Raw genomic sequence first — 72,089 nt, 5'->3', positions numbered from 1 at the left:
CTCATCTTTAATTTCTTCTCTGATTCACTGTTCGTTTAATAGCATATTGTTCAGCCTCCAAGAGTTTCTGTATTTCCTGGGGCAATTTGAATTGCTGATTTCCAGTTTCATTCTGTGGTGGTCTGAGAGGGTACATGGTATGATTCCTATCTTTTTGAAGTTATTTAGGTTTGCTTTGTGTCCTATCATGTGGTTGATCCTGGAGAAGATGCAATGCCCTGCTGAAAAAAATGTATAATCTGTGGCCTTAGGATAAAAAATTCTATAAATATCTATCAAGTCCAGTTGTTCTGTTGTTTTTTTTTAATTATTTATTATTTAACTTCATTAATTACATTGTATTATGTGACACAGTTACATAGATACTTGGTTCTCCCACCCCTCCCCAAACCCTCCCACCATGGTGGATTCCTCCACCTTCTTGCATAACCACAGCTCAAGTTCAGTTGAGATTCCCCCATTGCAAGCGTATACCAAACATAGAGTCCAGCATCTTATTGTCCAGTCAAGTTCAACGGCTTCTCAGTTGTTCTATTGTTTGTATGAGCTCTGATGTTTCTTTGTTGAGTTTTTGTTTTGTTGATCTGTCTATTGTTGTTAGTGGGGTGTTAAGGTCATCCACTATTATTGTGTGCATATCTATGTCTCCCCTTAAGTCCATGAGTAATTGCTTCACGTAGCTAGGTGCGTTTGAATTTGGTGCATATATGTTCACAATGGTAATTACTTCCTGATGGATCAGTCCCTTCACCAATATATAATGTCCTTCCCTGTCCTTTTTGATGTGTGTCAGATTGAAGTCCACATCATCTGAAATTAAGACAGCTACCCCAGCCTTTTTTTCTCGTCCATTGGCATGAAATATCTGTTTCCAACCTTTTACTTTCAGTTTCTTAGAATCTCTTCTGGTTAGATGTGTCTCTTGTAGGCAACAGATAGTTGGGTGCTGTTTGATAATCCATTCTGTTAATCTGTGCCTTTTGATTGGTGAGTTCAGGGCATTTGTGTTAAGACTTTAAATTGAGAGGTTGTGATTTTGCCCTGCCATACTTGTTTTTGTGGGTATTGATATCTGTGTAATTGCCCTTCCTTGCGTGGACTTTAGTGGGGAGACCTTCCTGCTTTCCATCTTTGCTTGTGATTCACCTCCTTTTTTTCTGGATTTAGTGTATTTCTAAGGAGATTTTGTAGACCTGGTTTTGTGCTGGCATATTCTTCTAATTTCTCTTTGCTATGAAAGTGTCTGATTTCGTTCTCAAATACGAATGAGATCTTTGCTGGGTACAATATTCCTGGCTGACAGTTGTTCTGATTCAGGATTTGGAAGATCTTTGTCCATTCTCTTCTTGCTTGTAAGGTCTCTTTAGAGAAGTCAGCAGTGATTCTGATTGGTTTTCCCTGGTATGTGATCTTTTCTCTGCATTGTAATTGTCTCAGGATTCTTTCTTTGTCTTCGTTGGAGTGGAACTTGAGCACCATATGTCTGGGTGAAGATCGCTTTGGGTCATATCTGCTGGGAGTCCACTGATCGTCCTGGATTTGGGCTGGGTTCCAAGTGTTTTGGAAGTTTTCCTGTATAATTTCATCGAGCACCATTTGCATTCCTGACTCTCTTTCCGCTCCTTCAGGAAGGCAAATAATCCTAATATTCGATTTTCTGAGGTTGTCTTTCATTTCTTGTATGGTCTTGTTGGCTTTGTTCAGACTTGTCTCCAGCTGTTTAATGAGCTGGGTATGTTCGTTTTGTGTGTCTTCCATTTCAGAGATCCTCTCTTCTGCTGTATTTGTTCTGTTGGTTAGGCTCTCAATTTTGTGCTCTAAGTCAAGGATTTTACTTTTCATTTGTTGTATTTCTGCGACTATGTGGTTCTTGAATTCCTTGAAGTCCTCCCAATTCTTCTCATTGTCTCTGACAGATTTTAACATTATTTTTTTGAATTCCTTGTCTGGTAGATCTTCCAAGTCTTCATCTCGCATCTCCAAAATAGACATTGGCTTTTGATCCTTTATTGGTGGGGTGTTGGCTCTCTCATCTGGATCATTACCTTTTCTGGTATTTCTTCCCATTATGTTAGTGTTTCTTTTTTGAGAGACCTAGGCACCAGTGTGCTGAGGGGTCTCCAAGCACTATCCCGTAGAGATCGGAGTCTGCAGGTGTGGAGTAGCAGGGTGTGCGAATTTTCAAGGCACTTTTGGTGCGTCTCCAGAACACTGGACCTCAGGGCGCCACTTCCAGGGCCCAGGATATTCAAAGCGCACTCTCAGCTCGTCCGCTACAGGTATGAAACCACAGGGCGTGGGGGAGTGAAGGCACTCTCTGTGCGCGCACCCTGTGCGTGGGATCACATGGTTCAGAGGATTCTAGGTGCTTTCTCAGTGTGTCCCCAGTGCCAGGGACTGCAGGGCGTGGAGGTTCCAGGTGCTCTCTGGGAACGCCTCCTGCACGCGGGTCCGCAGTGCCCTCCTTGTGCGTCTCCCAAGCATGGGACTATAGGGTGTGGGGTGTTCCAGGTGCTCTCTGGAAGCACCTCCTGCGCAGGCCCGCCCACCCCAGTGCTTGCAGGGGACCTCCCCAGCGCTAGCACGGGACCACCCAGCCCAGAGGCGTGCTCGGTTTCCTGTGGGACAGCACCGCCCAGCTGAGTGCCAGACCTCAGAGGCACGGGGGAGTATTCAGTGTGCCTTTTGCCTTTCTTCTCAGCGCACAGGACCGCTGTGCGTCACCTCCCAGACACAGTTTTGGCAGTTTCAAGGCACTCGCCCTGTGTCCCCAGACGCTGGAATCTCAGGGGGGGAGGGGTGGGGAGATGAGCACCAAGGGTGTTCAGACTCTGTGCATGCCCCTGGGGGGCCAACTCCCGGAGCCTCCGACCCACCACTGTCCCCACCCAACTCACTCAAACCTCAGGTTCTTGCAGTCTGCCTCTTCCTCTGGTGGGGACCCTCGCCGTGGGTGCGTCTCCTGGCGACTGCATCCGGTGCAGGTCCTGGCGGGTCCCAATGGGACCTGGAGACTGCGGCGGGTGCAGGTCCTGGCGGAACTTGGCGACTAGGGTGGGTGGGTGCCAGTGGGTCCTGATGACTGCGGGTCCTGATGACTGCAGCGGGTGCAGGTCCTGGCGGGTTCTGGTGACTAGGGTGGGAAGGTGCCAGCAGGTCCTGATGACTATGGGTCCTGATGACTGTGGGTCCTGACGGCCACAGCGTCTGCGGGTCCTGAGGAATGCGGCTCGACTGCGGCTCTCAGCGGCTGCACTCAAAGGTGACTCAGCAGGTCAGGAGCGGAAAGCCGTCTTCCCTGCCCTTTGTTTTGTTTTGTTTTGTTTTTCCCTGGTTGCTCTTCCGAGTTGTGTGGATTTTTTTGGCTCCACACTGTCCAGGGAACTTCATGTTCTTCTCCCTGTAGCTCTATGCTGCTCCACTTACACTTTTGTCGCATTCTAGCCCTCTCTGTCTGTGAGCTCCCTCACAGCCTTCCTCCTATGTCGGCCATCTTGCGAGTCTCCCCACCTGCTTCTCTCTTATGAGCCCACATACCAGACGCCACCCAGCTAGTCAGAGGAATGCCAAGTCGTGTATTACCCTAACTGCCCCACCACACATGCAAAAATACATGATTGCCTTTCCACAGCCCATCGGGCAGCTGCTCTACTTGCTAAGGAAACCCAGGGCCTGCCCCTCAGGGTGCTCTGTGAGGAATGGGGATGGTGGAAAGGTTTCCGAGGACCTCATCTACGAAAATTCAATGCAAGCCAGCTGGTGTGTAACTCCACGACCCAGAGGGCCCGTGGGCATGCAGATGTGGGACTCCAGCTGCCAGAGGGCCTGAGGGCACACTGGCATGGGCCTCCAGCTCCAAGGGTTCTTGCAATGCCCTGATGTGGTACCTTGCTGGTGAAGGCACCTTGCCACTTCCCAGCACAGAGGCCCGGGCTGATGCAAGGCCACAAGCGTCCTCCACCACCCAGACCTTGGTATGCGGGCTGTTTGGCCTTAGACCCCGATCTTCCAAGACACGTGTCCAGGAATACTGTCCAGAGACCCCCACCTGACACTAGGATGGCTGGGGCTGGGCCCTCTAGTGCTCAATTGCCTGATCACACCTGGGATAGAAAGAGCAGCCTTGCGTGCCCTCTCGTGGCCAACAGGAGTCACAGCAGGATGCTCCTCCAGGCTCTCCTGCCCAGACAAGCAAAACAAACATGGCTTGAGAGAGGAACTTTCCATACTGCCTGTGGATCCCCTGAAGTGTGACTCCACCTCTCAGAGGGCTTTTGGGTGCCTCCTTTGGGACTCAAACTCCCAAAGGTTCTGTGGGTACTCTCACATGGGACTCCATCTTCCAGAATTCCTTGCTGGTAAAGGCACATGCCCCTTCCTATTTATGAGGGTCTGCCTGGGGCAAGGTCTCACCAGTCTTTCTCCCCATTTCAGGCATTGGTAGGTAGGTGTTCAGCCTTGGACCCCTGTTCCTCTGACAACACTTGTCCAGGAACACTGTCCAGTACCCCTGCCTGAACCTAGGACAACTTAGGCTCCTCTGTCTGGTGCTCAAAAGGTCTGAGCCCACCAGGGGTAGAAAGGACTGCTTTGCACACCTTCTTGTGGCCAGCAGGACTCACTTCAGGGAGCTCTTCCAGGCTTTCCTTCCAAATTAAGGGAAACACACCAGCCCAGAGAGCCATTCCTTCTCAAGCACACTCTTTTTTGAGGTTGCACAATAGTCCCAGGACGGAAGCCCTACGCACTCCCTCAGTGTGGTTCTGCATTGGCAGACAAACGCAGTCTAGAGCCTCACCACAGCACACAGCACAGTCACTCCCAGGAGGCGAGCAGCTTTCTGTATTTTCCCTCATGCCTGCTTGCCTACCTCTCTCTCATTTTCTTTGACCTTATTGATTTGAAGCACAGAGGAACAGAGAGAGAGAGACAGCAATCTTTCTTGCATCTGCTGGCTCACTTCCCCAAGGACCACCACCAGAGCCAGATGTCGCTGGGAAAGGAGTCTTTGTGATTCCCTGCCTGAAGATGGCATGGGAGGCTGTTGCTATCCTGCAGTGATGGATTGGTGCACGGAGTCAATAATATTGCTATCCCTAACCCTATACATCTCAGTTTTATACAACTATTGCCTAAAATATTTTATATTCAATAAAATGCTTTGTAAAATATATTTTTCCAAATATATTTGTTAAAAAAATTTTAAAATATTTTAAACATTTTTTAAAATCCATTTTACATTATATTTTTAAAAAATATTTTGTGAAAATGTTTTATATTTCTTAACATATTTGATCAAACTAAGAAGCTTCTGTACAGCAAGGGAAACAATCAACAAAGTAAAAAAGCAACCCACAGAATGGGAGAAGATCTTTGCACACTACATAGGTGATAGGGGGCTAATCTCCAGAATATACAAAGATCTCCAGAACAACCAAAACAAACAAACTGCTGAAGAAATGGGCACGGGAAATGGGCAGACATTTCACAAAAGAACAATCCCAAATGGCAAATAAACATATGAAAAAATGCTCAAGTTCCTTGGCAATAAGGGAAATCCAAATGAAGACAACAATGATGTAGCACCTGACGCCAGTAAGAGTGGCCCACATGAAAAAAAAGCACCAACAACACTTGTTAGTGAGGTCGCGGGGGAAAGGGAACTCTACTCCACTGCTGGTGGGACTGCAGATTGGTACAACCTCTATGGAAATCAGTATGGAGAATATTCAAAGAGCTCAAAAGCAACATACCATATGATCCAGCAATAGCACTCCTAGGAATATATCCAAAAGACCTACTGCATGAGAAACCAACATGCACCCCTATGTTCATAGCCACACAACCAGTAATTGCAAAAACACGGAAGCAACCAAAATGCTCATCAGCCGAAGATTGGATAAGAAAGCTATGGTTCATCTACTCCATGGAATACTACTCAGCTATTAAAAAAAACGAAATGCAGTTTTTTGTGGCCAAATGTGCCCAACTGGAATCCATTATGCTAAGAGAAATGAGCCAATCCCAAAAGGTTAGATACCACGTTTGGCTTAATTTGAGATGAAATGATGTCAAACTGGAAAAGAGTACCTGTATATTGTAATATTATTGCGATCTCGAACAGCCTGTATCTAATGTAATAAGATCATGTGATAAATCTATAAATTACAATTTATAATTGTTGATAATCTATAATCAACAATTAATGAGACAGACTGCTTATGATCTACATCAAAGAACTGTAAAACTTAAAATATTCTGAATACCCTATGTTATGCCATAATGGGGAGGGAGTGCAGAGAAATCTTTCATCTCCCTAAAAGGTGTGAGGAAAACGTGAAATATAACCTACCAGGATCATATCTGGTAACTTATAGACAACACACTCGAGTTGGCATTAGACAATAGTAATGCTACAAAGGCATAAGGGGAGAATCAAGAGTGATCCTGACAGCCTCTTGACAGGAGGTCGTGCACATGGAGCGGGAGGGGATCCCAGAGTGGAGCAGGTGGACAGGAGCAGGCTCATATCCCAACCCTGAAGACTCCCAGATCCTCTCCTTGGACTATCAATATGAGCAACAAGGACTACATCCCAACTGCCAAGAACACCAGGGGGAATAGGAGTGCCTTCGGAGGCCGAGAACTCTGAGGTCACCTCCCCCCCCCCAGTCTGGAGCTTCCACAGGGGATGGAAGACGTCCAAACTCTGCCGTGCAGGAACCAACGTCATTGGAACAACATCCAGGAGCCCTGAGTGGTCTGCAAAATCAGAAGCACAATAAACTTCCTTCGGGACTAGGGAGGGTACTTTCTCTGGTCCTTGACTGGTTCCTGTTCTGGGTCCCCATCCTCTCTCACAATGACCATCAGGATTGCTCCAGAAACCCCTCAAAACAAACAAACAAACAAGCAATAAAACCTAGAATAGATAGACAGACAACAAGGAAAGCTTAGAATCAGACAGGAAACGGTCAGCGTGGGTTCACTCATACCTCACTATATGGGACACAAAGCTTACTTACTCCTCACTGGGGTACTGAGGATTTCTCTGCACACCCCTCCTAAAAATGTTCTGCACCTCAACTGTTGACACATGTCTTGTTAGAGTTATAAGCCAGGTCAGACCACCCAAAAAACAACCAGGTTCAGCAAAATCATGCTTTAACACTATAAACAGCTAAGTACTAAAATAAAAATAGACACGAGGCTGCTGAATAGTAATCTATTGCCATTTTAAGGTGTATAGAACCGGTAGTATATAAACCAAAATTGAAATGTCTATGAAGAAGTCACAGGATGTGGTTAAGAACCAGCATTTTCTTTTTAATATATTGATTAATCAATACCATGTCAATTAATACCACAACATTGTAAATTGTTGCTGATGTTATGTTGGGGCTTTTAATTGATCGGGATGATACTCTGCCAGCTCTACCTTCAGACCAGAGATGGTTTCTCTAAGAAACCATTGAACTTACCAGGAGAAAAAGATGCTGGACTTTATGCTTGGAAAATCCTTCCAATGAAAGAATCTCAACTGAATTTGAACTGTGGTAATGCAACAAGGTGGAGGAATCCACCATGGGGGAAAGTTTTGGGGAGGGGTGCGGGAATCCCAGTGCCTGTAACACTGTGTCACATAATGCAATGTAATTAATAAAATAAAGGAAATTTTAAATTTTTTAAAATATTTTTTAAAATTTTTTAAAAATCCATTTTACCTTATATTTTATAAAAATATTTTGAAAAAATGTTTTGTATTTCTTAACATATTTTTAAAATGTATTTTTTAAATATATTTTTGAAAACATTTTTATAATATTTCTAAAATAAAATAATAAATTATTTTGTAATGTATTTTATAGATATATAAAATATTTTATATTCCATAACATGTTTTAAATATTTTAAAAATATATTTTAAGATATTTTTAAATGCATGGAAATATTAATTTTATAAAATATTTTGTTTAAAAATTCTATGAAAATCTTTTTTATTAAACAGTTTATGAGGTTTTTTCTTTTTATTTAATTATTCTCAGTATTTTTCCAGTTGCAAAACAACTGAAATGCATTTCGTGTTTTTTTATTTAAAGTTTTTATTATTTTGTTTAAATATTTTATTCTATATTTCTTGCAATGGTGGATATACAAAGAGGAGGAGAGACAGAGAGGGAGATCTTCCATCTGATGATTCACTCCCCAAACACCTCCAATGGCTGGAGCTGCACCTATCCATAGCCAGAAGCCAGGAGCTTCTTCCAGGTCTCCCAGACTGGTGCAGGGTCCCAATGCTTTGGGCCATCCTCAACTGCTTTACCAGGCTACAAGGAGAGAGCTGGGTCAGAAGTGAAGCAGCTGGGACATAAACCAGTACCCATATGCGATGCGAACTTTGCAAGTATATGATTAGCTTATTATCCCACAGTGCAGCCCCTATGACAGGCTAATTTTTACATTGATTTGTCATGGCACACATTACGCTGATCTATACATTCAAGTGACCATTGGCAGAAGAAAAGGTTCCCCACCCCTGGCCCTAAGGACACCTCTGGGGGCCAGATGCTTTGTCTCTGCAAGGCCCTTCAAAGCTGACCTTTGCAGCTGGTTTTTTTTTTTCTTGGAGCGGTGGATATACAGATAGGATAGGAGGAGAAAAAGACATGAAGATCTTCCATCCAATGATTTGCTCCACAAGGGGCCACAATGACTGGAGCTGTGCCAATCAGAAGCCAGTAGCCTGGAGCTTTTATGCAGGTGCGGATTCCCAAGGCTTTGGGCCACAAGTAGGGAGCTGGATGGGAACTGGAACCAACACAGGACTCTGAGTCCCAGACCTAACCCAAACCCTAACTCTGAACCTGAATCAGACCTGTACCTGACCATGAACCTGAGTTTGACCCTGACCGTGAACTTGACCCTGAGCTTGATCATGACTCTGAGCTTGATGAAAACACAGTCTCTAACCCTAAACCTAACACTAAACCTAATCCTAACCGTAACCAAACCCCTAAGCTAACTATCACTGTAACACCTAAGTAAAAACCTGTTTCAACCTACCCTTAACCAAACCCTGATTACCCCTAAAGACTACCCCTCACTCCAATCCTAACACTAACCCCACTCTAGACCTAACCCTAACCTTAGTCTAATCCTAACTCTAACCCTCACCTCACCCATTGCCCTGTCTGACCCTAACTATGACCCTGACCGTAAACTTGAACTTGACCCTGACTTCAACCCTAACCCTAACCACTATACAGACCTTCCTGAACTTGACCCCAACCTAACTCTGACCCTAACTCTAAGCCAAACCCTAACACTGAAGTCCAACTCTATACTTAATACTAACCTTGCCCTAATCTGACCTTAACCCTGATGCTGATCCTAGCCTTGAACTTCAACCTAAACCTTACCACATCCCTAAACCTAACCGTGAACTTGACCCTGACCCTAACCATAATATTTAACTTCATCTTACATTACCCTAACCTGACCCTAAATATAACCTTGAACTTGACCCTAACGCTAACCTTGAACCTGACCCTGACTCTGACCCTAACTCTATCACTAAAACTAACCCTAACCACTAAGCTCTATCCAAGAAGTAACACTAATCTTAACCCAACCCTAATTTACCCGTAACCTTTGCCATGCTCCAAAGTCCACCAATCCTAATCCTAAACCTAACCCTAACCCTAGCCAGCTTCATGGCTCAGTGCTTTTGGCCATCGTGTGTTGCACCAGCATCCTCTGAGAGCACTGGTTTTAGTTCTGGGTGCTCCAGTTCCCACCCACCTCTCTGGATGCAGCTAGGAAAGCAGCAGAGAATGATCCAAGTGCCAGGGTGTCTGCCTTTCAAATAAGTGGATATTTAAGAAAAGCTTAGGAGCTTAGAGGGCAATGTGACTGGTACTAGGTATCCAGCGCATGCTGGGTAGCACCTGGCAGGACTGGATGTGGCTGGTCTGGACTGTCAGGCCAAGAGAACACTTCAGGAGGACTCCCCCTGGTGACTAGAGGGTTTTTGTTTTGGTTTGGTTTTTCTTTTTTCTTTCTTTTTCTTTCTTTTTTTCTTTTCTTTTTTTTTTTTTTTGTTTTTTTTTTTTTGTTTGTTTGTTTTTTTTGTTCTTGAGGCAAAATTCACACAATGTCAAGTAAATTTCCTTAACTCAGTGACATGTTAGTACATGCACAATATTGTGCAGCCATGTGTTTAATTTCTGCCAGGATAAATTTAACAGACAACAAGAAAATGCTTAACAGATAAATGATTTTATTAATCTACACTGCAGCCATCATTCACACTTTCAGGCTGATGCACTTTGTCTAAGAAAACATAGCCTTATATACACAGGAAGAACCCCAGTATCATAAAAACATAAATTAATCCTTATCTTATGTGTAGCTAGCCATTCTTAGAATAGTGAGAAAACATTAACACAGAGTCTTGATATATTTGATTCATTACTTGAAATGAAAACAAGAAAAAAGATAGTATTGAGATTAGGAACGCTCTCTTCTGTTACTTTTTATCAGAAGGAGGTGCAAAGCAGACATAGCACTGGGGAATTCGGTCTGCTGCTGAGTGTTTCAAGGTTAGAAACAAGCCCAGGTGTTCCTGACTTACATATAGCTCTCTTGTCCACCAATGCACTCAGGTCCTTCAAGCTCCAAAACATTTTCATTACCCAAGTGGAGACCTTCACCTATTAAGCAGTCACCTTTCATTTTCCCCTCTCTGACTGGTTGTCTTGGGTTTCTGGGTCTCTAGTGTAAGTGGAGGCACACAATGGGTGACTCAGCAGTCCAGCTTCTCTCCTGTGGCATGGCATTTTCCAGATTTCAGAGCCCTGCACAGAGTGGCAGCGCTTTAGTTCTGCCTTTTCTATTGTTTAGATTTTTTCCCCTCAAATGGCAGCATGACCACTCACCTGTCTGTGGAGAGGCATTTATGTTTTTTTGTTATTGTGAGCAGCAATGATGTGAACATTTTTAAAAGGACTTATTTATTTTTATTGGAAAGGCGGAAATATGGAGAGGAGAGGCAGGTCATCCATCCCTTGGTTCAATCCCCAAACGGCCACAATCTCCAGAGCTGAACATATCTGAAGCCAAGAGCCAGGAACTTCCTCCAGGTCTCCCACATAGGTACAGGGTTTCAAAGCCAGCCTTGCGTCATCCTCTACTGTTTTGGTGGGACAGTGGGGTTGGGAGCAAAGTTGACGTGAAGCCAGATACTGACCCAGCTGGTGTCACCTGTACCCCGTACTGATCCAGGGGTGGGCACTGCATCCTATACTGCAGTTATGTTTTCCAAAGAACTATTGATGCTGAGCATCTTTTCGCTTGCTGCTTGTTTTTTTTTTTTTTTTTTTTTTAAAGATTTATTTACTTTTATTGGAAGATCAGATTTACAGAGAGAAGGATCTTCCATCTGCTGGTTCACTCCCCAAGTGGCCACAATGGCTGGAGCTGAGTTGATCCGAAGTATGATCAACTCAGATCAGAATGAATCAGAGTGTTCACTGCTGAGGGCTTACATGAGAATGCTAGCAGAAATCAAGAGTACACAAACTTCTTTCTGCAGAATAATTAAGGCATTGATTATATGCTATATGGTTATATTCTGCAGAAAAATCTGCATCTCTTGCACTTCATGCTTAGAATGTTTGTGCTTGATAGTACCTGACTCTAAATATTAACTAGTAGAAGTGGCCATGGCTGTGAAAGATGAGAAACATGCCAATGGGCTTAACATTAAACATTTGACTTTTCTGTTCAATAAATGCTGTTGGGACGACTGGTTAATAGCCTGCAGAAACAAAAAAAAAACCCACATCTTTAACCATACACTAAGATCAAATCTAAATGGATAAAATATCTAAACCTACATCCAGAAACCTTCAAACATTTGGAAGAAAATGTTGAAAATACTCTGCAAGATCTAGGGGTAGGTCCCGACTTCCTAAAAAGGACACCAAAAGCAATAGCAATCAAGACCAGAATAAACAATTGGGACCTCATCAAGCTAAGAAGCTTCTATGCAGCAAAGGAAACAATCAACAAAGTAAAAAAGCAACCCACAGAATGAGATCTTTGCGCACTACATAGGTGATAGGGGGCTAATCTCCAGAATATACAAAGAACTACAAAACAACCAAAATGCAAAAACAAACTGCTCAAGAAATGGGCACGGGAAATGGGCAGACATTTCACAAAAGAACAATCCCAAATGGCAAATAAACATATGAAAAAATGCTCAAGTTCCTTGGCAATAAGGGAAATCCAAATGAAGACAACAATGATGTAGCACCTGACGCCAGTAAGAGTGGCCCACATGAAAAAAAAGCACCAACAACACTTGTTAGTGAGGTCGCGGGGGAAAGGGAACCCTACTCCACTGCTGGTGGGACTGCAGATTGATACAGCCTCTATGGAAATCAGTATGGAGAACACTCAAACAACTCAAAATTAGCATACCATATGATCCAGCAATAGCACTCCTAGGAATATATCCAAAAGACCTACTGCATGAGAAACCAACATGCACCCCTATGTTCATAGCCACACAATCAGTAATTGCAAAAACATGGAAGCAACCAAAATGCTCATCAGCCGAAGATTGGATAAGAAAGCTATGGTTCATCTACTCCATGGAATACTACTCAGCTATTAAAAAAAACGAAATGCAGTTTTTTGTGGCCAAATGTGCCCAACTGGAATCCATTATGCTAAGAGAAATGAGCCAATCCCAAAAGGTTAGATACCACGTTTGCCTTAATTTAATGATATGATGTTATGTAAAATATGTTATTTTATGTACGTTATATTGTTCTATGTTGTGTAAAAACTAAAATTGAAATGTCAATGAGGTGACCACAGAACGTGGTTAAAAAATCACATCTGTTTTTAACATATTGGTTATTCAGTACTATATCAATTAATTCCACAACGAAGTTAATTGTTGCTGATGGTATGTTGGGGCTTTTAATTGATCGGGATGATACTATGCTGGTTCTGCCCTCAGACCAGACAGGGTCTCCCTAAGAAACCGAGGAACTTGACTGGACTATAAGATGCTGGACTCTATGTTTAGTATATGCTTGCAAAGAGGGAATCTCAACTGAGCTTGAGCTGTGGTTATGCAACAGGTGGAGTAATCCACCATGGGGAGAGGATGTGGGGAGGGGTGGGAAGAATCCCAGTACCTATGAAACTGTGTCACATAATACAATGTAATTAATGAATTTAAAAAAAAAACCACTTGACTTTCCTCAACAGCAGTCATGGTGACACTATTTTTAAAAAAATGATTTGTTTTACTAGAAAGGCATAGTTGTAATGAGGAGAGACACACAGGCAAACAGCTCTTCCACCCACAGGTTTACATCCCAAATGGCTTCAACAGCAGTAGCTGAGCTGATGTGAAGGCAGAAGCCAGGAACAAAATCAGAAGTGAAATAGCTAGGAAGTGCATCAGTGGTGCATACCTGACATACCAGTGCTCCAGAGAGAAGCTCACCAGTACTACAGTACTGGTCCTGGTGATCATTCTTACAGTTGGGAAACTTCAAGCATGGGTGCTATCTAGTGGAGTGAATCATCTAGTGGAAAGATACTTGGTGCATAAAATCAGTATGAATGTGAGCAGTAGTTGTGGCAGCTAATACTCCAGTGCCCATTAGGATATCCCAAAAGTCTGATGCCAGGCAATTCTTGTGTTTCTGGGATATATATCTTAGAGTATATAGAGATGCAATGGCCAAAGTCACTCTGACTGGGTTGCAGTTCCCACTGGTGTACATGAATGCTCAGTGTGTAGTGGCCGAAGTTTGGCTGGGCTATAACATACATTGGTTCATGTACAAGATGCGGCTGGAGAAAGAATTGACCCAGAAATTGCAACTATGTGTGTGTGGAAAGGCCTATTGTGAGTGACAGACTGAGCCAGAGCCTGTATTGGCAACCACAAGCAACAGTCAGGTCAAGGATCATTTCAAATGAGATCTTAATTGGGGATACTCCCAAATGAACGGCTGAACCCAGAACTCCAACCATGGGGAGAATTGCAGGATTGGTGAAATGACCAGAAAGTCATGTGCCAGAACTGGGCCTCCTCGGTGGCTAAGACAAAGCAGTGGATGGCATGACCAGATATGAAAATTCACAGGGGCATGCAGAAGGCATCTGGTACCATACAGAGGAAGGAGAGTAAGACGAATTTGTCAACTACCAACTAGCCAAGTGATGACAGCAGGTATCTGAGTGAATGGAGACTCTAAGGTGGACTGTGTTAGCAAATAGACCTTGGAAGGATTTTCTCATCCTTGGATTGGTGAGATTAAGAGCATTTCAGCACTATCAAAACCACTCAAGTGGAACCCTTGGAGCAGGCCCCACATCAGCAAGTCTGGGATGAAATTAGGTGGCCATTTCCCACTCCTAGGTACTGAGGTGCTTGAAAGGTTGAGTGTGGCTTCTTCCCTAATTTCCCCTCTTTCCTCAGATACAGCAGGAATAAAAGAAAATTTGGAATCAATGGTCATTCCCACCTGATCAAGTATGTAAGTAGTATCAAAATCTAAAAGAAAAAAATCCTGCTTGACAACAGTGCAAATGATAAAGATGCTATTTCAAACAAGCATTGTACACAATAGTTTTTAAAATTCAAGTGTGAAAGCAGAACTCATTTTCATTTTTCCACTCACAATAAAGGCAGATGAAGTACAGATTGCATCTCAAATATTTTAGAAACACATAGCCTGATTCTGAAATACAATGACACTCCTCGTTTATTATTTAACAATTTTTGAGACTTTAAAGTTTTTTTAACACATCGCATAACACATCGCATGGCACTTTTACATTGTTTCCATCTGTAAACTTATTAATGCTATTTCATTCACTTTGTAAACTCTGATAGACAGTGATACCAAACTTACATTAGCTAATTTTTCTGTTTACATACTTTTGTGTTTCTGAGCTCCACAATCTGCAAAAGATTTTCAACCTGTCAATCCTGTCCGTGTCTTAAAATTGATGATGAAATAAGATTCCAAAATCAAAATTCCTTAATGACAATCCTCTATCCAGTCCCACCTTCCTATTGACATATCAACTCCATGTTCTTTACAAGTTAATTGCTTTGTTTTTGCCTGAGTGTTAATTTTTTCTATTAAGCAAAAATAATACAAATTCGGGCCCGGCGTGGTAGCCTCATGGCTAAAGTCTTCACCTTGCAAGTGCCAGGATCCCACATGGGTGCCAGTTCTAATTACAGCACTCCGGTTTCCATCCAGCTCCCTGCTTGCTACCTGGGAATCAATCAAGGATGACCCAAATCCTTGTGACCCTGTACCCACATGGAAGACCCAGAAGAGGCTCTGGGCTCGTGACTTCTCACTGGATCAGCTCTGGCCATTGTGGCCACTTGGGGAATGAATCATCAGACAGAGGATCTTCGCTTTGTCTCTCCTCTTCTCTGTATATCTCACTTTGCAATAAAAATAAAATAAATCTTTAAAACAAAGAAATAATACAATCCCATGTCATAAGAATTAAATTCATGAATTTATGCAGCATTCTTTCTATAGAACCACGCTTTTATCAGAGTAAAAAAAAAAGATTGATTAGTCAATGCAGTCATACGTTTGTTTCTGTGAATGCACTGATTACTGAGTGGTAATTCTTGTCAAAAGTTTTTGTTTTCTATTGCACTGAAAATGTGTCTTTTTTTAATGATTTTATTGTTATTGGAAAGCCGAATATACAGAGAGGAGAAGAGACAGAGAGGAAGATCTTCCATCCGATGTTTCACTCCCCAACTGAGCCGCAACGGGCCGGTATGCGCCGATCCAAAACCGGGACCAGGAAACCTCTTCCAGGACTCCCTCGTGGGTGCAGTGTCCCAAAGCTTTGGGCCGTCCTCGACTGCTTTCCCAGGCCACGAGCAGGGAGCTGGATGGGAAGTGGAGCTGCAGGGATTAGAACCGGCGCCCATATGGGATCCCGGGGCTTTCAAGGCGAGGACTTTAGCCACTAGGCCACGCCGCCGGGCCCTGAAAATGTGTCTTTTATGCATGAAGTTTTCAACCCTCATTCAGGCATTAACTCTGTGAAAATGCTTTTCCATACTCATTATTCAATATGCTAAAAAAGTTTCTCCCTTGTGTTAATTCTTTTAGATGATTAGCTGTGACTTCTGGAAAAATGCTATTTTGGGGCACAGTGGAGTAGTCTAGTGGCTGAAGTCCTCACCTTGCGTGTATTAGGATCCCATATGAGCACGGATTTGTATCACGACTACTCTACTTTCCTTCCAGCTCGCTGCTTGTGGCGTAGCAGAGGACTTAAGGGGAGTCCAGGCCCTTCAGCCCCTGCACTAATGTGGAAGGCCCGGAGGAAGCTTCTGGCTCTAGGCTTTTGATTGACTCAGCTCAAGCCAATGTAGCCAATTGGGGAGTGAACCAATGAGTGGAAGATATTTCTTTGTCTCTCATTCTCTCTAAATTTGACTTTTCAACAACAAAAAAAAATCTTTTAAAAAAGAGCTTTTCCACGTGCTTTATATTCATAAGATTTTTCTCCTGTATGAAATCTCTAATGAGATCTGACTGCTTGCAAATATATTCATAAAATTTCCCATTGTGGATTCTCTGGTGTCTAATGAGAGGTGACTTCTGCTAAACAGCTTTTTCATACTCATATGTATGAGGTTTCTCCCTTTTGTGAATTTTCTGATGTCTAATGAGAGTTGGCTGCTGGGTAAAGGTTTTTCCACACTCATTACATTCATAAGGTTTTTCCCCTGTGTGGGTTCTCTGATGTATGATTAGGTTTGAATTCCGACAAAAAGCTTTTCTACACTCAGTACATTTATAGGGTCTTTCCCCTGTATGCGTTCTTTGATGTATGATTAGATGTGACTTCCGACGAAAAGCTTTTCCACAATCAGTACAATCATAAGGTTTTTCCCCTGTGTGCATTCTTTGATGCATGATTAGGTGTGATTTCCAAAAAAAAGCTTTTCCACATTCATTACATTCATAAGGTTTTTCCTCTGTGTGGATTCTGCGATGGCTAACAAGCTCTGACTGCATGCAAAATGCTCTCCCACATTCACTACATTCATAAGGCTTTTCCTCTCCGTGGATTCTCTGATGTCTTTTTAGATCTGACTTCTGGCTAAAGGCTTTTCCACACTCAGTACAATCATATGGCTTTTCCCCTGTGTGTATTCTCTGATGTGTGATTAGATCTGACTTCCGACAAAAAGTTTTTCCACACTCAGTACATTGATAAGGTCTTTCCCCTGTGTGCATACTTTGATGTATGATTAGGTGTGACTTCCGACGAAAAGCTTTTCCACATTCAGTACAACCATAAGGTTTTTCCCCTGTGTGGATTCTCTGATGTATAATTAGCTCTGATTTCCAACAAAAAGCTTTGCCACACTCGGTACATTCATAAGCTCTTTCCCCTGTGTGCATACTCTGATGTATGATTAGGTGTGACTTCCGACGAAAAGCTTTTCCACACTCACTGCATTCATAAGGTTTTTCTCCTGTGTGGATTCTCTGATGTATGATTAGCTCTGACTTCCAACAAAAAGCTTTGCCACATTCATTACATTTACAAGGTTTTTTCCCTCTGTGTATTCTGTGATGTCTAACAAGATCTGACTGCATGAAAAAGGCTTTTCCACATGCACTACAATCATAAGATTTTTCTCCTGTGTGGATTCTCTGTCTAATGAGAGATGACTGCTGGTAAAAGGCTTTTCCAAGCTTATTACATCCATTTTGCTTCTCTCCAGCATGAAGTGTCTGATTTCTAGTGAGTTCTGGCTTCTGGTAAATGGCTTTATTACATTCACTGCACACATCAACATTTTCTCCTATGTCAGTTCTCTGTTGGGTGATAAGGCAAGATTTATAGCTAAAAGATTTTTTACAGTAGCCACATGTAAAGTGACCTTTTCCTGTATGGATTATCTGATTTATTTTTAGTTCTGTTTTATAAATAAGAGATTTCTCACTCTTGAAATATTCCTGGAGCTTCTCTCTTGAATGTGCTTGCTGATCTTTGCCAAAGGAAGGATTGTTATGGAAAATTTTCTTTTCAACCTCAATCATTTCTCCTACTATGACAGGTGGATTATTACTTGGATCTTTGATAACAGCTTTATCAGACATAAGGAATATCTTCTCCTTACAGAAAGTTTTTTCTTTCTCATTGTGTTCAAAAAATTGCTGACCAGTGTGCATATTGTCATGCTGACTGAGATTCTCCCCACTTAGGAGTTTGTTCTTCGGCACATTAGAGGCATATATTTTTCCAAATGGCATTTCATCAGGCTTCCTAGGAAAAAACATTTCAAAGTCAATCATTGTATCTTTCCCTCTCTTCTTTCAAGAGGCACCCCATCTTTGAACTCTCTCCTGGGACACACTTTCCCCTTCCCCTCTTCTTTTTTCTTTTTTAAAGATTTATTTATTTATATTACAAAGTCAGATATACAGAGAGGAGGAGAGACACAGAGAGGAAGAATTTCCGTCTGGTGATTCACTCCCCAAGTGAGCCACAACGGCCGGTGCTATGCCAATCCATAGCCAGGAATCTGGTGCAGGATCCCAAAGCATTGGGCCGTCCTCAACCGCTTTCCCAGGCCACAAGCAGGGAGCTGGATGGGAAATGGAGCTGCCAGGATTAGAACTGGCACCCATATGGGATCCAGGCGCGTTTAAGGCGAGGACTTCATCTGCTAGGCCATGCAACCGGGCCCTCCCCTCTTCTTTTTAAGTTCACCTGGTCACTTGGTGAACAAAACTCCTAGGTCTGCAGTTGATTCCAGGCTTCTATTTCTATACAAAGCTGGGGAAAGAACCACTGAGCTTTCCTGGTAAAATTTTCTATGGTGCCCAATATGGGGCATGAAAAAACTTTGTAGAAGACTGACACTCTCCAACAGAGGTCACTTTTCTACATGACTTGAACTCCCTAGGTAGATTATGAATCCTGACCGGCTACCCAAGTGCTGAGGTCTTTTCTCATGCTTCAAGTTGGTTTATCCTCGGTGGAGGAGGTGTGAAACTTATGGCACCTCCACAACTATTCTGCTTGGTTTTGATTTTTTTGAGATCATTCGTGAGTACCTTTGCATGATGCCCTCTACATTTCTCAGATGAATTGAGAAAAAATCAATCCCTTTATGGTGTCTCCTGTCTCAATTCTACCACTCACATGGCTTTCTGGTTTTGAGATCCGAACATCCATAGCATGAGAGGGGAACATTAGAAGTTGTACAGTAGGAACTATTTCCTGATCAGTCGAAACAACCAGTCAGAAACGTCTTTCCCACATGTTCTTGTCCAGAAGAAGAAAGATCAGGCAACTCATAAAAAGCCTAATAACCTTCTGAAAAATTTGGTTATCTCTGCCTATCTCCATTCCACTGTCACTCCATCTCTGGCTCTCTCTCATGAAACATATTTATGTTTCCATTCTTTCTGCTTTCTAAATTCACTTGATAACTTCACAACTAAAGTTTTCTCTGTCTGCATATGAAAAAAAAATAGATTATATTTGTCAAGTTCCTTTTTTGTACAATTTCCCTTTCGTATGGTTCAATTATGGGCCAGTGCTTAAATTAGGCATTTTTGGCCATGCAACCCTTTGAGTTGTCATAGAAGTTTTGCAATTACAACTTGCCTGAAGATTATTTCTTGACCTTCCTGATTAGCTTCATTCAGCTCATTCTTTATGCAGGGATCTGAAATGAGGAAAAAGAGTAACCATACCCATAATTCACATCTCAGTATTACTTCTCAAATGCTCAAGCAAAGCCAATGAAGTTTCTTGTCATTTTAGATATATCAGTAAAATGTGGTCATTTATGAGCAATACATCTTTTTTATTTATATACTAATATAATAGTTTTTTGGTGTGTGTTTTCAACTTCTTGAAATGTATTTTAAGTTGATGGGGGTAGGACAAAAAATGTGGCATAGAAATTCTAACCAGTGCTTAGGATATCTCATATCCCATAACAGTACCAGTTTGTCTTGTCTTGGCTATTCTGTTTCCAATACAACTTCCTAAAAATGTATCCTGGGAGGTGGCAGATGATGATACAAGTGCATGTAAAAGATCAATACATAGCTCTAGATTTTATTTCAGGCTGGCAAATTCGAAGAGTTGAGGGCATTGTTAGAATAAACCTGTATATGAAGAATATAGAAAGAAAGTCACAAAGAATTCCAATCAACATTTACTGAGCTATGTATTAATCTCCTTGCTCAGTATGCTCTGACTTACCAGGAAGTCGGTGGTTTACAGAATTTTCCATTTCCCATGGTAATGATTCTTGCTCCAAGTTGAAGATCACATGAGGCTTCATAATGCAGTACCCTGTTAATGGGAAATAATACAGACTTTGTGAAATCACTATTTTGGAAGCTTAAAGAAGGAAAGCTGGGATCCAAGACCTGTGTCAGAAAAGGACTAATATGAATTACTTTCTGGAGGGTAGATATTCAGATTCTTTATAGCCTGAAATGCTAGTACTACCAAGTACTAAAACTTTATAAGCTATTCTTTAGTTTGTCAACTATAAAGAAAGTGTTGTGCTTGGGCATGACAGAATTTCACTCACCCACAGACAGCAGATTGCTATAGGTCTCAAGCATCACATCCCGGTACAGGATCCTCTGAGTATTGTCCATCTTCTGTGTTTCCTCCTGGGTAAAGTCCACAGCCACGTCTTCAAATGACACCAACACCTGCAACAACACATATATCCTCATCTCTGGATCACTAAGTAGAAAGACTAACAGTTCAATTTTTGATTTGCAATGTCTTGGATGCAGCTTAATTTACCATTTTCATGGCATTATAGAGTAAAAGCAAAATGAAAATATCTTGTATTACTTTTCCAATTTCAAAGCTACAATAGGATATGTCTTATTATTCTGTGATAGATTGTTTTCTCTAATGACTCTGATTCCAGTTAACTATTGAAGGCATTGTTAAAATAAACTTGCAAGTGAAAGACCTCACTCTGTCCCTCTATCATTGCGACTTTGCTTTTCAACTAAATGAAATAAACATTGTAACACTGAGCAAAAATATTACCCCAGTGCCTGCAAAAATAAGAATGAGTGGTTTTCAACTGGCATATTGCCCTATATTCTCTTTCAGTAGAATTTCTTCTTATTAGAATGGTGTGTTTCGGGCTTCTCTGCTGATTTCTCAGCTTTGAAGAAGGGTAAATTTTTCTAGATACTTACTTTCAGGTATAGGATTAGAAAATTAGTCTTTTTCTGCTGGAAGCCATAAATTAAGAACAGAATCTGCATCCATAGATGTCTCATGTTCAGTCTTCTGAGGGGTGTGACTATAACCTCAGCTGAGGATAACTAAATAGAAGGATGACGATGCATTCTTCAGTGTATATTTAATTTGCATTTTCTATGGATGCAGCGTAATTTACAACCTATATGGCAACACAGGGTAAAAACAACATAAAAATGTTTTGTTGAGTATCATTTTTGCAATTCCAAAGCTACAATAGAATTCCCTTATTGTTCTGTAAAAGACTGTTTTCTCTGATGATTGTAAAATGAATTCATATATAATCTATTCATGTAAATAAGCACATGAGTCAAATAACATGCTAGATTAGATAAGGAAGACATGATTAATATTGGGCAAGATGAGAAAATCTTTGAATAGTTTATGAGGCCTTTTCTCAGACATTTTGATATTTTAAAAAGTCCTATAAAGCACTATTAACAAAGTTCAATTTTTTTATTCCAACTTGAAAAAATGAAATATATTTAAGCTGAGCTTGCATAAATTAGTAAATATTTCCTACTGCTTATACTGGAATTAAATATAGATACACACACACACATATATATGTACATATGTCCATATACACAGAGTATATATACATATTATATATGTATATGTGTGTATAACGTGTGCATTTTTTGCTTTTGTGAATATACATATTAAAATACTTTCTGCATTCTATTTGTTTGGCTTTTTATGAGATAACATTCAAATTAAACTAAAACTTTGATTACTACATAGTAAACTGTAAACTTAGTAGGGAGACAAATTGCAGCCGCATTCATAATTATCTTATTGTAACAAGTAGCTAAGTCTCAGCCAGACATAAGTTGAAAACTGTACAGAAAATACACATATTAAGGCAAATGTAAAATCAAGTTGTTTCTGTATATATATTGAAAGTCTTTTAATATTAACCAGTTATCTAGTTTTTTCTAGTTATTTATTTACTTTTATAAAAAACAGAATTAAATGTAGTAGATATACATGATTTTAAGAAAAGAATACTGGGCTCGGCAGCGTGGCCTAGTGGCTAAGGTCCTCGCCTTGATCCCATATGGCCACTGGTTCTAATCCCGGCAGCTCCACTCCCTCTCTATCTCTCCTCCTCTCAGTACATCTGACTTTGTAATAAAAATAAAATAAATCTTTAAAAAAAAAAAGAATACTTTTTGTTTTCTCCGATTTTCCCTGTTTTAAATGTGCAATTCTGGAAACTATTAATTTTAAATTAACTGAAATATTCAAAAGGAAAGTAAAATGACTGCAGCTTAACAGGAAAGGGGTATAAAAAATGAAGTGAAAAGATACATTTCAATCATATACAGATAAGAAACAAACACAGTTCATTAAAACTATAGAATATCATCCTTCTCCAGGCAAGCAGGAGGGAGGGTAGAAAAGGAAAAATCACTAAACTGAAATGTGTAGTTGAGACATGCAAAATTTGTTCACTAAATGCAAATATATGTATATACATATGTATGTATGCACACTAGATAGACATTACACTGTAACAGACAATGCTTCAGAATGACATAATTATGAAGTAAATTGGTCTAAAAACAAAGGTCCAAAAGACACAACACAAATGACACAATAAAATAAAAATATTTCAAATAGTATTAGAAAATTTGTATTAATTTTATAGTCACAAAAAAACTGATAAATCAAGTACAGACACAAGTGACAATAATTATATATCACTCCATGGAACTATGAGAAAACGTATGCTGAACTCAAAGTCAATAATACAATCATTGGGGCAGGTGTGATGGTGTAGTAAGTAGGCTAATAACGCACTACCAGTGCAAGCATCTTGCATAGGCACCAGTTCATGTTAAAGCTACTCCACTTATGATACAGCTCTCTGCTTATGGCCAGAGAAAGCAGCAGAGAACATTTCAAATCCTTAGACCTGGTACCCTTGTGGAAAATCTGCAGAACGTTACTACCTCCTGCATTCAGATCAGCTCAGCTCTGGCAATTACTATCTTTTGAGGAGTGAAGCATCAGATGGAAGATCTCTTTGTCTTTCTTATCCCTTTAAAATAATTTTTTAATTCATTAAAAAAAAATAAAGAACATTCATGAGAGTAGCATTGTGGCATACAAGTAAAGTCACTGCCTGCACTGCCAGCATCCCATATGGACACTGGTTCATCTCCAATTGTTCCACTTAGCTCCTGGTTGCTGCCAAGGGCCTAAGAAAGATCACTGCTAACTATGTGGAAGACTAATAAGAAGCTTTTAGCTCCTGGATTCAGCCTGGCTCAGCTGCAGCACTGACACCTATCTCGGTAGTAAATCAGTGGTTGGAAGGATGCTCTATCCATCTTTCTTTAACAGCTTCAAGTAAATGAATGTTTAAAACTATTTTAAGACACATGAAGAATACAAGATCTAAAAACCAAAATGTAAAAATCATTAAATGATCTGATCACATGGAATTAAGTTAGAGATCAGTTTTTAAAAGAAATTTTTTATATGATTAATATTTTAAAGTGTGAGAGAAAGGAAATCATAAGAGAAATTAGAAAATACATTCAACACATTGTACTTCACAATGACATGATAGGGACATGCATAGCCACCAAAACATCTCTATTATTTGCACATTATAGCACATTCATTGTGGGCTGGTTTTAGGCATTTCCTTAGCAAACATGATTAAAAATAGATGGAACACTGAAAAAGTCATTAAAGTCAATGAATAGTAGTCACAGGACAATCTCAATTTGTGCATCAGTTGAAAAATATAGAAATATGTATTGAAATGGGAATATGATTGTCAATTTAAGATTTTAAAGCAGAAGAGTAAAAAGCATAAAATGGCAACAAAAGAAAATATTAAAAATAATATAAATTAAAAACTTTTGGGCCTGGCTCTAATCCAGGCAGCCCCACTTCACATTGAGCTCCCTGCTTGTGGCCTGGGAAAGCAGCCAATCATGGCCCAAAGCCTTGGGACCCTGCACCAATGTGGGAGACCAGGAAGACGTTTCTGGCCCCTGGCTTTGGATTGGCTCAACTCTGGCTGTTGTGGCCACTTGGAGAGTAATTCATCAGATGGAAGATCTTCCTCTCTGTCCCTCCTTTTCTGACTTTCCAATGAAAATAAAAAATGAATCTTAAAAAAACATTGAGGGCCTTGTACAATGGATTAGTGGCTAAATCCTTGCCTTGTACACCCAGGATGCCATATGGATGCAGATTAATATCCTGGCTTCTCCACTTCTCATTCAGTTCCCTACATGTGACCTGGGAAAGCAACTCAGGATGGCCCAAAGCCTTGGGACCCTGAACAAACATGGCGGTGGAGGTGCGGGGTGGCAATTCAGAAGAAACTCCTGGCTCTTGGCTTTGGATTGGCTCTTGTCATTTGTAAAGCACTGTTCTTGCCCAGAAAAGCTGATTGACTTTGTTTCTCCAGCCACTGTGTCTGGTTCATGTCTTGACTATTTAACACAGTAGAAACTAAGGAGACTAGGGGCAGATAACACCAGTTTTTAACTCCCTCTCTCCACCTTCTCTTCCAGTGGCCATTGTAGCCACTTGGAGCAAGAACCAATGGACAGATGATCTTTTTGTCTCTCTGCTCTGTAAATCTTTCAAAATAATAATAATATAAAAGAAAATAAATCTTTCAAAAATCCCTTTTGTATATCAAGATTCTCAAATGAGTTAAAAGAAACGCAATTGTATGAGAAAATATTTGGAAATCATATGATATAGGAGATGATATATTAGGAATATATAACATAAAAATTCTACAACTCAAAAGCAAAAACACCAGGTTCTAAAGTGGACAAAGAACTAAACAGACATTGCTACAAAGAAGATAATCAAAAGGCACAAGAACATTCTCATCATGAATTCGTTAGGTGAATAAAAATGGCAATCATAATGAGATACCATTTTATACACATTGTAATGTCTTTTATAAAAAATGTTCACAAAGAAACTGAATTACTCATTACTGGTATAATAAAACTATGAAACAAATATGGAAAGTGGTATTCAAAGACTGCATACATTGTTAAGCTTCTCACAAGTTTAGAACCAGCACAGGGTATCACCTGGAAGAAGAGAGCATGGAAGTGTTTTCATAGCCTGGCAGTTTCCTCTTATTTGTGGACTGAATTGTGGCATAATGGGCTGAACTTTCCAAATTGGTGCAGTTCATGTTCTGGGTGTTCACTTCCAATCTAATTTGCTGCTTTTGCTTCAGGAAAGCAACAAAGGAGGGGTCAAGTCCTTGGGAACCTCTGCCCATGTGGGAGACCTGAAAGAGGCCCCTGGCTCCTGACCTTGGATTGGCTTAGCTCTTGTCATTGCAGCCACCGAGGGAGTAAACTTACAGATGGAAGATCTCTCTCTCTCTGTCACTCTCTCTCTCTCTCACACACACACACAATCTTTTCTCCTCAAATCTGCATTTCAAATAAAAAGCAAAGAACATGTAACACAGGGCACTCCTGTGGTTTAGCAGATAAAACCACTGGCATTCCATATGGGCATTGGATCATATCCTGGATGTTTCACTTCTGATAAGAGGCCTGGAAAGGAAGTGGAGGTTGGCTCAAGTACTTGGGTTCTAACAACCAATTGGAGACCTGAACTGAATTCCTAGCTCGTGGCTTCAGGTGCTCACTTATGAACATTCTTGTTATTTGAGAAGTGAACAAGCCATGGGAGATCTTTCTGCATCTCTTTTTCTTAGTGGCTCTGTTTTCAAATCAACAAATCTTGAAACAAAACAAAAAAACCTGAGTGAAATCTGCAATAGGAAATGGCACTGTGGCATGGTAGGTCAAACTACCTCCTGCCCCACTTTCAATCTCTAAGCTAATGTGCATTGGAAACAGTGGAAGATAATTCAAGCATTTGGGTGAAAGACTCAGCCGGGAGATTCAGAAGGACTTCCTGGTTCTTCTCTTTGACATGGTCCAGTCCTGACCATTGTGATCATTCAGAGAATCAATCAGCAGATAACAGACATGTCTGTCTCTGTCTCTCTCCTTCTCTTTCTGTAACTCATTTTTTAAAATAAATAAGATATATATATATATATATATATATATATAATAAAAGAACATGTAGCATAGCCCATTCTCCACACATTCTTGTAGCAGCTCATGAATAAAGTACAGCCTCCAAATGCTATCAGGCACCACACCATTTCAGCAATTCCAACAAAGCAAAACTGAAAACTTAATAACCAATTTTTAAAAATATTTTGTAACTCTTACCACTCCGAAATGTTAAGTGTTTATTTTGAGGTTGGTATTAAACAATTTTCATTATATCATCTACAAGATCAATAAACACCATCTCAAACTTGATATCCCACAATAATTAACACATTCTTAGTTTCAATTTGAATCATGTAAGAAATATGACTTGGCTTTGGCATCAGAAAACTTTGAAAGAAAGTTTCAGTTTTGACAGCTGTAATGTCTTAGTTATGACAATTTTACCTTCTCTCATACTTGTTTTTTCATTTTAGTTTAGAAAACATCATAAAGTTTGTAAAATAAAATGTAAAACAAGCTGAGAAGTAAAACCAACTTACTGAAGGTGTGCTTATATTTTCCAGCCTTGGAAGCATGTAGTGGGCTTCAGTGCTACACCTGGAAGAGAAGGTGGAGAGAGGTAGTTAAAAACCTGTCTTCCTTGCCCCTAGTCTCCTTAGTAGTTCCTACTGTGTTAAGTAGTCAAGACATGAACCAGACACAATGGCTGGAGAAACAAAGTCGATCAGCTTTTCTGGGCAAGAACAGTGCTTTACAAATGGCAAGTGCTAGATGGCTCCCTTGAAAAAGTTTCAACAACTTTAATAATTGACAGTGATTAAACTCAAGCTATCATTAGGTTAATGCAAACATTTACTGCTTATTTAAAAACTAATAATGTCCTCTTTCCACTTGGCAGCTGACATGCCATCCAGACTGAGGAAGACGTGGAAACTGTGTGAACACATGAACCAAGGCTATGGCCGCATCGGCAAGCACCGGAAGTACCCGGGAGGCCGGGGGAAATGCTGCTGGCATGTATCACCACAGGATCAACTTCCAACAAATGTCACACAGGTTACTTTGGGAAAGCTGGCAGGAGGCATTACCACTTGAAGCGAAAACAGAGTTTCTGCGCAACTGTCAACCTGGATAAGCTGTGGACGCTGGTCAGTGACCAGACAAGGGTGAATGCTACCAAGAACAAGATGGGAGCAGCCCCCATCACTGACATGGTGTGCTGGGGCTACGACAAAGTTCTGGGAAATGGAAAGCTCCCAAAGCTCCCAATCATTGTCAAAGCCAAATTCTTCAGTAGAAGAGCTGAGGAGAAGATTAAAAGCATTGGGGGAGCCTGTGTCCTGGTAGCTTGAAGCCACCATTCATTAAAGTGCTTCTCTGCTGGTCAAAAAACAAACATACAAAACAAAAAAACCACAAAGCTAATAATGTTACTTCCAAGAAGTAACTTATTTTTCAACAACTACTGTCCAAATTACAACATATAATAGAAAGAATATCATATTGTCACGAAAGTTTATGCTATAGAAAAATACTTGGGTGGTGTTAAATATTTCTATTTCTACAGATGAGCTGCATAGGACTCCATAAGGACTTCCATTAGAACATCTCTTGTTGTTAATAATAAAAAGTCTGTAGAAGGCAGAAATCTCTCAATCAGAGCAATTTTGCCTACAACTGTGTAGAAAAATGGATATGATACATATTTATTCTCTAGTTTTCAAAAAGTTTTCCCAAATGAAAATTCCTAAGACTTTAATGACACTTTCCAGTTCCTAAACCTTAAATGTCATTTGACTTTGATATTTTGTTTGCATTTGCCCATGATTATGCCATCCATAAATATGACAGCAGCATAGTTTGCAAATTATTTTTACTTTACCTCATTTAAATACTTATATGATGGCAAGCACCACAGAAAACCATCAGATTTGGAGGATTGAATGTCATGATGTATGAGTTTGTGCTTGTGCTTGGAATAGATCACATCTGATACCCAAATGCCTTGTTTATGTCTACTGGCTATTTAACTCTTCCAAAGTAGTATTCTACTAATGCCTGGAATACAGTGGGTGGGTTGCAAGAATCCCCAGGGAAACTTTGATGGATTTCTGCTTGGACTTTGCATAGCACAGCTCTGACATCTTGGGAGTGAATCAACCAGCTGATGATTCTCTTCTCTGCATCTACCATTCAAATCAATATTGTATCTCTTAAGAATATCACGGGCCCGGCGGTGTGGCCCAGCGGCTAAAGTCCTCGCCTTGAACGCGCCAGGATCCCATATGGGCGCCAGTTCTAATCCCGGCAGCTCCACTTCCCATCCAGTTCCCTGCTGGTGGCCTGGGAAAGCAGTTGAGGACGGCCCAAAGCTTTGGGACCCTGCACCCGTGTGGGAGACCTGGAAGAGGTCTCCCAGCGTCGGATCGGCACAGCACCGGCCTGTTGTGGTCACTTGGGGAATGAAACATCGGACGGAAGATCTTCCTCTCTTTCTCTCCTCCTCTCTGTATATCCAGCTTTCCAATAATAATAAATCTTTAAAAAAAAAAGAATATCACAAATATACTGTATCTAAAATTAAATACTTTTGGTATTTTTGTGAATATATCCTGGTAAGTAATAAAAAAAATTTAATTACATTGTAAATTTAATTGAGAACTTCACATAGACATTTCTTTTACTGATTTTTAAGGTATTTGGGCACTCTAGTTTGTTTTATTCATATCAAGAAATGATATTGTTAGTAGTAAAAATGATTTATGTATTTTTAAATAATTGAAAATGGACTCATGCTAAAATGTGCACTACTGCTGTCGGTAGTGGATAACTGACATTAAATGAGAAAAACTGCATTATAAACCTATTGTATTCAGACAATCGAAAGTATTGGAGAAGAAAAAGATTAGACATGTTCAAGGAAGTGCCCTAACACAGTGCAGTCTTTTTCTAATACCTGTGGTAACATGAAAAGTATCACTCAAAGTGTTATGGTAATAGTGAAGTAATGAGCCTGATATTAGGGACATCATCTTAGGTTAGGTACCACCCTACCCACAAACTGCAGCCATGCTAGGAGAATAATAAGAAAATCATATGCTGTTTGGCAGAATGTTTGAACCCACTGCTGAGGTTACTCAACCATGACTGCAGGAACAAATGAGTTCTACCTTCCTACGCCATAAAATGTTACTAAGTTAATAACCCTAAGGTAACTCCACATTTAGCCCAGTCTGAGACAATGCTTAAACTTTCACAATTTGTAGTTTTTGTCTTTACCAACCCTGATGTTCTGAACTTTGGGGTCAAGAGTTCTTTCTTGGGGCCACTGTGGTGCTCAACAGGATAGTCTTCCACCTGCAGTGCTAGCATAACATAACATATGGTCCTGGTTCTTGTCCCAGCTCCATTTCTGATTCACCTTGTTTACGCACTGGGGAAGTAGTAGAGGATGGCTCAGGTCCTCAGGCCCCTGCACCCACAAAGGAGACCTCAAAGAAACTTTTAATCAGCTGAACTTCAGCTATTGCCTCTATGTGGGGAGTAATGCAACAGATGGCAATCTTTTTTTCTCTCTGTATATCTGCCTTTTAAATAAAAATAAATAAATATATTAAGATGTATTAGGGAACCTTTATTAACCAAGCTTTGTGATAATAGGGCCCACTAGAAATTAACACATAACAAGTCATATGGTAATCCAGTCTGAATTAAAACCCTAAGAGGAACAAATGGTCATTACCCTGAAGTCCATCCGTTACACTGAAGACCTATGTCCTAGTTTCCAGCAATATAAGTTATCCTAAGTGATGTGCAGCAAACAACTTGGACACACTTAAAAAGCTGTAAACATTCACCTTTTCTGGGCTTCTCTGTTCACATTCCTCCTAGGCCTCATTTCTCCTGGAACTCTTGAAAGGACATAAATTAGAATTACAAAGTGCCATTTGTACACCAAGCCAGCCCTGGGGGTGGCACCAGCTCATGTGGGCCTTAGGATGAGGGCCAGGAGCAGGTCATAACAGGCCTAGCACAAGCAGAGCATGTGGGGACCTGGGAGCTTGGGTCTAGGCAAGAGCAGCGCATGTGGGGATTTTCCCATGTGCTTGGTCATGGGTGTGGCAAGAAGTAGGGTGAGCCTCCAGAGAGCATGCTGGCCTTGTGTGCTGCTAGAATGGAGAACCTCAATTATCCTGGACCTTGGGTGTGTGGAGGGGTAAGGTATGAGGCTAGCATATGATCCAGGAACTTGGGTCTCTGGTGGGTGGGTGGAGCTCTGGATCAGCACACCACCCCAATGGGCTTTCAGCAGCTAGGCTGGAGAACCCATACACTCCTGGGCGCATGGATTGTAGATTGACAAGATAAAAGAAGAAAAGGATAGGGGATAGGAGGACTGCTGTGGGAATGTTGCAGTTGAGGAATGACTAGGACGGACTCCCAATGACAAGGCCACTGTACTTGCAGGTAAGTGAGGGGATTGGGACCTGGTGGTTTGGAGTGGAGAGGCTGGAGGACCTTTATGCATCAGACGTGCTCCAGCCCACACAAAAGCGAGGGCTGGGGTCCTGTCTGGCAGGGCTAGATCAAGGTAACCAAGAGTGAGTATCATAAAAGGGGATTAGTAATGTTAGGCTGAACCATGATATTAACAAGCATGCAAGAGAAACAGGTCATGAGTAGATTCCGTTGGGGACATGTGGACTTAACCCTGTGGAATCACAAGTCCAGCTGCTTAAGAGCTGGAGGTAAAGATGGGCTAACTAGAAACAACCGTGGAACCTACAGACACTCACAGGTACTCAGGCTTAGAAGAGGCTGGACAAGTCCAGGCTGCAGCACTCACAGGTGCATCTCACAGGCTGCCTATCACAGCTGCACAGGGTTTTGGGTGGCCAAGACGGCAACATCTACCAACTCATATGGAACCAGTGGTAGAGGGGGCTGGCTATGCTGGGTAAGGGTCCAGCATCCACTGGCATGCATGACATCTGGGTCTGGGCGTGGACCTGGTGGGGGAACTTGGGAAACTTCCCTGCTGGGCAATAGCTCCCGCTGGTGAGCACATGGTTCAGGCCTGGATGTTGGGCAGGCTGAGCAAGGTTCCTCCAAGAGGGTGGGCTGGTTTTGGAAGGGGGCATACTTTGCAGAGCTGGGAAAACCTTAGTACTCTGGCATGTACAGAAACCAGGCTGGAGTGCAGGTCACACTGGGCTAGGCTATCACACCTATCACATCTACTAGTTTGAATGAGCCAGAGATGGGAGCAGACCAAGCAGGGCCAGACTGCCACATCTGAAGGCAAAGGTCAAGAAGGATAAGAGGCTATGCCAAGCTGGGTTAGAGCAACCACTGGCACACACGAGATTTGTGACTGTGAACAGGCTGGAATGGGGAACTAAGGGGATGTCTCGGCTTTGTGGTAGTTTCCACTTATGAACATGAGGACCGGAGTGGGTGGCAGAGTTGACCCATCTATTGCAACCATCAGTATATGCATAAGCTTATGCCTCCTCTGGACCATCCATGCAGATGTAGGGTCCCAAAGCTTTGGGTCATCCTTGACTGCTTTCCCAGGCCACAAGCAGGGAGCTGGATGGGAAGTGGTGCTGCCGGGATTAGAACTGGCGACCATATGGGATCCAGGTGCGTTCAAGGAGAGGACCTTAACTGCTATGCTATCACGCCAGACCCCTGACACCCTCTTAAAAGAAGATTGTGTGTACAAAGCAGGAGGGGATTTCAGGGTGAAACAGGAGGATAAGAGGAGTTCTGTATCCTAGTACCAGAGATTCCCGGAGGGCTCCCAAGTGCTTTCACCAAAGAAGCAACGGATATTTCTTCGAGGATTATCAGTATGGACTCCGAGAACCACATACCAACTGTCTAGGAGGTCACAGGGAATATGAAAGCCCTCAGAGGCTGAGAACTCTGAGGCCAGTCATTTCCTATTGGATTTCCCACATGGAATGGTAGCAGCTCCAAACCTTCTCATAGGGTATGGTGACATCAGAACTACAGCCAGGAGCCCCGGGTGGTACTCAGAGATTAAAGGGTTGTAAATTTCCTTCTGGACTCAGGAGAGGAGCTTTCTCTGGTCCTTATTTAATTTCAGCCTTGGCTCCCAAGCCTGTCTGTCTTACATCAATCATCAGGGTTGTTCAGGAGCCCCAAAATTAGTTCAGATAGACAGAGACTAATAAAGGTCAGCTAGTTGATAATCATGCAGCTTGTACCTTACTGATCAGGCTTCACATTTGGCTTTTCAAATAGACAGAGAGAGAGACATAGACATAGATATAGAAAGTCTGGAACAGACAGGGAATAGGCCAATTAGCCTATGATTGCTCAGCCTTTGCTTACTGGTCAGGCTCCCTATTTGCTTCTCCTGGACTTTACTAGGCAGGATGCAGAGTCAATTTCTTCCTCACTCACTAGGTTGTGGGGGATTTCCATGCTCACCTGTCTAAAACTTTCGTATTCTCCAATTGTTAAAATGCAAAGTTCTGTAAAACTATGCTTAATCACTATATACTGCAAAGTTTAAATTTCTCCCCCAAAAAATCTTTACCAATTTATGACTGTTAATGCTAAACAAGCTATAACTACATAGAAACTTTGAAGTTAAGTTTGTACTCAGCTGTTATATATATGATGGATGTTAATGTTGATTCTTCCACTGTTCCTATGCCACTCTGATTCAGGTTAAACTCAAAAACATGTTAGCTTGGGAGAAAAATAAGGTTTATAGCAGCTGGTTGTGTATATACTAAAATCGAGATGCCAAGGAAGTAGTTACAGGATGTGGTTAAGAACTTGCATTTTCCAACATACTGGTCACTCAATACCATCTTAATTAACTTCATAATGTTGTTAATTTTGATATATCTTCCTGTTGTTGAAGTTGTGTAGTGACATCTCATTGGATGAGATGATATTCTGCCAGCTCTACTTTCAGACCAAGCATGGTCTCTCAATGAAACTGTTGAATGTATCTGGACAATATGATGCTGGACTCTCTGCAAGGTACATATCCGCAATGAAGGAATCATGACTAGATATGATCTGTACTACTGTAACAATATGGAGGAATTCAATTTGGGGGGAGGGCTTGGGAAGGGACTGGGGGCATCCCAGAGCCTATGAAACTGTGTCATAAAATGATATAAAAGAAAAAAATTCTTTTAAAAATAAGCACACAAAAATAAATAAATAGTTGAAACTAAGAGCAATCAAGACACTAATTTCAAAAGACATATCCACTTCTGAGATGGTTGTCTTTAGGGAAGATTACTGAGTGCCTTCTAAATGCTATGCATACAAATGTGTCTCCCTAAAACTTACATATTGAAGGTGGACCACCAATGTGACTACTTTGAGAAAGCACTTTAAGAAGGTAATTACCAGCCAATAATAACTTTAACTGTGAATCCCTGTTTCAAACTGATTTAGATTCCTTTAGAAAAGGATGCACACAGACAAAGGAAATACCATGTGTGGGTACAGAACAATGGAGAGTGTGAGTTGACCAGGGGTAGAGACCTCACAAGAAACTAAGACTATTATTGTCTTGCTCCTAAATTTTCAATCATTAGAACCATATGATGGGCACCCACCACCTTTGCAGCAGTGCCCAGGAAGCTGGCTTGTGGGAGACTGGGGGCTGACACTGGTGGGGGTATGCAGGGGCCTGGGGTTAACATCCAGGGTCCTGGAGTCTCATGCTCAGGAAGGTGGAGCAATGCTGGGGATTTCCCCATGTGTTTGGTCTAGGAGAGGTGGAGGGAGAGGAGGGGAGTGGAAGGGAGAGTCCTAGGTTAGTATGTTGGCATGGATCTTGGGTGGGAGGAGGGGAAAGTTTCCAGGCCAGTAGTACACATGCCAAGGGTTTGGGATCATAGTGGGTGAGCAGAGCTTTAGGCCAGCATACTACTCCACTGTTAGAGTGGGCTTCAGAAGACTGGGCAGGGGAACCCATGAATTCCCAAGCACAGGGACTGTGGATTGCTCAGAGAATGGGGGTAAGGGGATGTGTGGAAAGGAGGACCACTGACAGAGTGTGTTGCAGGTGAGGGACTTCCATTGACAAAGCCAGTGTACTTGCAGGGGACTTCCATTGACAAAGCCAGTGTACTTGCAGGGGAGCGAGGAGCTGAGACAAAGCAGTTTGGAAAGGGGAATCTGGAGGACCTTTCTAAGAACAATACACCCACCAAAGTGTTAGACTTGAGCTGGGCTGCTTAGCATGGGCCACCACCAACTAACTACTAACCACCAGTAAATACTAAACTTAGGGCTGGGGGCTTACCTGGCAGGGCTAAGATTACACAACCTGCCAGTTAAGAGTCATAGAAGGGGACAGCTAATATTACGCTGGGTCATATTTGCAAGCGTACAAGAGAACCAGGTTTGGGGGCAGATTCTGTGAGGGATATGTAGGCTCATCCTGTGGAATTGCAATTTTTATTGGTTTGCTCAAGATCTGGGGTAGAAAATGACTGAGCAAGACATAACCACAGAACCCTCTGACATGGATCGGTCCTGGAATTGTGAACAGGCCAGGCTGGTCCAGGCTATATCACAGACCAGTGTGCTGGACATACCAGCATGCACAGGAACCATGGATGAGTTATTGGGGACTAGTGGGCTTCACTCTGACTGGGATGCAGTTCCTGCTGGTGTGCTCAAGGGCTGAGTGTGCGGTAGAAAGCATTGGGCTGGGCTGAAGCATCCATTGGTTTGTGTGAGACAGGGCTGGAACAGAACTGATCCAACAAATGCAACGACCCGTGTATAGACTGATGTGGGTGACAGACTGTGTACCGCTAAGCATTCACAAGAGTTAGGATCATCTCAAATCAGGTTTCTTGTGGGTCACTCTAACTAGGCTGCAGCTATAACTAGTGTACATAAAGGCCAAGTGTGTAGTGGGCAGGATGGGCCTGGATTCCAACACCCATTGGATTGTGCAGAAGACAAGGCTGGAAACAGAATTGACCCAGCAATTGAACCTCCAGCATATGCATAAGCTGACTGGGGTGACGGACTGTGCCAGAACCTGCACTGGCATACACACACAAGAATCAGGTCTGAAATCACCTCAGATGAAGTTTCTTTGAGGATGACTCCAACTGAACTGCTGATCTCAGAACTCCAACCACAAAAAGAATTGCAGGTTCCATGGTCTGACCATGGAGTGCAAGTGTCAATGCTGAGCCTCCTCTGAGGCTAAGACGGAGCAGTGGACAACATATCCAGGTGAACATGGAGGATACGGCAGTCCCTCAGAACCTGCAGAGGGCACCTGGTACCACAAGAGAGGACAGAAGATAGAAAAAAAAATCATTCAACTATCCCAGCCACGTGTTGGCAGTGAAAATCTGGACAAACGGGGACTCTAATGTGGCCTATGTTAGCCAGTGGATTCTGGAGAGATTTCATCGTGCTTGGAATGGAGGGATTTGCAGCAATTCAGAACTGTTAAACTATCAAGACTACTTGAGTGGGACCTCAGAGCATTCCCCATGTCAGGGTCCCTGGGTTGGGTGGGAGGCTGGGTGGAGCTTTGTCCTTTATCTCCTTCCTTACCCCAGATGCAGGGGAGAGAGAGAGAGAGAGAGAGAGAGTGAATGTGGAAACAATGGTTTTATCCACTTTTCTGTAGACCTTGACTCTTTGTGCCATAATCAACTATATAAAGATTATCAAAATAACTTTAAGAATGAATTATTGTGATTCAAGATGTATATTTTATACTATTTTTTCTGCCAAAGCACACTCTTATTTGTAACGATACTTCCTATTGCCAATGAGAACGAACCCACCATCACCAGTGAAATACAAAAATCAAAAGTGGGCCCGGCGCTATGGCCTAGTGGCTACAGTCCTCACCTTAAATGCACCAGGATCCCATTTCGGCGCCAGTTCTAATCCCGGCAACTCCATTTCCCATTCAGCTCCCTGCTTGTGATCTGGGAAAGCAGTTGAGGACGGCCCAATGCCTTGGGACCCTGCACCCGTGTGGGAGACCTGGAAGAGGTTCCTGGTTCCCGGCTATGGATTGGAGCAGCACCGGCCGTTGTGGCTCACTTGGGGAGTGAAACATCGGACGGAAGATCTTCCTCTCTGTATATCTGACTTTGTAATAAAATAAATAAATCTTTAAAAAAAATCAAAAGTTATGACCTTAGATGGCAAACGCTAAACAACAACAACAAAAATGTCAAATAAACAACATAAGTACTGATATTCAAGTCCCAGAAAAATAAGAAACCAAGTCTAGGAGTACTGGAAGAAAAAATAAAAACTAAAAAACAATGAATAAAATAAATATTGGTGAAGAAAAGAATAAAAACTATATCAAGCAATACTGAAGATTAAGTAAACATTGATTTTTTAAAAAAAGAAAAACAAAACTAATAAACCTTTAGCTGAATTTTTTAAAAAGGTAGACTCAAGTACATGACATCAAAAACAAAAGGAGAGCCTTGCACCATGACCTAGCCACTAAAGTGCTCACCTAGAACATGCCTGGGTCCCATACCGGCGCCGGTTCTAATCCCGGCCACCCCGCTTCCCATCCAGCTCTGTGCTTGTGGCCTGGGAAAGCAGTCAAGGACAGCCCAAAGCCTTGGGACCCTACACCCATGTGAAAGATCTTGAAGAGCTCCTGGCTCCTGGCTTTGGATTGGAGCAGCTCCACCTGCTGCGGTCACTTGAGGAGTGAATCATTGGACGAAAGATTTTCTTCTCTGTCTCTCCTCTTCTCTATGTATCTGATTTTGCAATACAAAATAAATAAATCTTTAAAATATATATATTTATATATTATATATATAATGCGTATTTTTATATATACTTAAAAAAAGAAAAGAAACATTGAAATTGCTATCAGAGAAGTACAATGGATAAAGGCTGTCTGTGACAAAGTGCGTTCTGCCACTGCTTGTGATATGTACATCCCATTTGAATGTGACTTCAAGTCCTGGATGCATAATTTCTGATACAGTTCCCTGCTAATGCTTCTGGGAATGCAGAGGATGTCCCAAGTGCTTGAGTCCCTATACAGATTTTGGAGAACTGGAAGAAGCTACTGACAACTCCTGACTTCAATCTGGTTCTACTTTAGCCATTGTTGTCACTTGGAGAGTGATTAAGCAGATGAAGATGTCTCTTTCTAACTCTTCCTCTTTCTCTATAACTCTGCCTTGCATATAAATAAAACAAATCTTTACTAAAAAAATAAAAACAAGAAATGCAATGGATCACTAGAAACTGCTAACAATAATTCTGAACAAGTTGATAGAAATGGTTAATTTCTGGATACTCATTAGCCTACCCAACTGAATCAGGACATTAAAACCTGACAAAACCAATAGTAACCACACTGAATCAGGAATAATCTCTTTAAACAAAAGGTCAATACTAGGTGTCGTCTCAACAAAATAATACCAAATTAACACCAAATTTTCTAGAATTACTATAAAAACTAAAAAGAGAGAAAGCAGTTCCCAATTTATCCTGAGTCCAACAATACTTAGATTCCAAAACTAGACGAGGTCCCTGCGAGATAGGCTAGTGATTAAAATCCTTGCCTTGATTGTTACAGGATCCCATACAGGCACCGGATCTAATCCCAGCAGTCCCACTTTCTATCCACCTCTCTGCTTGCGGACTGGGAAAGCATTCAAGGATGGTCCAAAGCCTTGGGATCCTGCTTCATGTGGGAGACCTGGAAGAGGCTCCAAGTCCTGGCTTTAAATTGGCTCAGCTCCGGCCATTGCGGCTGCTTGGGGAGTGAACTACTGGACAGAAGATCTTCCTGTCTCTCCTCCTCTCTGTGTATGTGCCTTTCCAATAAAAATAAAATGAAAAAAAAAATTTAATACATATGTATATTTTATTTTAAATTCTTTTTAAAATTATTATCATCATTTGGTAATACAGTTCCATAGGACCTGGTATTTCCCCTGTCCCCTCCCCAAGCCCCTCCCTTCCCACCAAATCCCCCTATATTATTACTATAGCCTAGCTCTTCATAAACTGTTACATGTTCATCATTGTGGGCATGGACAATGGCAGAGAGTCCAGCATCCTATTGTCAAGATACAGCTAATAGTTCCATTAGTAGTCCATCTTTTACCTGGAAGTAGAGATGCACACTGCACTGCATCCTCACATCTGGACATGATAGTCTCCATTACACAGTCACCAAACATCCCTCTTAAATGAAAAGCCACAATACAAAATCAACAACAGGAAGAAAAATAGAAATTTAAAGCACCATGAATTTCTCCAGAGGTTTTGATAGTTCAATAGTCCTCAATTGCTGATGATCCCGCCACTCAAATCACGATGAAATCACTCCCAAATCCACTCGTTGCTATAGTCCAACTTAGTGTCTCTGTCTGCTCAGATCTTCACTGCCAATGATTGGCTGAGGTAGTTGGTCAATTTGTTCTGTCCTCCATGTTCTGCCATGGTACAAGGTGTCCTCTGGAGGCCTCAATGTACTGTCATATCCTCCATGCACATTTGGATATGCCGTCCACTGCTCCATCTGAGCAACTGAGGAGGCCCAGCTCTGACACATGCACTCCATGGTCAGACCACAGAGCCTGCAATTCTCTCCACAGTTAGTGTTCTGAGTCCAATGGTTCAGCTGGTAAGGAATTGCCAAAGAAACCTCATCTGAGGCCATCCCAGACCAGATTCTTGTGTGTTTGCCAATACAGGGTTCAGCACAGTCACTCAAATCAGCTTATGCACATGCTGGTAGTTGCAACTGCTGGGTCTCCAGCCCCATGTTTTATGCAAACCAATGGGTGTTGGAGCCCAGTCACTCCTGCCCACCACATACTAGGTATTTATGTAAACCAGTGGGAGCTGCAGTCTAGTCAGAGCTACCCACAAAAAAAAAACAAAACAAAACAAAACAAAAAAAAAAAAAACAGGCCTGCCCCTGCCCTAATTCCCATACTTGCCAGTATGTACAGTAGACTTGTCCCACATCCCATCCAGCTCTCTTACATGGGAGACCTGGAAGAAGCTCCAGGCTTCTGGTTTCAGATTGGCTTAGCTCTGTGGCAGCCACTTGGGGAAAGAACCAGTGGATGGGCCCCACTTCCCATTCAGTTCCCTGCCTGTGGCAAGGGAAAGCAGTTGAGGATGACCCAAAGCCTTGGGACCCTCCAACCCCATGGGAGACCTAGAGGAAGTTCCTGGCTCCTGGCTTTGGATCAGCTCAGCACCAGCCACTGTGGTCACTTGGGGTATGAATCATTAGACGGAAGAGCTTCCTCTTTGTCTCCCTTTGTCTCCACTGACTTTGGCAGTGACTCAAGAAAGTCCCTAAGGGGCTTTTGTGGCAAAAATACATAGCCACTTCTGGGGCTTACCAGGCACAAACCATGGAGTGCAGCAGCCTCTATAAAATTTTAGCAGCTTCACTAGTACCTACCTAGACTAATTTGAGTGTAGAGTTAATTTCTCTCTGGATTTTCTGATGAGTGTCTAAAGGATTGTCTCATGCTCCTTGTCCTAAACAATGGACTACTTCATGTGATTATCAGGCATCTTTGATGGCAGCTATGGCACGTGTGCAAGGTCTCACTGCCTGCACCTTAGGGTCACACTTAACGAAGGTTCAAGTTATTTCATAATGACAGATAACTAGACAACTGCAGGTTGAGGAGATCTAGGGAAAAATTAGGTGTTGTGACAAGGAGTGGGCATTTTGAGCATCACGGTGATGGTATCCAGGGGCTTGTCTATTTCATTTTAGAAATAGACGCCAAGATTGTCTGTGAGGCCATGTTTTGGGCATCTTGACTGAGTACCTTTGAGCAAATCCCTATAGTGTTTCTGATGGATTGAAGAGGCACATTTGTGGTGACCTCTGGCTGTGCCATTGGGTTCTCAGGCTATATTGCAAGGCAAGAATTTTGCCTGCCTGGATGACAGTGAATGGTGAGTTCTTTCTAGGTGTGTTTCTAGGGGAAGTCATAGTGCTTCAGGATGGCACCCATGTATGAATGAACCAAGTTTCTGAGTGTGTATCTAGGGTGTCTCCTTATTGTTTCTGGTGTGCCTCAGTTGGGCCCTTTCTCTCTATATCACATGATATCTACATGGAACCTGTGGTCTCTATTTGCATCACAATGATGCCATGGTTACTTCTATACTTGCACTTTCAAAGGATCTTTGATGGATTTTCTTCTCATGCCTGTGTTCTTAATAAATGGGGTTCGTAAGTTGTCCTGGGGCATCTGTACTGGCAGGTAGTTGGGGGCACTACAGGAAGTCCTTTAATGGTTAGACCAAAGCACCAGTACACATGGTAGACCTGAGGTAGGGCACTTAGCAACCATCACTGAATAGCACTCATTCGCACACATAAAGTTACACGTGGAGTCTACCTTAGCAGGTCTAGATCACAGTATTCACCAGTGAGAGTTGAAGCATGGAGCAAGTAACATGAGGCTGGGCTTTGACACTAACCAATATGTCAGGGAACCAGGTCTGGGGGCAGAATATGTTGAGGAGGTATATGGGCCTGCTACTGTGCCATTGCAATTTCTGTTGGCATGGTCAAGATATCTGGCTAGGAGCAGGCCTGGTTGGAGAGCTAATGAACCCCTGGGTAAGTTAGGGTTCCCACGGGAAAGTGCAAGAGCCAGAATGGGGGCAGCAGGCTGTGGTAGACATGACTGTAATCTCCCTTGCCATGGCTGGGAACTAGGTCTAGGAAGCACCAGAATGGGCTAGACTCCAGGACCCACTGGCAATCATCAGAGCAAGGTTGGGTGTAGCACAGGCTGGGCTAGATATTTGCTACTCTGTGGATTAGTTAATACAGGTCAGGGAAGGCATTTTATTTATTTCACTAAGCATAATAGCTTCAGTTGAACACATTTTTTGGCAAAAGTCAAGATTTCACTGAGTACTATTCCACAATGTATAAATGCTGCATTATTGCTGGGGTCCATGCAGTAGGTGTGGATTACATAAAGGTGTGAAGAGAAGTGCTCCCCAGCAGGCAAGGCCACATGTAGCTTCCTGCTGCAAGGCAAGGCCTGGTAAATGTCTCTCCAAACACTTCAAGGCACTTTCACCCCCTTTGCATGGATACCTGACTACTACACTGAGAATTCTTTAATCTACTGAGGCATTGTTGTTTGCCCCTGTGAGTTGGCTTTTACAACCAATGTGAGCTTGGGAGTTGATGTTGCTGATAACGTCTTGGTAAACAGGCCTTTAATAATTCATACTGTCTCAACCACTCCATTGACCATATAAATGGCTAGAAGAGCTCAACAATGTTTGCATTAACACTGTAAAACATGCTTCTAGACTAATCTAGGGTTGTTAAACCCGTGATTGTTGTAAGAATCTATGTTTAAGGCTTTTTGTTTAAGATCTTTAGGTGTTTCCTTTTGTGATGCATTTTTTCATTTAGCCTGTAAGTTATAAAATGAGAAAGGTCGTAGGAATGTGTTACTGATTGTCTACTGAGAACTTCCTGGCTGCAGTATCAGGATAAATAATATCCTGCCTTAAGGTGAAACAAATGGCAGAATTATCTTTAGAAACACCCACTTGACCATCATGTAAAAAGCCTGTGCAAGAGCTTGAGACTGCTTCTGTATAAACAAAGAGGACAGCTTTCTTGCATTGTCCATTATAATCATGAAATTGTAGTGGCCCATCTTTTCTCTTTATGCTGACTCCACACACCCTTCTAGAGCTCTGAACTCATCTGGAGCTGGCCTCCAGCACATTATCTTTATCATATCATTCATTAATGGTCACTTGAGTTAATTTTGTATTTGAGCTATTGTGAGTTGAGCTGCAACAAACATTGGTATACAAATAAGTCAATCTGACTTCATTTCATTTTGGTAAATCCTCATGAGTGGGATGATTGGGTGATATTCCCAACATGTCTTATTTTAGGTCTCTGAGGAATATCAAAAGTGCTTTTCATAATGTTGGGCCATTTCACAGTCCTTGGAACAGTGGGATAGGGTGAATTTTTTTTCCACCAACTTCTTTGTAGAATTTATTCCTTTGTTTTGAAAAGAATCTATCCAAATGACATGAGGTCAATCCTCATTGTGGTTTTTCACATAACATTTTTATATAAAGTAAACAAATTTCACATATTTCATAATACAGGTTTAAGACTGCAGTGGTAAAAAAAAATGGTCATATTTCAACAGGAATCATAGAAATGCTTAATGGATATGCACTAGTTAATGTCAACATCTACACAAAGCTGTCATGTTATTCAACATGGAGGGAACTATTGATTGCTTGCCCTACAGACACTGTGCTCATCCTCATCAAAAGGGAATTCTGATAGATTGTTTTAAGACTTAATTGTTACAAGAAGCAGAAACAGATAAAAAGATCTTCCTTCCTCTGGTTCATGCCACAAAATGCGACCATTGTTGCAGCTGAGTTGATCCAAAACCAGGAGCCAGAGCCTCTGCCAGCTTTTCCACATGGGTTCAGGAGCCCAGGATCTTGAGGCATCATTCTTTCTGAGAAGGCCCAGAGGCGGTTAAATATGTCCTCTGAAATTCCTGGGGGATTCGCTTGAAATGTCATCAGGGATGTTGTCCAGATGTCTCTCCCAAGCAACCAAGAAAGTCATTGAAATTTTAGAGAAGGCTTCACAGAACCCGTTAGAGATGTGCCCCAGCTGCCTGAGGTGACACATCAGAACCCAATGCAGAGTCCCCAGCAAGAGCCTCATGGACTCCATGTGGATACCTCAAAGTCTCCTAGACTTGTGCTAGGGGACTTGAACAGGCAAAGAGACCTTTGAGAGCCCCCTGAGTCTTATCAGAATCACATGATACGCCCTGTAGAGGCTTTCACAGAGGCACTTTAGAACCTGGTAACACAGCCCTCCTAAGACTCCATAAAATATATTAAGGACCCCTGGAAACCCCCGATATGCTTTGACTGGACCCCAAGTTATGCCCTTGAGACATCTAAATGATGCCTTCACTGGTCCCTTGATCAATTAAGTGCTACAGCCACCTCTTGATATAACCTAGGAAAAACACAAGGATCAGACATGTCTTATTCTCTCTGCCATAGGAGCATAGGAGCAATAGGAGCCCCTCAGATATCTGCAAAAATGTCAAGAAAGTTACCCAATTCTAGCCATAAATGTTCTCAAAAATGCTCAGGATCACCCAGCTGTGAACCCAGTTAAGTTCTCCATCTTGAAAACCCTACTGCCATGACAAAGAGTTGGCCTCAGAAGTACCCTCTGAAATCGCTTAGGGATTCCACAGGGTTGCCCTCAATGACCCCTTTCATATGTCCCAAAAGGCACCCTAGAGTGGAGTGTATATGACCTCAGAGTCTCAGAATGGCTCACTGTAGAATCCTTAGTTATTCCTAAGGTCCTAGAGATGCCCTCAATGGACTTACAGAGGTACCCAAGTCTTCTTTGTGACACAGAGACCCCCCTAGAAATATCTGAGTGATTTCCACAGGACCTCATGAGGAAGCACCAGTGAAATCACACCTGGAGCCTCCCCACCTAGACACATTCTCAGGGACTCCATTTATTCAACCAAGGATGCCTTAAAGGCACACACTGCAAATTGACAATTCCAGAAATGATTTTACACACTGTTATACTGTCATCCACGCAGGAAACAGTGAAGCCCTGCAAAATATCTTGCACCCCCTCACACACTGAGAAAACCCAGAGACGGCCACAAATACACCCTCCCAAATTCCTGAGACACACTCCAGGGTTACATTCATTTTAGAAATTCCTCAAACACAAATATCAGAGACAAAAGAGGTCACAAACACTCTCAGCTTGTCATAAAATGCTCCTAGACATGATCTCCAGGCCAATAGCAAGGTTGCCAAGCAGAGGACCCATTAGCAATTCTGGAGATGGTCACTGATCTGCTCTCCTGAAATCTCCGTTCTTCCTATGCAAGAAAGAGGCCCCAGAGACCTCCTAGAACTGCCCACAGAGATGCTCTCAAATCCCTGTACACATGCTCCAAGGACACTTCAGTGACCCCATTTCTGTGAAGAACACGTGCAAGAGAATCTCTGAGACCCCTTGAGAAATACAGAGATGCTCTCACTCTAGATTCATTTTGTGTTGTTCCAGGCAGGCACTAGTGAGACTGTTTCAAGATTTCCTACAGACCCTCTACCATCTCTACCTGAGAAGCTGCAGAGTGTTACAGATATGCCCTTTGAAATTCCTCAGGGACTCTCTTGAGACAGCATCAGAAAGGCTGTCCACATACCCCTCCCAAGCCTGCAGACTATCCCTTGACTTTTTATTGAAAACTTTCATATAAACTCTTAGAGATAGCCACAGGCTGCTTGGGGAGATGAACTACAGAACACAGAGGCCCATCACATGAATACCTATGAGGCACCACAAAGAAACAACTCCAAATTGCCCAGAAAGGTGAAGAAACTTACCCTAGGTTCCATACATGTATGTTCCCAGAAATCCCCCAGTGCAAAACCATAACTTGAAGACCCCACTGAAACAGCAAGGATGTGGTCACAGATGTGCCCTCCAAAACCCTTGGGCAATCCCACAGGGGTGCCCTCAAGGGCCTGTTCTATTTCTCTCAGAATCATCCTAGAAATGAGTATAAATACCTTTAGGGTCATAGAATCAATTCCAGAAAAAGTTTCCAATGTCATAAACCACCAAAACACTGATGATAAAAAAACTTTCAACCTAGCCCCAGACATACAGTAATGTAAGCAAACTCAAGATTATATACAGATAAACCAAACCAGGATTTCCAATTATTATATGTAACAAAATAATCACTCACCACTCAGAACTAAATATTCACCCTTCAAAATTGGGTGCTTATCACTGTCACATATGTCAGTTAAAATGCTCATGTAATACTAGCCTGCAGTAGAATAATGTGAGAAAAGAATCATAAGACTTCAAAAGAGCAGTATCAACTAACTTGAAAAATGATAAAGGTGGTATTTGAAATGAATGTAATAGAGTGAATTTTTATTTGTTAACAGAACTGAAATATGAAAGCTCATTTAGATTTTTAAACTCACAGCAATGGAAGACAGAGTATAGGCTGCATCTCAAAGAAAAGTTGCAAGAACACATAATTTGATTCTGATATACAATGACACATTTTTTGTTATTTTTTTCACATTTCTTGAGACTTTCAACACGTTTCTTAACATCCATATCTTTAGACTGTTTTATCTGCAATCTTGAAAACGTTGGTCATTGTATAAATTACAATACAGTAAGAGTAGGCTTTAGTTTTCTGTTTGCATGCTTTTGTACTTCTGAGTTCTCTAAGCTAAGCAAAAGTTTAACTTGTGAAGAGATGTTTCACAGAAAAATTCTGATTTAAAAAAAACCTGACATTTTCTTATTTCTGTGAATGTTCATGTCTGTTTTACTGTAATTTATAGCAAAAGAATATTTTTCATATATATCACACTCAAATGTATTATGTATGGATTTTTCATACTTGCTCAGGCATGAATTTATTGAAACCACTTTCTCACACTGCTTACCTTGATTAGATTTTTTCCTTATGAATTTCCTGATGTGCAGACTTTTCCTCACTCATTACATTAATAAGGCTTCTCCCCTGTGTGGACTCTCTGATGCCTAAAGAGAGTTGTCCTCCGATAAAAGGCTTTTCCACACTCATTACATGCATAAGGCTTGAACCCTGTATGAGTTCTTTGGTGTCTAATGAGATCAGACTTGTCACAAAAGACTTTATCGCACTCACTACATTCATAAGGTTTCTCCCCTGTGTGAATTCTCTGATGTGTAATTAGAGCTGACTTCTGGCAAAAAGCTTTTCCACACTCACAACATTCGTAAGGCTTCTCTCCGGTGTGGATTCTCTGATGTCTAATGAGAGCTGATCTCCAGTAAAAGGCCTTTCCACACTGACTACATGCATAAGGTTTCAACCCTGTGTGAATTATCTGATGTTTAATGAGAGCTGATTTTTCACAAAAGACTTTTCCACAATCTTTACATTCATAAGGCTTCTCTCCTGTATGAAGTATCTGATGCGCAATGAGAGAAGATTTCTGGCAAAAGGCTCTATTGCACTCACTACATTCATAAGGTTTCTCTCCTGTGTGGATTCTTTGATGCTTAATAAGAGATGACTTCTGATAAAATGCTTTTCCACACTCACTGCATGCATAAGGTTTCAACCCTGTGTGAATTCTCTGATGTCTAATTACAGCTGACTTATAACAAAAGACTTTTCCACACTCTTTGCATTCATAAGGCTTCTCCCCTGTGTGAATTATCTGATGTGTAATGAGAGACGATTTCTGGCAAAAGGTTTTATCGCACTCGCTACATTCATAAGGTTTCTCTCCTGTGTGAATTCTCTGATGTATAATGAGAGATGTCTGCTGGCTAAAGGCTTTTCCACACTTATTACATTCATAAGGTTTCAATACTGTGTGAATTTTCTGGTGTCTAATGAGATCAGATTTGTCACAGAAGACTTTCCCACACTGACTACATGCATAAGGTTTCTCCCCTGTGTGAATTCTCTGATGTGTAATGAGAGCTGACTTCTGGCAAAAAGCTTTTCTGCACTCACTACATTCATAAGGCTTCTCTCCTGTGTGGATTCTCTGATGTCTAATGAGAGCTGACTTCTGGCAAAAACCTTTTCCACATTCGTTACATTCATAGGGCTTCTCCCTGGAATGAATTCTCTGATGCGTTATGAGGTAAGATTTTCTGGAAAAAGTTTTTTCACACTCACTACATTCATAAGACTTTTTCCCTTGGTGATTTTTCTGATATGAATGGAGAATTGACTTCCTACAAAAGATATTCCCATGCTCATTACACTCACGTGCTTTCTCTCCAGAGTGAATTATCTGATTTCCAGTGAGGTCTGGATTCTGCCAAGTGAATCTACATTCACTGCACACACCTAGGTTTTCTACTATGTTAGCTCTGTGTCTTGTGGTAAGGCAAGATTCACAGCTGAAAGGCTTTTTACAGTAGCCACATGTATGGTGACTTTTTGCTGCATTTATTGTAAGATCTGTTTTGTAAATAAGACATTTCTCACTCTTGAGATGTTCAAGGAGTTTCTCTCCTGACTGTGTCTGCTGATGCTTGCCAACACAAGGATTTTCTTGAAAAGATTTCTTTTCAAGCTGAATATTTTCATCCACAAGGACAGATGGTTTATTATAGTTGTCTCTGATATAAAACTTCTTAAATGTAAAAAAAATCTTCCTGCCAGAGGTTTTCTCATTCCCACTATGTTCAAAAGACTTCTGACCAGTGTACATCTTGTCATTGTGACTGAGATTTTTCCTGCATTGAAGTTTGCTCCCTGGTGCATTAGTCACATCCTGCTTTTTCACAAATGACATCTCATCAGGCTTCCTAGGAAAAAACACATTCTAAAATAAATTGTATTTCTCAAGTTTGTTTTTTGTACAATTTCTTATTCATATCATCAGTTTCAAATACTACCAGCACTTAAATCAAGTGTTTTTAGCAACTTTTGTTAACGTTTGCTACAGTTTTAACTCTTTTGAGAGTTCACATATTGTTTTTGTGAAAACAACTTGCCTGAAGTTTGCTTCTTGACTTTCCTGATAAGTTCCAAGCAGTTCATCCTTTCTGTGGGAAGCTGAAATGAAAAAAAAAAGCGGTGGGGGACCATGTCCATGAATCACATCTAAGTGCTTCTTTTCAAATATTCATGCAAAATCAATGAGAAATCTTGCTTTTGTAGATGGATCAGATTTTTTAAAAATCAGTAAAGTGCTTTTATTAGTGAACATTACATGTTTTTCTTATAAATATGTTAATTTAATAAATGAATAGCTCTCCCACTATTCAATGACATCTTTGCTGAAAATTTGTGCTTTAAGTGAGGGACGAGCGAATATAACATGAAACACAAATTTAAAGCAATGACTGTAATGCCTTGCATCCCATAGCCGTGTCAGTTGCCTCTGATACAACTTACTGCTAATGCATTTTGGGAGGCAAATGATGGTTCAAGTACTTGGGATCATGGAACACACATAAAAATTTGATACATAATTCTATTTTTTTTTTTTTTTTACTTTAGGCTGGCCTAACTGTTGAAGGCATTTGTAGAATAAACCGATGCATGGGAAATATCACTCTAAATTTGTCTCTCTATTCCTACCATTCTGCCTTTCAATTAAAATATGTAAGCAAAAATATTCACTCCTTTATGTAACACTAAACTGAGTGCTTTTTCACAGTCATTTTCACCCACATTCTCTCTCTCTCTAGATTTTCTTATTATTACCATGTTCTGTTTGGGGCTTCTCTGCTGATTTCTCAATTTTTAGAGGAGAAATTTTCTGGACCATTTGCTTGGGACATATGTCTGTTCCCCACTGAAGACCACAGATAAAAAAACAGAATCTGTATCAATGGATGTTTCATGATCCATCTACACGGGGGAAAGATCTATGGGATCTTTCAAATGGACCTTCTCCTTTTACCTGGACTCTAGTCTGACAGCTTCCCCATGACCCTAAGGAAATCGGATTTCTTCACCTTCACAGTACTCTAAAAGATAAAGTCCCTATGTATCATCATGGGTATGATGTCCATGACATAATAAAGAAAATGGCTTTGCAACTCCACTTGTATTCACCTTAATGTGCATTCTAACTCATGGTAAGATCAACAGTCCCCATAATCTATCACTTCCTGGTATATGCAAATACCTTCATAATTTGAAATCTTATAAGTCGTTGAGACCAGAGGCCTTGAATTATATCTGATTTTCCACATGGCAGAGGTACAAGCACTTTGGCCATCTTCCACTGCTTTCTCTGGCCAAAGTGCTTGTACTTCTGCCATCCATGTGGAAAATCAGATATAATTCAAGGCCTCTGGTCTCAGCGTCGCACGGCCTGGCCATTGGGGACTTGTGGGTAGTGAGCAAAAAAATGGAAGATCTCCTTTCTTTTTCTGTGTGTCCTCTCTGCCACACTGCCTTTTAAATAAATATATCTTTGGAAAAACAAAAGGTAGACTTGTAAGTACCAATATCCCTTCTACACAATGGTGAGCAATCCAACATGGCTCCATAGTTCAACTGGGCCTTGGAAAATGAGTCAGCACCTATATGGGATATAACCATTGCAGGCAGAGACTTGGCATGATGCCACAGTGCTGCCCTGGGATTATTTGGTTTTAGAAATCAGAGTCTACTAAAAAGGCTAGTGAGTCCATAACTACACATTTTCCATATTCCTATCCTAGGTCCCATGTAGCATTACTACTACTGTTAACAGAACAGAGGGTCTCTCCCAGACATCTTTCATTTTCTTGTATATTTCATTGTTACAGAGCAACAAAGAATGGAAGACAGAAAGAGATAAATAGAACACTCTATTAGCTTGCAATTCAAATGCCTGGAGAGCTTATCATTTCTTCATTTATTACTCATTTAAGAGAGATACAGAAACAGAACTAAATAATGAGAAAGGGGTAGGAACAAGCAGGAGAGCTCCTAATCAGTGACTTAGTTCTAAAATTAAGGCAACAGCAAGACTGTATCTAAAAAAAACTTAGGGGAGGGCTGCGGGAGAGGACGTCTAGCTCGAATCCCAACCCCAGCCCGCCATGAGCTCTTGGCTCATGGCGGGCTGGGCCGGACGTGCCTGGGTGCGGGGCCTGCTTCCTTCCGGGGTGAGTACGCCGAGGGGGGAGGCCTCCGTGACTGGGCATGTCCGGGGCCCACCCACCGCCCTCATTGGACAGTGAACGGGATTGGGGAGGGGCGCAACCTTGGGCCTGCGGGCTTAAACCTCCGGCTGTCAGAGGCGACCGGAGGGCTGCAGGAGAGGACGTCTAGCTCGAATCCCGACCCCAGCCCGCCATGAGCTCTTGGCTCATGGCGGGCTGGGCCCGGGCGGCCAGTGCGCCATTTGGCGCTAGGCTGTGCCTGCTGGCCCCCCGGCCGGGTTCTCTGGGGTAATGGATGTCTGAATCGCTGCTCAGATAGCTCTAGGCGGACCCCACTGTATCTGGGATCTGAGTCAATCCTAAAGATTCCCAATGCCAGTAACTCTTCCTTTGAAGAACTTCTAATCCCTTAATAATGCTGAGCTTTGAACACCTATCAAGTAAAAGATAAGCTCCGGCTTGTCGAGCAGGCTAGCACCTAATGGTCCTCAGAGCAACCACGGGCAGGTGTGTGATTTACGGCTAGGAATAGGCCCAATATGGGAGGTAAGGGGACACCACAACTGGGATGAGTTTCCCACCAAGGGGTGTATGTGCTGGAATGGGGGCTGCGTTCTATCTAAGAAACAGTTGTAGTCACCCAAGGCACTAATGTGGGCTGGGATTGGATGCACCAGGCCGGTTCAGATCCCAACACCATCTGGTGTTATGGAGAATCAGGACAGGTGTGGGACTGACTAGGCTGGGTCTCAACCCCCTTCTGAGCCATGTGTGAGCTGTATGTGGGTATGGACGAGCCATGGCTGGGCTGAAACATCCAACAACAAGAACCAGAATGGGGTGAAAGCCAGCCAGGAAAAGCCACTGTTCCTGCTAGGACAAGAGGTGAACCGAGTAGGGTTGGCTCAAGAACCCCCTGGCATGCGCAAAATCTGGCACTGGGAGGGGTTCTGATGGAGGAGCCTGGGCAACTCCTCTGGCAGAACACAGTCCCTGCAGGTAAGCGCAAGAAGCATGATAGGAAACAGCCCAGAATAGGCCATGGAAAGTTTCCCACTGGCATGCATTCAGCATGGGTCAGGAGCAGAACAGGCTGAATCAGTTCATGTCATCCACTGGCAAATCCGATCACCAGAACAGGGTGTGGGATGGGCCGGGTTTGGTTGCGACAAAACCAGCACACATTATGGAATGCCAGGGCATGGTTGCCTGTACTGGATATGAATGCAGCACCCATCCAGCACACGTAGATCCAGGAAGGAAGGGGCAGAGCTGGCGGGGGGATTAAGGGGCTGGTCCCCTCGCCGGACAGCTACTCCCACCGGAGAGCGTGGGCTGGGATAGAGACAGACCCGACTAAGCAAGGCTACAACACCTGTGCGCTGCATGTGGACTAGATCAGGGCCGCAGCATCAGCTGGCAGAAGCTGGCACTGGGGACTAATTCTGTCGAGTCAAATCACAGGACCACCTAAAGAGTGCATAAACCGGGACAGAGAGACCTGGGAGGGAAAAGTGGGTTCCCCCCTCTTGGGTCACTACTCCCGGGGGAGGGCATGAAAACTAGGACGGGGGCTAGGATGGCTAGATAGAGAGGCACTCAACCACATATGTGAGGGCTGGATGGTTGAGTTGGTTAGATAGAACTAAGCTTTAATGCCCATTGACAAGTACCAGAGCCAAATGTGATATGGGACAGACTGGACTAGTCTGCTACACATACTGGCAAACCAGAGTAGGGGGCGGGCTTGGTGGGGGTTATTGTGGGTCGCCCCGACTAGGCTGCAGCTCCCACTGGTTGATGTAAGGGCCGAACCAGACTGGACTGCAACACCCATTGGTTCCAGTGCAACTCGGGACTGAAAACAGAACCAACACAGCAATTGCAACCACCAGCTGATCGGGGTGATGGACTGTACCAGGCCCTGTGCTTGCTAGAACATACAAGAAACTAATCTGGGAATACCTCAAAGTATCTTGGGAGATCTCCCCAATCGAACTGCTGGACTCAGAACTCTAACCAAGAAAAGACAAGACAGAACAGGACAATCATCTCAGCTATATGTTGGCAGCGAAATATGGGGCAAACAGAGACTTTATGATGGACCATATCAATCAGTGGACGACCTCAGAGCGAAACTGGCAGCGATTCATAACTGGAGAACTATTAACACCACTTGAGCACATATCTCAGAGCATGTCCCACATCCGGGACTTGGGGTGGGCGGGAAGCCAGGTGGGGCTTCTTCCTCAATATCCCCCTTTACCTCAGATACATGATGGAAACAATATTGACATAATAGCATTACCCACTTCCCTACCCCCCTGAACCTTTTTTTTTCTTTTCTCTTCTCTCTTTTTTTTTCTTTTCTTTTCTTCTTTTTCCTTTAAGTGTAATTAACTATGTAAAGATTGTCAACAATACAATAAAATAGATTAAAAAAAAAAAAAAAAAAAACTTAGGAATGAGAACTACATCAAGTAACACAAGTCAGTGCCTGCAGGCTGGCCAAAAAGAAAGCAATGGAAGATATAACTGAAAAACATCTAACGAAAACATGGAATGAATGTAGACTGAAGAACAAATTAGAATTTGGGGGATATATCCAATACAGAATATAACCTTATTGAAACTAGAGGGTGTTTTTGCACTTATTACAAATCTGAGAAAATATTCTGAGTACAAGCATCATAAAATATTACCTAAAAGTAGAAAAACAGGAATATATATACATATTTCTTGGAGAATGCAGAATGTTTAATATTGATGCATGTTATTAGTTGTTTTAAGGAAATCAGACGTAAAAAATTTAGTGGCAATACCAGTCAACATTTTCTGAGCTATTATCAGCTTCACTGCCCAGTATGTGTGACTTACCTGAAAGTTGTTGGCTGACAGTTTTTTCCACTGTCCATGGCATTGCTCCTTGCTCCAACTTGAAGATCACATCAGGCTTGGTCATGTAGTACCCTGTTAATAGAACTAATACTAGTCCTAGTGAAATTAACTTGGGGATTTAAGCAGAAAAGCTTGGCCACAGGATCTAGGCCACAAAAGGGCTAATACAGATTATTTCCTGGAGGACAGATGCTCACATTCTTTAAAGCCTCAAATAGTAATCCCACCAAGCAATAAACCTCATGAACAATCCTTTTGTCAACTAAGAAGAAAATATTCTACTTGGGCATGAAACAATTTCACTCACCCAAGGACACCAGATTGGTATAGGTCTCAAGCATCACATCCCTGTACAGGGTCCTCTGAGCTTTGTCCATGTTCTGCCATTCCTCTTGGGTGAAGTCCACAAACACATCTTCAAATGACACCAACACCTATAACAGCACATTTCTCCTCAGCTCTGGATTACTAAACAGACTAAACAGAGACACTGACAGTACATCCCTCTGTGTAGATTCAACTTGCATCTTCAATGGATGCAGCTTACATTTCAATCTATATGGCAACATAGTATAAAAACAAAATGCAAATACCTTATGCTGTGTAAATTTTGCAATTCCAAAACTACCTACAGAAGTTGTCCTATTATTCTTTAACTGATTTTTAAAATTTTTAATGTTTCTGAAGTGAATTCATTGCATAATGTATAAATGTAAGTATAAATGCAAGCCCTAAATAACATCCAAGATGAGATAAGGAAGACACATGCTAAATATGGATCAGGACAAGAAAATTCTTTAATAATTTATTATAATTGTTCAGACATTCTGAAATATTTTTAAAATCTGATGAACTAATAAAGTTAATGTTTCTTATTAAACTTGGAAAAACAAACACTAGAAAATATTATTTAAACTGAACTTGCATAAGTGAGTAGATATTTCCTAATATATTATACTGGAATTCAAGCTAATCCCGACAGCCAGTTTGCCATCCAGCTCCCTGGCTGTGTCCTGGGAAAGCAGTTGAGGATAACCTAAAGCCTCGGGACCCTGCACCTGCATGGGAGACCCGGAAGAGGCTCCTGGCTTCAGATCGGTTTCACTCTGACTCTTGTGACAGACATTTTCATTTTCATTTACCTTTCCCAAATATCAGCTGAGATTGAACATTATATATTGTTCTGTTTTGAGAACTATCGAAGTCCTCTGATCAAATCTTCTCTAGATTGGGAATTCACATGTTCTTCAGGTCATATGGAGGTTGAATGACAAAACTGACAATTTGAACAACAAATGGAACTTTTTGTTTCATGACATTTGAAGAATTTTTAGGTGCAGTGTACAAAATTAAAGGTAAAAAGGTGAAAACTAGAATGAGATTTTCATCTTGCTGAGAAAGCAAAAATCTGCTGTTGGAAAGCACCCCATTAATATGACACTTGATAAAGGCATTGGAGATTCAGGCAGTTCAGTCAGCTTGAATGTAGCAAGTGGCAAAAAACACCTGTAACTGCAGACTTCACTGTGAATGGGGTCAGTAGAGATTTAACAATATGAAAACTAACGCTTCAGCAAACTAGTGAAAACTGTAATCCTAATAAAAGGCCAGAATACAAATCACAAACTCTACAGAAGAAAATGCTAATATTCCCTTAAAAAATAATAATTTAAAAAAACCTTAATTTGAATTTGGGTATTATCTTCTTTTTTCTTTGAAAACCAGTGAGAGAGAGTGAGAGAGAGAGAGAGAGAGAGATTACAAAAACACAGAGGAATAAGATCTTCCATTCTTTATCAACTAAAATGAGAACATTTAGACTTAATTGAGGCTCTGGTTCATGGTTTCAGTCTAGTACATTCTCAACTGCTACAGTTATTTGGAACATAAGCCAATACCCCATACTTCTATGTTTTAATTTTTCTTTTTCTGCCTCCACAGTAAATGTACTTTACAAATGTACTTTACAAATGCCACTCATAAAACTTAAATTGGATATCATATTGGCCAACAACAAATATGGTCTTCAAAAGACAAACATTCTACCTCATCTGTGATAACTAATACATCAATACCAAATAAATCTAATTTACAGGTGTCAGAGTGACATTCTGGAATTTGGTTATTGCTCACACACTAGAGGAATTGTAGATTTTTGTTCTTTGCTATTATAATTACTTGCTACTATTCATGTGTTGATACTTTTCATGTAATGTTAAACCTATGATTGTGAAAGGAAATCAAGGTATGCAATTGTTAAAAACTAAAAACAAAAAGAAAAAAAATGAAGGAAGATTGGTAGAGAATGCAGGGAGGAGAGAGGGTAGAAAGTGGGAAGTATCATTAAAGTAGAACTTGTATTTTGATACAGGAAAGTTTATTCACTCTATACAAATGTGTATATGTATGCATGTACATACATACATACATACATTTATTCATATATACACACACCACATAGATCTTTCAACATAATAATACTTCAAAAGGCTATAATTACAAATGTAAATGTGCCTATAAGAAAGGCAAATATTGGGCATCCAGTATTTGTGTATTAGTCTCTAAATAACAATTGTGTTACAATATAAGAATGACTGTCAGCCATTTCCATGTCTCCATTCCTGTGCCAACATAGGTGGGGATGGCCAGCTCATGGGAGCCTGGGGATGTGGACTTGTGGGGGGGGGGGTGATAAGGGGATAGGGATAGGGTTAGGGGCAGGGGGTGTGCGGTAACCTGGTGGCTTATGTCCTGGCAGGCAGAACGAGCCTGTGGATTTACTTGGTACCATGTACTTGGTACCAGGCAGGGTAAGTCCCAGGAAAAGGAGAGTACCAGGTTAGTATGTTGGCTTAGTGTGCTAGTGGACCAAGTCTGGGGAACTTCTAATGGCCCTGGATTTTAGGTGTGTGGAAGCGTAAGGTCCCAGGCCAGCATCTGTGCAGGAAGGAGTTTGAGACCCTGCTGGGTGGGCAGAGCTTCAGATCAGCACAACACCCACTGGGTTTTGGAAGGCTGGGTTGGTGAACCCTTGCACTCCTGGGCACAGAGATTGTAGACTAATCAGGAAAAGAGTCAGGGAGATATGGGGGAGAAAAGACGACTGAGGGAGTGTGTTGCAGGTGAGGAATGACTTCTGAGGGACTTCCATCGAGAAGGCCACTGTACTTGCAGTAAACAGGGGGCCAGGAGAGAGCAAATTAGAGGGGAGAGGCTGGAGGACCTTTCTGGGTCAGACTGATGCACCAGCCCATATAGGAGACCTGAGCTACGGTAGTTAGCATGAAACACTACCAATACCATGCAGTAACCCACACCAAAAGCAAAGGTTGTGGGCCTGCCTGGCAGGGCTAGATCATAGAAGCTGCCAGTGAGTGTTAACGGATGGGTAATGTTAGGCTGGTCCATGACACTAACCAGAATATGAGAGAATCAGGTCCAGATTCTGTGGGGAATATATGGGCCCACCCCTGTGGGACTGCAATTTCTGCTAGTTAGCTTAAGAACTGGGGGCAGTGATGAGCTGAGCTAGGAATGACCATGGAACCCTGTGACACTCGTAGGTACTGGGGTTGGGAACATGCTAGGCAGTTCTAGCTTGTAGCACCCGCAGGTGTATCCAAGATTAAGGTGTGGGGCAGGCTGGGCTGCAACATCAACCAGTCATACAAAAGCCATGACAGAGGAGGCAGGCTAAGCTGTGTAAGGGCCTAGTACCTGCTGGTACATGTGAGATCTGGGTCTTGGAGTGCTCCTGGTGGGAGAACTTGGGAAACTCTGGTGGGATGTAGCTCCCACTGGTGAACATGTGGTTCAGGTCTGGATGTTGGTCAGACCAGACAAAGCTAGCTCCATCCATTAGCAAATGCATAGCACCATTCTGGAGGATGATCGACTGGGCAGTGCTGGGCCAAACTTAGCTCACTGGCATGTGCAGGAGCCAGGCTGGAGTGCAGGTTATGCTGGGATAGGCTATCTACTTGCTGGCTTACATGATCCAGGGATGGGAGCAAACTGAACAAGGCCAGGAAAGCCCAGGCTGCAGCAGCATCTGATGACAAAAGCCAAAACAGGTGATGAACTATGCCAAGCTTGGTCAGAGCAACCACTGGAATGCATGTTCTTCTGTGTGTGGAGATAGGCCTGGTTGGGGAGATAAGGGGACACCATGGTTAGGTTGTGGTTTCCACTGGTGAGCACAACAGCCAGAATAGGGCAAGGGCCAGAATGGGGGCACTGATCTAGACTGAACATGACTGCAGTGTCCCTCAGCACAGTGTGGAGTGGGTCTTGGATGTGCCAGACTGGGTTAGACTCCAGCACCCACTGGTAATCCTGAGAGCCAAGGTGGGTGTAGTAGGATGGGCTGGGCTAAGTCTCACTACCTGATGAACTATGCCAGAGCATGGTATGTTTGGGCATGTATCAGACTTAGCTGGGCTGTAGCACCCAACAGTAAGACCTGGAATAGGTGTGTGCTGCTTGGGCAAAGTTCCCTCTTCCTGCCAGGACAGGAGGCAGACTAACCCAGGCTAAGCCAAGGACCAACCAGTGTGGATGAGATTTGCCACTAAGAGATCTGATGGAAGAACTGGAAGAACTCCTCTGCCAGGATGCAGTCCTTGCAGGTGAGCATAGGTAACAAGGCTGGGAGCAGCCTAGATCAGCCAGGTTATGGTACCTGCCAGAAAACATGTGGATCATGTCTGGGTTGTGGGCAGGCTGGGCCACTCCATAGCACCCACTGACAGATGTGAGAACCAGGATGGAGTGCAGGACAGGCCAGGTTGGGCCACAACACTAGCCAGTTCACATTAGGGCTGAGACTGGGGGACTGGCTGGACTGGCTTAGCCTGTAGCACCCACAAGCATGAGCTGGAACCATGGGTAGGCTCATCAGGCCAAGACACTCCAGACAAATACTGAGGTGAAGCCTCATACCAGACTGTGCTGCAGCGCCCACAATCACTTGAGATTGAGGGGTTGCAGGGGTTGTGAGCCCAGGAGGGCTGAGGAGAGCTCCCCTGCTGGGTCACTGCTCCCACTGGCAACTGTGACAACTGGGATTGGGGACAGACCAGGCCAGACAGAGCTACAAAACCTACTGGCCTGCATGTGAGCTAGGCTGGGCAAACCAACTATACCTACTGGTACATGCATAAGCCAGAGTGGGTGCAGGATAGTTGGGCTTTGCTGCAGCATCAGCTGGCAAATTCTGGGACTTGGGGAAAGTCCTGTCAAGCTAGGCTACAGAACCACCTGCAGAGTACAAGATCCGGGACTGGGAATGGACCCAGTAGGGAAACTGTAGACATCTCTTTGATGGGTTGAAATCTCCATTGGTGAGCATGAGAACCAGGGCTGAGAGATGGCCTGGCTAGGTAGGTGGTAGCATCTGCCAGCACACAATTGTGGGCTGGATAGTAGGGTTGGTTGAGTTGAGCTAGGCTTCAACACCCATTGATGTGTACAAGAGCTGAATGAGATATGAGACAGACTGGACCAGTCTGCTGTACATACTGCTAAAGAACAAGAATCGGGGCTAGGGGAGGCCTAGTGATGGTTGTGGGGGTCATTCTGACTAGGCTGCAGCTCAAACTGGTGTGCAAGATGGTCAACTGTGTGGTGGACAGGATTAGATTTGGAGACAGCATCATTAGCTTATGTAAGATATGGGGCTGGAGACAGAACTGATCCACCAATTACAACTATCAGTGTGTGCATAGGCTGATGTGTTTGATGGACAGAGCCAGACCCTGTACCGACAAGCACACACAAGAATCAGGTCTGGGATCACTTCAGATGAGGTTTCTTCAGGATACCCCAACTCAATTGCTGGATTCAGAACTCCAACTATGGGGAGAATTACAGGATCTGTGGTCTGACCATGGAGTGCAAGTGTTAGAGCTGGGACTCCCCAGTGGCTTAGAGCAGTGGATAGCATACACAGATGTACACGGAGGATATGGCAGTCCATTGGAGCCTAGAGAGGACATCTTGTACCAACACAAAGGATGGAGGACAGAACAAATTGATGAACAACCCCAGCCAAGCACTGACAGCAAATATCTGTGCAAATGGAAACTCTCAGGTGGACTACGTCAGCCAACAGGCCTTGGAAGAATTTCCTCATCCTTGAATTGGTAAGACTGACAGCATTTCAGAACTATCAAAAACCACCTAAGAAGAACCCTCAGAACAGGCTACACACTGGGGACCCTGGATTGACATTGGTTGACCATTCCCCAGCCCTGGGAACTGAGGTGGTTGGGAGGTTGGGTGCAGCTTCTTCGCTTTTCTCCTCATTCCCCAACATACAGGAAGAAGAGAAAGAAAATGCAGAAACAATGGTCTCACCCACTTTCCCCTAACCCTTGACCCCTCTATCCTAATCAGCTATGTAAACATCATCAAAAATAAAATTTAGAAAAGAATATGATTGTCAATTTAAGATATTAAGATTTAATTAGGTAAAAACCATAACATGCAAAAAAACTATATAATTAAAGCCATTCACATATCAAGGCTTTCAAGAGTAAAAAGGAAACCAATTAATGGGAAAATAAGTGGAAATCACTTTGGATAGAAGTCATATACTGAGAATACATAATGTGCAACAAAATTATAAAACTTAAAAGTAATAAAAGCAGATTCTGAAATGGACAAAGAACTAAACAGCCATTTCTACAAAGAAGATAACAAAATGGCTAATTAGTCTATGGCCATACCACCCTGACCACACCCGATCTCGTCTAATCTTGGAAGCTAAGCAGGGTTGGGCCTGGTTAGTACATGGATGGGAGACAAAATGGCTAATTAGTACAAAATTATTAATATGATTTTATTGTTATGTGGATGCAAATGGCAACAAGTATGAGATATCTCTATTCATTGTGATGTCTTTTACTTTAAAAAAAAGTTCACAAAGTTAAGAGAAATTGAAATTTGGCACTACTGGTGAGAGTGTAAAATGATGAAATTAATATGGAAAATGGTACTCAAGGACTACATATGTTGTTAATCTTCTCACAAAATTTAAAACCAGCACACAGTATCACCTGATAGAAGCAGGAAACATGGAAGTGTTGTCCCAGTTGGCCTCTGTATTTTTTTAAAGTTGTCAGTATCTGCGGAATACACTCTGCTAGCCTGGCTGAGTTTTTATCTGCAGTGCCAGCATTCTACATAGGCAGGGTTCATGATCCGCGTATTACACTTCTAATCCAGTGCTCAGCCTTTTGCCTGGGAAAGCAGCAGAAGATGGCTCAAGTCTTTGGGTCCCTGCACCCATGTGGGAAACCCAGAAGAGGATCCTGGCTTTGAATTGGCCCAGCTTTTGTCATTACAAAATTTGGGAGTGAACTTGCAAATGGAAGATCATTCTGTGTCTCCTGTTTTCTGCATCCAATTGGAGGACATGGATGAAAATCCTTGCTCTGGTCATTCTAGTGATTTGGGAAGTAAACTAGCAGATGATACCTCTTTCTCTCTGTCTCTCACTTTCTTTCACTGATTTTGCATTTCAAGTTAAGTAAATCTTAAAAAAAAAAACCTACAACTGGAAATGGGATTATGGCAGAGTAAGATACATCTTGGTCCACTTCCAATGTAGCTCTGTGACCGTTTAGAGAATGAACGAGCAGATAGCAGACATGTACTCCTCTGTCTCTCCCCTTCTCTTTCTGTAACTCAGCCTTTTAATAAATAAATATTTAATAAAAGAACATAGAGCAGATTCTGTTCTTCTAGCAGCTCATGAATGTAAATAGCCTCTAAATGCTAATTGGAACCACATTATTTCAGCAAATCCAAAAAAGCAAAAATGAAAACTTAATAACTAATATGTCTTTTTAAATCATTAACTATTTATTTTTGATGATTTTTACATAGTTGATTGGGCTGATCTAGGTCAAGGGCTACAGGAAAGTGGGTGAGATTACCATTTCCACATTCTCCTTTTTTCTTCCTGTATCTAGGGGAAGGAGAGAGACAAGACCCAGCCTCTCAAATGCCTCCACACTCTGGGATGGAGGACAGCCACCCGACACCACACCAGAGTCCCTGATGTGGGACATGGTCTGAAAGTCTTGCTCATGAGATTTCGGTATTTCAACAGTTCTGAGTTACTGTTGATCTTGCCACTCCAACCATGATGAAATGGCTCCATAATCCACTGGTTGACATAATCCACCCTAGAGTCTTCGCTTGCCCTGATATTCACTGCCAACACTTGGCTGAGGTAGTTGATCAATTTGCTCTGTTCCTCGTCCTCTGTTGTAGTACCAGGTGTCCTCTGTAGACTCCATATCCTCCATGTGCACATGGATATGCTGTCCACTGCTCTGTCCAAGCCACTGATGAGGCCCAGCTCTGACACATGCACTTCAAGGCTAGACTGTGGAACCTGCAATTCTCTCCATGGTTGGGGTTCTGAGTCCAACAATTCAGTTGGGAGATCCCTACAGAAATTTCACCTGAGGTAATCCCAGACCTGATTCCTGTGTATGCTTGCCAATACAGGATCTATCACCCCAGTCAGCTTATGCATTTTCTGGTGGTTGCAATTGCTACGTCAGTTTTGTCTCCAGTACTGTCTTTTACACAAACCAACAGATGCTGCAGCCCAGCCCCATCCTGCCCAGTGCACACTCGGCCTTCACATACACTAGTTAGTGCTGCAGTCTAGTTGGAGCAACCCACAATAACCCCACCAGTCTACACTCCCTGCCCTAATTCCCATGTCTGCCAGTATGTACAACAGACTGGTCCAGTCTGTCCACATCCCATTCAGCTCTCATACATGTCAATGGTATGAGAAAGCCTAGTTCAACCCAACCAGTCCCACTATCCAGCCCACACATGTACTGGCAGGTATCACTCCCTGTCTAGTCATGCCTGCTCAAGTCCTAGTTCTCATGCTCACCAGTTAGTGTGGCAACCCAAGAGGGAGGTGCCTGCTGTTTCCCTACTGGGCCCACTCGCACTCCCAGATCATGCACCATCAGGTGGTTCTGCAGTTTAACTTGACAGGATTTATCCCCTAGCCAGCATCTGCCCAGCTGATGCTGCAGCAAAGCCCATCCAAATCACACTCACTCTGACTCATGAATGCACCAGCAGGAACAGTCAACCCAGCCTGGCTTTACCCAATTCATCCCACATGAGGCCGATAGTGTAGTTTGCCTCCATCTCAATTCACAATCTCCAGTGGGCGTGGTGGTTCAGCAGGAGAGCTTTCCACAACCCCTTACTGGCTTTGTCCCCTCCCCCTGGGTCTCATGTGTGCTGGCTGGGTGGTGCAGACCAGTCTGGCATGGCCCGCCTCTCCTTGGCATTTGCTAGTGGGTGTTGTAACTGGCTGGGCCCGGCCCACCCCAAATTCCAACTCACGCTGGTGGGAGCTATAGCCTAGTCCAGCCCACCTGGCCCCAGTCCTGGCCCTCATGTGAATTGGCTTGTGTAGTGACCCAACCCGGCATGACCCACACTCCATTCTGATGCTTGGATTCACCAGCAGGTGATACGAATTGGCCCTGCCTGGTTTGCTCCCAATCCAGACTAAATGTATGCCAGTGGGTACCATTCCCTAGCCTAGTCTGGGCTGCTCCCTATTGTGATCCTTGCACTCACCTGAAGGGACTGTATCCCAACAGAGGAGTTTCCCAAGCTCCACCATCAGAACCTCTCCCAGTGCCAGATCTCGCACACACTGGTGGGTTCAGGGACCAGCCCTACCTAGTTCACCTCGTGTCCCATAGGAACAGTGGCCTTTCCCAATGGGTCTTCAAACATTCCTGCTTTTACTGTTGAATGTTACAGCCCAGCCAAGTCTGGTCCACATCCAGACACAGCTCACACATGGTTCAGCAGGGACAGAGACCTAGCCTAGTCCATCCTACACCTACCCTGGTTCTCAGGAGCATCAGTGGGTGCTGGAGTCTAGTCCAGTCTGTCACACCTCAGATCTAGTTGACACTTGCACCGAGGGACACTGCAGCCATACTCAGAATAGACAGCAGACCCCACTCTGGCCTTCACACTCACCAGTGGGAACCTTAATCCAGCCAGGGTGTCTTCTTTGCTCCCCAACCAGGCCTGTTCCAGCCATAGATCTTGTATGTACCAGTGGTTGCTCTGACCAAGCTTAGCATAGCCCTTCCCCTGTCTTGACCTTTGTCTGTGGATGCTGCAGCCTGGCCTAGCCCAGCCTGCCCCCAGTCTCAACTCTCACTGGTGGGTGCTGCAACCTGACCCTGCTCAATCTGCTCCCATCCCTGGTTCATGCAGACTGGTAGGTGTGACAGCCTTGCCCAGCATGACCTGCGCTCCAGCCTGGTTTCTGCACTTGCCAGTAAGCTAAGGTTTGCTTAGCACTGCCAAGTCCATTCCCTTCCAAAACCAACCCACACACTTGCCAATACATGGAGCTACCTTGCCCAGCCTGCCTGACTCCCAGGCCTGGATCACATGGCCACCAGTGGAAGCTATGATCCACTAGGAGAATTTTCCAAGTTCCCCCACTCGGCCCACTACCAGACCCATATATCATGCATTGCCAGTGGGTGTTAGACCCTTGCCTGGCATAGCCTGCTCTTCCATCTTGGCCTAGTATGAGTTGATGAATGTTGTGGCCCAACCTGTCCCACACCCTGTTTGAGAATGCACATGAAGGTGCTGCAGCCTGGATCTGCCCAGACTATTCTTGGTCCTTGTACCTGTGAGTGCTAGCGGGTACCATGGTCACACCTAGCTTAGTCCATCACCACCCCAACTCTCAAGCTAACCAGTGGGACTTGCATTTTCAGAGTTGGGTGCACAAATCCCCCACAAAATCTACTCCCAGGCCTGGTTCTCTTGCATGCTGGTTAGTGCAATGGCCCTGCCTAATGTGACCCATCCCCTGATGTGATATTCAGTCAGGTACTGGGATTTAGTCCTGCTAGACAGGCCCCCAGCCCTAGCTTGCATGTGGACTGGCGTGTAGTTGTCACCAATGTTCAATGCTAACAAGCCCAACTCTGGATTCCCATGGGCTGGTGCATGAGCCTGAGCCATACAGATCTTCTGGTCTCCCTGCTCCGAACCACCAGGTCTCAGTTTCCTCACTTACCTGCAAGCACAGTGGCTGTGTTGTTGAGTTTCCCTCAGGATTCATTCCTCACCAACATGAACTGTGCCTTATCCATGGATGTCCCTAGGCAGCAATTCCAGATCCCCAAGATCCCATAGCTTGCTACCGGGTGGCCAGTGTGCGAAGCCTGGCTCCATTGTCAATCTAACTACCTGCAAGGCCAGGATTCACCCACCGCTTGTTAGTGGTGGACAGGGAGCTAGGAACCCCAGCAGGAAGCCTGGCCCGGCATGGGTTTTCCCAGCCTTGGCCATGTGGCTGGGATATTCAGACACCTGCACCTCTGAGCAGACTTACCTGGACTCCATGTATCTGTTTTTATAATGAGTAACTCTCACCACTACAAAATGCTGAGGATTCATTTCCAGGCTGCTACTAAGCTGGTTTAATTATATCATCTATAAGGCCACTAAAGACCATTTCAGACTTGATATCCCACAAAAGTTAACAAATTCTTAATTCTAGTTCAAATCATGTCATACTTATGTCTTGGTTATGCCATCAAAAAGCTTGGAGGCAAAGTTTCAATCAGGTTTCACAGCTCTAATGTCTTAGTCATGACAATTTCACTTTGTTATTATATACTTACTTTTCCATTTTAGTTTTTAAAATTTTCAAGACTCCTAAAATGCGTTGTAAAACAGACAGAGAAGTAAGCAACTTACTGAACGTGTGTTCATGTTCCCAGGCCTTGGAAACTAATAGTGGGCTTCAGGGATACACCTGGAAGAGAAGGTAAATGGGGGGGGTGGTTATGAGAGAATTGGTCTTGCTTGTTTCTAACTCTCCACTGTGCTAAGCAACGTCACGACAGAAATGGGTACAGCTCACTAGGTTATCATCCCCAATTCTCCAAGGGACATGCTTGAATTCTCACTGTACAGTCACAGTCTCAGCCCCATCCATACTTGGTTCCTTTGATCCTAATACCCGTCAGGCAGTCCTTATCAGTGGTAGCAACCACTGTTTGGTGAAACTGCAACAAAGATTGGCCCATCGATTTCCAGCTGCCAAACTCATTCAGTTCCTGCTCACCTTAGCATAAAAACCATTGATCCCAAAGATAGCTGGCATTCAAAAAACACAAGTTGGCTCCAGAAATGCTGAGCTGCTTCAGACCATCAAGCAATGGCTGTATTTTCTCAAGTACTGCATTAGCCACTTGGTACTGTAGGAAACATTCCTGCTGACCAACTAGCAACCCAGTGGGGAACACACTCCATCTCCTGGGAGGTGGAGGGGAAAAGTAAGCTGACTCAATCTTGCTGAACAGCACACGGCTGGGTATGCAAAGTGAACATGTCTACTAGTCAGTCTCTCAGTGTAAATGTATCATTATAAGCAAATCCAGATCATGTCTGTCCCATGCTTTGTTTCTTTATAAGTCAAGCCCTAAAGAATTTGATTGTTTCTTCAGTAAGTATAGCAAAAAGAAATTGCAATTCAAAGGCTACTGCTACCCTGTGGGAAATATACTATGGCAAAATCAAGAAAGTGTTATAATTACTCCCTCTTCTAAACTGTGTGTATTTGAACCCAAGAATAATGACCTTTTTCTTTTTTTTTTTTTTTAAGATTTACTTATTTTTATTGGAAAGGCGGATAAACATAGAGGAGGAGAGACAGAGAGGAAGATCTTTCATCCGATGATTCACTCCCCAAGTGAGCCGCAACGGCCAGTGCTGCGCCAATCCGAAGCCAGGAACCTGGAACCTCTTCCAGGTCTCCCACGCAGGTGCAGGAACCCAAGGCCTTGGGCCATCCTCAACTGCTTTCCCAGGTCACAAGCAGGGAGCTGGATGGGAAGTGGAGCTGCCGGGATTAGAACCAGCGCCCATAAGGGATCCTGGAGCGTTCAGGGTGAGGACTTTAGCCGCTAGGCCACGCCACCAGGACCCCATGACCTTTTTCTAAAGCACATTTGATATCCTTGGAAATAGAAGCAGGTCTTCTTATTCTGTAAGTCTGCTGCTCAACAACATGAAGACTGATACACTTTGTTGGGTGAAGTTTATTTTTTGTATCAAAATAAAAAGTAAATCCTCATAGCCAAAAAACACACAAAAAAAGAAATGGATACAGAATACTAGAAAAACAAAAACAATCAGCGGGGTGGGGAGAATCCAAGTACCTATGAAACTGTGTCACATAATACAATGTAATTAATGAATTAAAAATAATAAATAAATTTAAAAAAAAAAACTATCAGCTTCCCTGGGCAAGAATAGTGCATTACAGGTGACAAGTGCCATGAAGGCTTCCTTGAAACAGTATCAATAGTTTCAATTATTAGCAGTGATTAATGCAAATATTTACTACTTATTTAAAAAAACAATGTTACTACAGGCAGGAACTTAATTATTTCAAAGAATATTGTTCAAAAAAACTGCAACATGTCATAGAAAGGACAACATACTGTCACCGAAATCAAGGCTACAGAAAAATACTGGGGTGTTATTAAGAACTGTCCAGATATACTACACAGAATTTCCTATAAGGACTTCCATTAGAACAACTCTTCTTATATACTGAAAATTTTATAGAACATAGACATCTTTCAATCAGAGTAATTTTGTCCATACCAGTATAGGAAAAATGGACATAGCATATATTTATCATACACTGCTTTCTAGTAATTGTTGTAAATGACACCTTCTAGTTTCAAAGCCTCCAACAGCATCTCACTATGCCATTTTATTTGCTTTAGCCCATGACACAACCATAAATACAACAACAACACAAATTGTATGTTCCTGCACTTTACATAGTTACATTTCGGAGAAGCCTGAGACTTGCCTGTCGCAGGTGCAGACCCTGGGCACGAGCCAAGCAAACCAGCAGATGGAGGATGGTGATGCAGGAGATTCAGCAGCTGACTGGGACTGAACTGAATCTCAAATGCCTGTTTTACGTCTCCTGGCTATTTAACACTTTCAATGCAGTGTCCTGCTGATGACCCTGGGATACAGTGACTATGGATAAGCACTTGGGTTCCTAGAATCCCATGGGAGACTTAGGTGGATCCCTCCTGGTTGGAATTAGCATGGCATATCCCTGACATTAGACAGTAAAACAACAGGCTGACAAAACCTCTCTTCTTCGGAATCTCCAGCTTTCAAGTAAATATTTTATGTATAAAAATGATTATAGGGCCTGGCGGCGTGGCCTAGCGGCTAAAGTCCTCGCCTTGAATGCCCCGGGATCCCATATGGGCGCCGGTTCTAACCCTGGCAGCTCCACTTCCCATCCAGCTCCCTGCTTGTGGCCTGGGAAAGCAGTTGAGGACGGCCCAAAGCTTTGGGACCCTGCACCTGCGTGGGAGACCCAGAGGAGGTTCCAGGTTCCCGGCTTTGGATCGGCACAGCACCGGCCCGTTGTGGCTCACTTGGGGAGTGAATCATCGGACGGAAGATCTTCCTCTCTGTCTCTCCTCCTCTCTGTATATCTGGCTGTAATAAAAATGAATAAATCTTTTTAAAAAAAAAAAGATTATAAATATACTCTATGTAAAATTACAGATTTTACATTAGTTTGAGTAACATCAAATGTGGATATACCTAGGTGAGCAAGGAAGAATTACATTTCAAAATCAATCAACAGATCTGGGACATTTCCATGAATGTTTTCACAGGTATTTGGAATCCCAGACCCTAGGGAACTGTATCATAAGATAATAATAAAAGTAAAACAAAAATAAATACCTAACAGGTGTTTGGACACCCTATTGTGTTTTATCAATAATTAGAAATGTAATTATTAGTAATAATATGATTTTTTTAAATTATTTATTATTTAACATTAATTACATTGTATTAATTACATTGTATTAATTAATTAATTAATTAATTACATTGTAATTACATTGTATTACATTGTATTATGTGACACAGTTTCATAGGTACTTGGGTTCTCCCCACCCCTCCCCAAACCCTCCCACCATGGTGGATTCCTCCACCTTGTTGCATAACCACAGCTCAAGTTCAGTTGAGATTCCCCCATTGCAAGCGTATACCAAACATAGAGTCCAGCATCTTATTGTCTAGTCAAGTTCAACGGCTTCTTAGGTATACCCTCTCTGGTCTGAAGACAGAGCCAGCAGAGTATCATATGATTTATCTATTGTATAAGTAATGGACTTAATCAAGGTGTTACAATTTGTCGTTGACGTTGTTGCTGCTGTTATTCATGCTGTGATTGATGTGTTAAATTTGCATTAGTTAGTCATTTTCCTTGTAAAATGCTGTAATTTATAGTTAGCTGAAAGAGCTGTGCATTCAGTTTAATCAGTATGTGTAAAAGTGCATATGCAGTGTTAGAGATGGGAATCATTGAAAAGATGGTTGATGTTACTGTTAAAATTATTGTACTTCTTTATATTTAGTTCTGATCTAAATATAGATTGCTGCAAGTCAGGTCTCACGGCAAGAGATGCTGAAGATTCTCTGTTCTAGGCATGTAGGCATTCCATGGATGAAGTAACAGCAGAGTATATTTAGCATGTTGTGAACATGAACATGGCAAATTGGCAGTTTCCGTCAGTTGCTGGCAATAGTTTAGAGTGATGACAAATATTATTTTGATTTTTTTGTGTGTTATTTAGTTATGAGGAAAGTGTATGGTAAACAGTCCATTTGATGGTTTACTAATTTCCTTGTTGTTGAGAAGTCCGAGTTGATTATGTATTTAATATGATAACCATTTGTGTGTTGTGAATTGCATTAAGAGTTATGTAGGGCAGAGCTGATGCTTACTAAATGTACAAAACGGATTGATGAGATTAGCCAGTTAAATCTTTTCACCAGTAAGGCACTCAACAGCCCATGAGATATTTATTAAAAATGTCAAGTAAATCCTCTTATTTTTGTATCATAGTGTCAAATAGCAGTAAAACAAACATGTTAAGATCCTTAATCTACTGCTATGTTTCACTGTAAAATTTACCTTTGTTAAAACTTGCTTCTGTTCAAATTTGTTGAGACCGCACGTAAAAGTATCCTAATATTACTTTGGCTGGTATTTTCTAATTACTGTATAATATTTTGGGAATGCAAATTTCATTTGAATGTCAACCACAGTTAAGCACGTGTCGTTTGTTTTTCTTACTCAGGTTTTGTAATTTGATGGAATGTTTTTATCACAATTTAATAAATGTTTGCTTTATTTAATAAAAAAAAATAAGTAATGGAAAATGCACTCATGCTAACATCTATAACATTTTTGATTGTCAAAAATGGATAACTGACATTAAGTGAGATAAACTGCATTATATGCCACACAACGCAGACAAAGTGTTGGAAAAGGAAAAGAACAATCATATTCAAGAAAGTATCCTGGGCCCGGCGGCGTGGCCTAGCGGCTAAAGTCCTCGCCTTGAACGCCCCGGGATCCCATATGGGGCACCGGTTCTAATCCCGGCAGCTCCACTTCCCATCCAGATCCCTGCTTGTGGCCTGGGAAAGCAGTCGAGGACGGCCCAATGCATTGGGACACTGCAACCGCGTGGGAGACCTGGAAGAGGTTCCAGGTTCCCGGCTTCGGACTGGCACAGCACCAGCCCATTGCGGCTCATTTGGGGAGTGAATCATCGGACGGAAGATCTTCCTCTCTGTTTCTCCTCCTCTGTGTATATCTGGCTGTAATAAAATGAATAAATCTTTAAAAAAAAAAAAAGTATCCTAAAACAGTGGGGTCTTCTCCTAAATTGGCTTTATTCCTTGAAATGGATCTCAAAAGCAAAAGTGGTCTCCAATCACCTGTGGTAACATGAGAAATAATACTCCAAATGTCATGATAACTGATATTCAAGTAACAAGTCTAACATCTGTGACTCCACATTGAATTAGACCCCATCTTCAGCCAGGTTACACCCCTCTACCCTGAGACTATAGCCATGCTAGGAGAATAATGAGAAAAATCACACCCTGCTTGGTACAATGTTTGAACCTACTGGTAAGGTTGCTCAATTATGCCTAAGGGAACCAAATGAGTTCCATGTGTCCAGCCACAAAAAGTTACTAAGCTAATCATTTCCATCGCTTAGGTAGTTCCAGACTTAGCCCAGCCTGAACTAAGCCCTGAACCTTGTGGGTTTTGGTTTTACAAAACCCAGTGTTCTGTGCTTTGGGGTCAAGAGTTCTTTTTCAGACCAATGCATTGGCTCAACAGGATAATCCTCCAACTGCAGTGTCAGCATCCCATGTGGGTGCTGGTTCTGGTCTCAGCTGCTCCACTTTCTTCTTTTTTTATTTTTGACAATCTTTACATAGTTAATTCGGGCACAAAGGTTCAAGGGCTACAGGAAAGTGGGTAACACAATTATTCCCACATTTTTCCCCCAGCTGTTCCACTTTCAATTCAATTTCCTGCTTATAGACTAGGAAAGCAGCAGAGGATGGCTCAAGTTCTTAGGCCCTTGCACCCAAGTAGGAAACCTGGAGGAAGCTTCCAGCTTATAATGGGCTAAGTTTCTGCCATTGTAGTCATTTGGAGAATGAGTCAGAGATGAAAAATCTCTTTTCTCTATGTAAATCTTTTAAATAAAAATAAATATATATCATTTTTAAAAGGGAGTTCTGGTAGAACCTGCTCTTGACCACCTACTAATAAAGGACTTTCAAGAGCTGGCACAGTGGTGTAGCAAGCTAGTTCTGCAGATGAGGAACTGGCATTCCCTATGAACTCTGGTTCAACACCTAGTTGCTCCTCTTCTGCTCCAGCTCCCTGCTAATGGCCTGGGAAAGCAGCAGCAGATGACCAAAGGCCTTGGGCCCCTGTATCCATGTGGAAGAGCGAGAAAAAACTCTTGGCTCCTGGCTTTAAATGGCACAGCCCTGGACTTTGTGACCATCTGGGGAGTAACCCAGGAGATGGAAGATCTCTCTCTCCCTCTGTTTTTGTAACTCTTAAAAAGTAGAAATAAATAAGTTTTTAAATAAAACTTCGAAATATCAGTGTGTGTGCTCATCCATTTTGGCTAACTCTGGCACAACTTATCAGTCAACATTTATTCACAGAGTCTCTCTTAAAAAGCAGTGTTTTGGGCTTGGCACAGCAGCCTAGTGGTTAAATCCTCAGCTTGCAACCACCGGGTTCCCATTTGGGTGCCAGTGGGCATCCTAGCTGCTCCACTACCCATCTGTCTCCCTGCTTGTGGCCTGGGAGAGCAGCAGAGGATGGCGAAGGGCCTGGGGCCCTTTGGCTCCTGGCTTTGGATCAGGCCAGCTGGGGATTGAACCAGCAAATGGAGAATTTCCTTCTCTTCATAAATATGGTTTTCCAATAAAAGTAAATACATCTTCGAACACACACACACCTTTTGACTCTTCCTGTACAACGCTCCTGGCAACAACTGCTGAGCTACCAGAGTGAACTATTTGGATATATGGGGCACTAACATTATCTCCAAATACAAAATGTGGTGGTAGACAAAACCAGATTGATTCTTTTCTGGAATTATTGACAGCAAAATAAAGTAGTGGAAATGTGCTTGGGAATGATGCAGATTCTCAAATATGAAAGTTTATCCCTCCACTGAGGGGTACATCATCCACAACTTTGACTTATAACTTTTTTAGGTCCTCAACTGAATCACATATTCTTACAAAACCTTTATGATCACGCAGCCACTGGAAGCCTACAGATAATGTGATGTAGCATCACTCAAATCTGATAAGTCTGAACAGAAACAATAGTAATTGTTTGGGCAATGCGATGGTAGGGTCCTCACCACTTAGGTCCCCTTGCCTCTACCGTGGAGTACTAGAGAGTAGCGCCGTGAAGCAGTTCTTCAGGTGAATCCCACTTAATGAAGCATTCTCCTTCCTTTGGCATAAGCAATTGAGTTAAAAAGGAAAACAAGCTCTGTGCTGCTGCTGCGGACTAGCAGATAAAGCCCTGCCTGTGTGTGATACCAGCATCCACCAGCAGA

At 42.5% G+C, this 72,089-nt stretch overlaps 2 protein-coding genes and 1 pseudogene across 2 annotated transcripts; 1 reads left to right on the top strand and 2 right to left on the bottom strand.

Annotated features, from left to right (window-relative positions):
* Positions 1-16,657: 16,657 nt before the first annotated feature.
* On the bottom strand, positions 16,658-20,396 carry LOC118758261 (zinc finger protein ZFP2-like). Its single transcript, XM_058668621.1, has 2 exons — positions 20,323-20,396; positions 16,658-18,366 (listed from the first exon to the last, which is right to left on the bottom strand). The coding sequence occupies exons 1-2, from the start codon at positions 20,358-20,360 to the stop codon at positions 16,689-16,691; spliced, it is 1,716 nt and encodes a 571-aa protein (XP_058524604.1). The 5' UTR covers positions 20,361-20,396; the 3' UTR covers positions 16,658-16,688.
* Positions 20,397-27,047: 6,651 nt separating this feature from the next.
* Positions 27,048-27,792, top strand: LOC101526207 (large ribosomal subunit protein uL15-like; annotated as a pseudogene).
* An 18,216-nt stretch (positions 27,793-46,008) lies between these two features.
* Positions 46,009-65,049, bottom strand: LOC101527690 (zinc finger protein 883-like). Its single transcript, XM_058668612.1, has 5 exons — positions 64,828-65,049; positions 53,339-53,465; positions 53,011-53,103; positions 48,021-48,085; positions 46,009-47,831 (listed from the first exon to the last, which is right to left on the bottom strand). Exons 1-5 carry the CDS (start codon positions 64,840-64,842, stop codon positions 46,026-46,028), a joined length of 2,106 nt encoding a protein of 701 aa, XP_058524595.1. The 5' UTR covers positions 64,843-65,049; the 3' UTR covers positions 46,009-46,025.
* Positions 65,050-72,089: the final 7,040 nt, after the last annotated feature.

The sequence above is a fragment of the Ochotona princeps genome, chromosome 1, assembly GCF_030435755.1.
Source record: "Ochotona princeps isolate mOchPri1 chromosome 1, mOchPri1.hap1, whole genome shotgun sequence".
Taxonomy (NCBI): domain Eukaryota; kingdom Metazoa; phylum Chordata; class Mammalia; order Lagomorpha; family Ochotonidae; genus Ochotona; species Ochotona princeps.
This window is presented reverse-complemented; position numbering and strand designations above follow the sequence as displayed.

Bases quoted from the DNA above. Each gene is read 5' to 3' on its own strand.
- LOC118758261 (XM_058668621.1), bottom strand. From the start codon at position 20,360: ATGGGAAATGGAAAATTCTGTAAACCACCGACTTCCTG. The intron at 18,367-20,322 runs GTAAGTCAGAGC...GTTTTTTCCTAG, and splicing joins TGTAAACCACCGACTTCCTG to GAAGCCTGATGAAATGCCAT.
- LOC101527690 (XM_058668612.1), bottom strand. The intron at 53,104-53,338 runs GTGAGTGAAATT...TTCTATTAACAG, and splicing joins TACCAATCTGGTGTCCTTGG to GGTACTACATGACCAAGCCT. The intron at 47,832-48,020 runs GTTGTTTTCACA...TTTCCTAGGAAG, and splicing joins AAGAAGCAAACTTCAGGCAA to CCTGATGAGATGTCATTTGT.